The sequence below is a fragment of the Onychostruthus taczanowskii genome, unplaced genomic scaffold (assembly GCF_017590055.1).
Source record: "Onychostruthus taczanowskii isolate IOZ18803 unplaced genomic scaffold, ASM1759005v1 scaffold15, whole genome shotgun sequence".
NCBI classification, from domain to species: Eukaryota; Metazoa; Chordata; class Aves; order Passeriformes; family Passeridae; genus Onychostruthus; species Onychostruthus taczanowskii.
Window position 1 is genome coordinate 14,875,654 of NW_024498685.1, and position 71,292 is coordinate 14,946,945.

General features: G+C 42.9%; 1 protein-coding gene across 17 annotated transcripts; it reads left to right on the plus strand.

The window, feature by feature from the left end:
• The first annotated feature begins 4,022 nt into the window (after positions 1–4,022).
• Positions 4,023–58,416, plus strand: C2CD5 (C2 calcium dependent domain containing 5). 17 transcript variants are annotated; one of them, XM_041398522.1, is made up of 27 exons: positions 4,026–4,176; positions 7,627–7,713; positions 9,395–9,566; positions 10,225–10,320; positions 10,819–10,974; positions 12,689–12,887; positions 15,435–15,586; positions 18,430–18,624; positions 20,874–20,959; positions 25,272–25,380; positions 37,863–37,977; positions 39,696–39,884; positions 41,494–41,685; positions 42,190–42,376; positions 43,343–43,507; positions 43,830–43,970; positions 45,621–45,684; positions 46,895–46,956; positions 47,404–47,502; positions 47,935–48,024; positions 48,252–48,339; positions 49,363–49,449; positions 51,088–51,138; positions 52,159–52,260; positions 53,075–53,265; positions 56,215–56,361; positions 56,992–58,416. In XM_041398522.1, exons 1-27 carry the CDS (start codon positions 4,087–4,089, stop codon positions 57,109–57,111), a joined length of 3,432 nt encoding a protein of 1,143 aa, XP_041254456.1. In that variant the 5' UTR covers positions 4,026–4,086; the 3' UTR covers positions 57,112–58,416. The 17 variants fall into 17 exon arrangements, 16 of the variants coding, with proteins under 16 accessions (XP_041254456.1, XP_041254471.1, XP_041254457.1 ...); XM_041398523.1 differs by having other exon boundaries at positions 4,027–4,176; positions 52,189–52,260; XM_041398524.1 differs by having other exon boundaries at positions 4,027–4,176; positions 39,696–39,824.
• Positions 58,417–71,292: the final 12,876 nt, after the last annotated feature.

Consider the following 71,292-nt stretch of genomic DNA (forward strand, 5'->3'; position numbering starts at 1 on the left):
TCCTGGTTTAATTTGCCGCCACGGCCCAAATTCCCTAAAACACCTACACGGTGTATTTGGTGTACTGCTGCCTCACACTTCTCAGTCCATATGCTGTAGAACAGCTCGATTATGCGAGCCAAAACAACAGTTAAGCAGGCGAGCTCAGGAGATTCCGCTCTAAAAGTTCATTTCTGGTCTACACCAAACCCTTAACATTAGCAGCACGTCTCGTGCTCCCGATTTCCTTCCTGGGTCTTTGCTCTAACCACAGCTGCCCTGATGTCGGCGTTCAGGACTTTGCCTCTTGTTTCTTTCTCTCACGGAGCGTTGTTCCATCCGTGGCTAAGAAACCACAACCATCGACGGTTCAGAGGCGAAGGGACTAGCCGGGGGTTTGTGCTGGGGGGACGGACAGACAGCGGGACCCGGGATGGGGAGCGGGGATGGGACCCGGGACTGCTCCTGCCGGACAGACCGCGGGACCCGGGGCTGCTCCTGCCGGACAGACAGCGGGACCCGGGACTGCTCCGGCCGGACAGACCGCGGGACCCGGGACTGCTCCTGCCGGACAGACCGCGGGACCCGGGATGGGGAGCAGGGATGGGGGCGGCTCCTGGGCAGGGGATTAGGGCTGGGCGCAGCTCCCGGACTCGGTGCAGTTATCCCCACCGTGCCTCCCGTCCCTCCCGGCCGTGCCTCCCATCCATCCCATCCATCCCTCCCGTCCCTCCCCGCGGGCCGGGGCTCGGCGGAGCCGGCGCACAGCGCCGCCTGGCGGCGCGGGCGGGCCGGGCCGGGCCCGCCGGTGTGCCCTGGTTCTCTGCCCTGGTGCACTGCACACACGGCAACAAACTGCCCGTCCTCTCCCCAGAGCTCTGCCCCAAAGCCCCCCATTTAAAGCTGTAATAATCCGGAGGGAAGGGGGCCGCATGCTCCATTCCCGCCTTCCTTGGCGGACTCCCGTCTTTGGAACCGACAGCTGCGTCAGGAGCGCTCTCGGAAGCACAGACCCACTGCGGCTGGAAAAGGCCTCCAAGACTGAGCCGAACCTCTGAGCCATCACCACCTTGTGGGCTAGGCTAGAGTCCCGAGCGCCACACCCAGTCACCTCTTGGGCACCCGCAGGGACGGGGACTCTGTCACCTCCCTGGGCTGCCCATTCCATGCTGGACAACCTTTCCATGAAGAAATTCTTGATGCCAGCCTGACCCTCCCCTGGCACAGCCTGAGGCCATTCCCTGCAGCACAGCCTGACTCCCCCGGCTGTCCCTTGTTGAGGCGAACACCCTACGTGTGGAGACACAAGGTTTGATTCTATTTTCTCACAAGGCTGATTTATTATCTTATGATATATATTATATTAAAATGCTACATTAAAACTATACTAAAAGAACAGAGAGAGAGGGAAAAAAAAGATCAGAAGGCTACAAAGAGCAAGAATAGAATAGAATAACAAAATCTTGTGACTCTCAGAGTCTGATGCAGCTGCATCTGTGATTGGCTCTTAATTAGAAACAACTAATATGCACCAGCCACAGATGCACCTGTTGCATTCCACAGCAGCATGTCATTATTGTTTACATTTGTTTCCTGAGGCCTTCAGGTCCTCAGGAGAGGAAAACCCTAAGAAAGGATTTTTCATAAAATACCATAACTACAGTCCGTCCTGCCAGGAGCTGTGCAGAGCCACAAGCTGCCCCTGAGCCTCCTTTTCCCCAGGCTAAACACCCCCAGCTCCCTCAGCTGCTCCTCACAGCCCTTGTGCTGCAGACCTTCCCAGCTGTTTCCTTCTCTGGACACACTCCAGCATCCCAAAGACCTCCTCATCCCGAGGGAGCAGCGTGCCGGGTTTGTGGTGAGCCGTTGCCAGGCACGGGGACAGGGACAGTCCCTGCTCTGGCCCAGCCAGCCACACTAGGGCTGGCCCAGGTCCCAGCCCACATGGGCACAGCTGGCTCGTGCCCCGCTGCTGTCAGCCAGCACCCCGGTCCCTTCCTGCCCTCTCACTGCAGTACTCCATGTAAAAACGCAGGGATGAGTTAAAAACAAGCGTTTAGCCTGTTTGCAGTTTACTTGGATATGATGAATATTTGCAACAGGCTGGGTTGTTCCAAGGGCAGCTTCCAAACCAGCCCGAGAGACACAGCGCTGTGTTCTGTGTTGGTGGGACTCACTGCAGGCAGCCAAAAATCCTCTACCCTTAATTCCCAACACCACACCCTGCTGCATTTCAGTCATATGATCTGTGCGGCGCATCACGCTCCAGCCCACAGCATTATTTACTCTTTTTGTAAGATTAGAAAGAAGGGAAAATAATCCCAGCAGATCTACAATTTGGCTCAAGAGCCGAGTGCTTAACCAGAACACAAGGGCTCCTTTATGTTCCTGCTCCCGAGCAGCCCGGCCCACGCCCGCAGGGTCTCTCCCGGTTCCGTGACCTGCCTGCCGACCCATCCCGGCCCTGCTCCCTCCTTCTCCCCAGCTCAAACAAAGAGCTTTTTCAGGCATCACAAAGTTACAGCCTGGCTGCGGGAACCCTATCAAATCCTATTTCTGATAACTAAACTCCATTTAATCTAGCCGTAATCCTTCAAATACTGTAAATATTTGTCTTTCGATTAAGAAAACAAAGCAAACCCACGGGCAGGGGGGGTCGGGGTGCTGTTTTCAGCCTTTTCAGGACGCTCCCACCGAGTGTCTGGGGATGCGTGCGTGCTCCTGGCTCCCTCTGAGCCGGTATTCATGGGAGCAACTCCTCCCGGGGCGGGCAGAGCCCCCCGAGGGGCAGCGGCTGCTTGCTCGGGGGGCAGAGCACGTGGAGGCTGCTGCAGCGGGCACAAGGCGGGGGGCGGGATGGGGGGCGCGGGGTGCGGGATGCAGGATGGGGAGTGCGGGGTGGGGAGTGCAGGGTGCGGGATGCAGGGGGTGCGGGATGCAGGGTGCGCGGAATGCGGGATGAGGAGTGCAGGGTGCGGGATGGGCAGTGCAGGGTGCGGGATGGGCAGTGCAGGGTGCGGGTTGCAGGGAGCGCGGAATGCGGGATGGGCAGTTGCAGGGTGCGGGATGCAGGGGGTGTAGGATGCAGAGTGCAGGGTGGGGGATGCAGGGTGTGCGGGATGCGGGATGGGCAGTGCAGGGTGCGCGGGATGCAGGGGGTCTAGGATGCAGAGTGCGGGTTGCAGGGGGTGCGGCCCCGCCATCGATAGCTCGGCGCTCAGGCAGCCCCGAGGCCGCGGGCACCATCTTGGAGCCGGGCAGGGCCGTCCCGCGGCTTTAATGAGGTCGGCTGAGGGGCCGCACCTGGCGAGGGACAGCCCAAAAACCGGCACGGCGTGGGGCGGGCGGCGCTGGAGAGCGGCTCTACCGGCACGACGTGGGGCCGCGGCAGTCAGTGTGGCCTGAGCCGGGGCGCTCCGTGGTGTGCCCGGCAGGTCAGGGGCCGTGCTGCCCTCTGCTCGGCCCCACTGAGGGCACACCCGGGGGCTGTGTGCGTGCCGGGCTCCCCGCCGCGCCAGGGACACGGAGACGGTGAGGGCTCTGGAGCAGGGCTGGGAGCTGGGCCTGTTTATTCCGGACAAGGCCGAGAGGGGATCCATCCGTGCACGCAAACCTCTCGAATGGGTCCCGAGAGGACGGTGCTGGGCTTGGCAGACTTGGTGCTAGACTTGGTGCCCAGCGGCAGAACAAGGAGCGCTGGCCATGAAGCGAAGCACAAGGAGTTTAGCCATGGCCATGAAGCGAAGCACAAGGAGTTTAATCTCAACGTGAGGAAGCGCTTCCTTACACTGAATGGCAGAGCCCTGGAACAGCTGCCCGGGCGGAGTGTCCCTCTCTGCAGGAAGCCCAAGCCCCCGGAGCGCGTTTCCCTGTGCCCTGCCCTGGGTGGCCGTGCCCCGGCAGCGGGGATGCCCTGGCTGCCCTCCCCAGCTCGCTCCCGGCCCCGGCAGCTCCCGGGGCTCCGCTCCCGCCGGCCGGGGCGGCGCGGCCGCGCCTCGCCGCGCATGCGCAGGCGGCGCCCGCCGCTCATGGCACAGGCGCGGTCGCGCTGTCGCTGCGGCCGCGGGAGGAGGAGGAGGAGGAGAGGGGGAGCACGGGAGGAAGAAGATGCCGGGGAAGCTGAAGGTCAAGATCGTGGCGGGGCGCCATTTGCCGGTGATGGACCGCGCCAGCGACCTGACCGACGCCTTCGTCGAGGTGGGTGGCGGGGGAGCGGGCCGGGCCCGCGCGGGGAGGCACCTGCCGGGCCCGGCCGCGCTCGGGGAGCGGCACGGCGGCGGGGCTGCCCGGGAAGGGTGATCGGGCACAGGAACGGGCTGCCCGGGAAGGCTGGCCGATCATCGGAACGGGCTGCCCGGGGAAGGGTGATCGGGCACAGGAACGGGCTGCCGGGGAAGGCTGATCGATCATAGGAACGGGCTGCCCGGGGAAGGGTGATCGATAATCGGAACGGGCTGCCCGGGGAAGGCTGGCCGATCATAGGAACGGGCTGCCCGGGGAAGGGTGATCGGGCACAGGAACGGGCTGCCCGGGGAAGGGTGATCGGGCACAGGAACGGGCTGCCGGGGAAGGGTGATCGGGCACAGGAACGGGCTGCCGGGGTAGGGTGGCCGATCATCGGAACGGGCTGCCCGGGGAAGGGTGATCGATCATAGGAACGGGCTGTGGAGCCGCCGTCCCCGGCGGTGCTCGGGGCTCTGTGCCGTGCTGAGGCCGTGGTCGGTCACAGCCTGGGCTCGGGGACCGCAGGGAGCATTTCCAGCCTAACCGAGTCTCTGGTTAGACAGACGTGTTGCAAGGAGGATGGCGAAGTAATAAAATCGCCTTTAAATCAGTTATGTTATTGAGTATACGAGTGGTTGTACAGGCTTTACTTTTGAGGCCAACGTTCATCTTTCCTTTTAAAACATTTGAAATATTGAAGTATTTTCAAAGTGGGCTTTTAGTCAATAAGTACTTAATATTATTTGCGTGTTTAAATCACTTCACTGCACCCAGAGTGTCTAGCTTCAGCCTTCTTTGCAGTCACGTAGTTTGCAGGCAATATGTAGGGCCCTTCTCAGGAAGGGATTGTAAAATAAGCTGAAGTACAAAATAAGTGGAGTTATTTAAGGCCCAGGTTGGATAGGGCTCTGGGCAATGCCTGTGGCAGGGTGTTTGAATGAGATGGACTTTAGGGTCCCTTCCAAACCAAGCCTTTTTATGATTTCTGTTACATGATCCTTGTCTTTTTTTGGTTCATTTTTTCCAATATCAATGACTTAGAACATTTCAGAAGCATTCCATGTGTTCGGGACTTATGCTCTGAGAAAAATCAGAACAATTTAAAAATGGTGTGCTCTGGAAATGCGTGTCTTGTGCCACAAATACTGATTGAGGTGTGCCACAAAAGAGTGGCTGAAGCTGGCATGATGCTAGAATTAAGGTAGGAAGACAGAATGTCTTTCTAGACCTGTATACTCTGGAAAATATGATAATATTAATACAAAAGTAAATTTGGGGTGTATAAGTCGTGATTTAATTTGGTGCTTAAAAATTTGGGTGACATTAGACTCTAAGGGCATTGCTGAATGGGAGAGTAAGCTGGTGGTAAATGAGGGTGTATTTCAGCCTTTCAGTGGAGCAGAAATTGTACATAATTTTATTTTATTACATGAAACCTAGCGTTTCACTGTTTTGTCAGCTGTTTCACTGGTCAGGTTTTAATTTTTGAAAGCTTCTCTTGTAGGCTGCCTGTTAATCCAGTCTAAAATTACAACAACTCTGACGCTTGCTACCAGGGGACAGGGAGAGCAGGGCTAGGAAATGCAGTTCCCCGAGTTTCATTTGGCCTGGTTTTACCCTGTGTTAGGAGAAACAGCTCTCCTCTTCTGTGGGTCACTTGTTCCCAGCCCTGCTGTCGGTGTAGCAAAGCAGGTTGCTGAAATTATGTAGTAAAACACTAGCGTAGCAGAAAAGGAAACTAGACCTTTTCATCAAGATCAGTTTGCTTGGTGGGGTTGATGTGCAGTCCCACGGGTGCCTGGGCACAGATAAGGGTGTAGGAATACACAGATGGGGGCCTTGCTTTTAGGATTGTTAATTAGGAACTGTGTGGAGTAACTTCCCTTTCCGTGTGTGGAGAAGGCAACGCAGCAGGTGAGATTTATTGCAAAGTAAGTTGAGATGAAACTGTTGTTTAATTTTTCTGTGTGAGATTGCTGAGAAACTTTACAATGTGTTCTTCCTTAAATAGAATGAAAAGCACATGTTAAGGTTCTAGTTGTTTACTAACCTTAAATTTCCTTCTTAAATACTGCAATATAAACTTGGAACTGGAAAAGAGAATGAGGAGAGACTTAAGAGCTGTTACTTGGCTCAGGTTTTGCAAAACTTGGGCTTCGCTAGCGTGAGCACAGTGATCCTTGCCCCAGCTCAGAATGTTTATTGCCGTTTGTTCCATAAACGTGCTGCTAACTTTGCACGGTGGGCAGCGGGGTGGTGTTTCTTTGTCTGTGCCAGCTTCAGGGAGCTAGCTGGGCTCTGGGCAGTGCCGTTCTGGCTGCTGGGGCTCCGAGGGAGCTGGTTTACCCCGAGACGGGCTGGGTGCAGCTCAGGCAGCTCCTGCAGTCAGAGCTGCTGTTTACCTGGTGGCTCAGCAGTGCTTCACTGCACCTCAGCAAGTGTGAGTCTCGTCAGAGCTGGGATGTGCACCGCAGAACCGCTGTGCTGCTGAGATGTACTCACTTCACACTGCCTCGGGCACAACTACGCTCTGTTCAAATCCGGGCCCGAGTTCACTTTCCAAAATGCCTTCAGCCTTCTAAAAGGTAAAAGCTATCAAAAACTCTAGCTCCAGCATTTCTTTTCTATCTGCCTAGTCGTTATTTTCCTTAAGAATCTTGAATAAATTTGAAAATGTAACTTGGAGTGTTTGTAAGTAGCTGGGATGAGGTGCAGGCAGCCTTCAGAGAACTGCATGTGTTTGGAAATGGTTTGGAAATGAAAGCTGCAGTGAAATAAAGGCTTTTCCTTTATGCTGTGTGGCTTCCTGATAGATGGAGCATCACAGAAATTGTTTCACTTTAAAAAAGGAAACGAGAAGCCCCCACAAAACCCAAATGAGCTTAGCCTGAAATAGATGCCTGCAGAGACCATATGGGTACTGCTGAAGTGGGTTATATGGTCGATTGTGCAATAAGAGTATGGAAAACATTCAATTTCTAGTAGTCCTCTCTCTATATATCTCAAATCCAGTTTGTTTTTACATTTATTTCATCAATTGTCAGTGAAGATGATTGAGAAATCCTAGAGAGAGAAGTAATAGGTCACAAACTACCAACATTTAGAATATTTTTCCTTATAGAAGGCAAGGAGTGTATGTAAAGTGACTTTGAGTAGCCAGTATAAGTGATATTTTTGCCTGTCAAATGATTGAGGAGGAAAAGAAACAATTTTAGTAGTATGACAGGATGAGAGAGAGATTGATTGGAAATGTCATAGACACGTGGATACTGATATATGTAAATTGAGTTTAAAAGCCACTCAGTGAAAACGAAATTATTTGTTGAAATATGGATTTGAAATTATTTGCCTATGTCAATTAAACAAGTTTCAATTTTTTTTTATTAATATTTGTAATTGCTAATTGAATGTTTGTGTTTTCAGGTGAAATTTGGAAATACAACATTTAAGACAGACGTGTATCCCAAATCACTTAATCCTCAGTGGAATTCTGAGTGGTTCAAATTTGAAGTAAGTATTTTTAAGAGTTTGCCTGTATCTGTGTAGACACTCTGGTTTAGCTGCCTTAATTAAATAGTTGCATTTCCAGCAGAGAGCGCGTGAGCTCTGAGGTGTGTTTGTGTTCACGTGCACAAAGCCTTCTCAGCAGAGCCAGCTCCAGTGAGTCCTTGTTTGCTAAGGGCGTCTCTGGCTTCTCAGGAGTGTTTGTGCAGATAAAAGCTTGCCAGGGTGGATCCAGCTTCAGTGTCCTTGTGCTGGAAAAGGGAGTACTGCACTGAAGGTGGGGAAGTGCAGCCGGGGTTAGCCTGGGTCAGCACAGCCAGCAGGGCAACCATCTGTAAATAAATACATACATGTGAAAGTACAGCTGTTCTGGTGGGGTTTTCTAATTTTGAGCAAGGACAGTTAGTTGGTATTTGAAGTCTTACATTTGGTCACAAAGATAATGCAAAGGAGAAAACGGAAAATTCCTGTGTGAAGATTACAAAATAAAGAGCTTGGACAGCAATTGTTGGACACTCTCGTTTCCTTATGTAATAATGAGGGCACTCAGCGTTTTCCTGTAATTGCTTGTTGCTTTCCAGGATCTAATTTGTTGATGTCCTTTGACATTGTGCCCTGAACAATGTTTACATGTTTCTTTCATTTTTTGACTACTTCGAAAATGAGGATTATGTTTAGAATAAATTAATTATTAAAACACTTGAATGTGTAGTTCTGGTTCATTTACTGTGCCCTAAGGCAATATCACAATTCTGCAAACACTTAGATGAGTCATCCCATTGCAGTTAGCAAACTTAATTCTTGGTTTGTGACACTGAACACAAAAATTTGTTAAATAGCTGTCTCAGTCCTAAAAGAAAATAGTTATCTGTAGATGGGTTATTGCATTTAGGAAATTGCATGTGTAGAATTACTGAGCTTTTACCACAGGCTGTGTAAAATAGCTGCTTTTAAGCCACTGGCCAGTAATGGGAAGACCATTGTCGCCCTGATTTTGTAAGACTTTGTTAAGCTTTCTGATGTTTGCATTCTTTCAACAAACTTTCTCACACACAGTTCTGTAAATAACCTATGTTTTGCATTCTTTCATGGAGGTGGAGAGAATTGATGGACCCTTGGTCTGTCCAGTGGCATTGGAGAGGTGGCCCTGTCACCCTCCAATCCACTGTCACCTTTGGAAAACTATAAATGTTGGAGTCAGAAAATGAAGTTCTTCTTTTTTGTTCCCCTCGAGAGCAGCAGTGTCTGTGTCATCATTTCGTGCCTTATCACAACAGACCATAATCTTAACTTCAGAGCATAATATTCCTCTGAAGTATTTTATCTTAAATTTTCTTTCTTTCTTTCTGTTCCTTTCTTCCTTGTTTTATTTATTTATCTCTCAGTGTGTATTGTGGAGATAGGTGGACAATATTTTAAGTGTGACTTAAAATATTGTGGAATTTTAAGATGAATGATCTCTGTAATTGTGCTTTTCTGTTCTTCTCCCAGTGACAGCTCTGTTTCCAGGATCTCAGCAGTCTCTGAAGGATAAATCCAAGTGTTGTTTAGCTTCAGGAAGCTGACATTACAGATTTGTCTGTGTCAGGTCACTGTTCACAAGTGGCTCTCTTCTCCTCTGCGTTTGTTTCTCAGCGGGGTTCCCCTGCACATTTTTAAACACTGGTTTCTGTTAATCTCTTTGCAGGTGGATGATGAGGAGCTGCAGGATGAGCCCCTCCAGATCACAGTTCTCGACCACGACACGTACAGTGCCAACGATGCCATTGGCAAAGTGTACATAGACATCGACCCTCTGCTCTACAGCGAGGCTGCCACCGTCATTTCGGGCTGGTTTCCAATCTATGACACCATTCACGGTAAGCTTTGCTAACTTAAAACAGCCTTTTGGAATGTAATCTGCTGCTTGTAGTCTTGTCAGCTGTCTTCAGAAATTTGTAATCACTTTAGCTTTGGAGTTGGAAAACTACTTTCCTGGCTTTTTTTTTCCCTTATTTTCTGACATGAGAAAATTTCTGGCAGGGGAGTAAAGACTGGTGCTTGGCAGAACGCCTCCCGTGGGATTTGTGACAAGAGGAAAAAATACTCACTAGTTACTGCAAATTTCAGATTACAAAAAAGACTCAGACTTATTGTCCAATTACCACACTCTTGCTAAACAAGTGTACTTTTGCTGGGGTTGCTTGAAGTGTGCCTTCCTGGAATTTGGGATAAACTTCAATTGAGATGAAGGGACAAGGATGTGAGATCTTGAGCAGGATGAAATTCCTTTTCCCTGCAGTAAGTGCAGATAGGCATTTGAGGAGCGTTGCTTTCGTTGTTGCACCCTCCCAGGCTTGGCAGACCTAGAAGCTTCCTTGAGCCAGTGCCTCTGCAGCAGGCCTGGGAGGCAAGGCTGTGGCGTCCTGCTCCTCTGGCATTGATTACTAACAACAGGAAATCATTTCTAGGGCTAGTTTTGTACTGATGCAGTTAAAGTGTTGTAACTTCTGCTATTTCATGTTTTTTTGTTGATAGGTATACGTGGAGAGATCAACGTAGTGGTGAAAGTAGATCTCTTCAATGATTTAAACAGATTTAGGCAGTCATCCTGTGGAGTCAAATTTTTTTGCAGTAAGTAGAGGAAACAAGTTTATTTGGACAAAAATGCTTTCTCTCCTTTCCTTTCTATGCCTCTTCTGTCTCCCTTCTCTTACCAGCTCATTGCATAAACCTAGTGGAGGCAACATTGACACAAATTGCTTTTGTTTTTTAACACATTTCTACTGTTCATGTTTCAAAAGAATGTAAATAACTGATGGGATTTTTTAACACCCATAAGTTGCATTTCAGTGCCTGTGCATACAACGTGGTGTTATTTTGGGTCCCTAGCCTTTTAAGGAGGCCCAAGTGAGAAGTTTTCATATGGTACATGCTGTAACTGGTACACTGGACAGTTATCTTTACAGGGTTCCATGATTTCATGAGCAAAACTTCCCGGGGGTGATACATTTTCACAGAAAATCGCCTGGAAAACTTTCTGAAATCACTCTGGGGTGTAACTGTAGGCTTTTCTTGCTGTCCTTGGCTCAGAGCCGTGCCTCTGACCCGTGCTGTGTGTGTCTGTCCCAGCTACGTCCATCCCCAAGTGCTACCGGGCCGTGGTGATCCACGGCTTCGTGGAGGAGCTGGTGGTGAACGAGGACCCCGAGTACCAGTGGATCGACCGGATCCGCACGCCGCGCGCGTCCAACGAGGCGCGCCAGAGGCTCATCTCGCTCATGTCAGGTACGGCCTCGGCCAGCTCCGCGCGCTGCTGCTCTCCCTCTGCTCCCCTTCACAGCCCCGCCGTTTCTGACTCGTCTGTGTTTCTAGCCAATGGCTGGCTTTTGGGGTCACTTCTTGGTGAGGCCATGCTGCTGCCTAAATTTTTGGTTGCTTTTAGCAAGGTCAAAACTTTTTCCGAGATGTTCTTAACCCATATGAGGAGTCTCACTAGAAATTTGACTCAAAGTAATGAGCTTCACCCTCTGAACTGTTTGCAGCATGTGAACAAATATGCACTATTTCAGATACAGTGTGCATGTTACCCGTCCCATCCCTTTAAATCAGGCTTGGTTCATTGTTTCTCAGGCATCTCCTCTGAGGAAAGAATTGGATAATTGGCATTATTCAGCCTAAAGAAGAGAAACTTTGGGGTGACCTTGGTGGCTTTCCAGTGCCTGAAAGGAGCTACAAGAAAGATGGGAGGGACTGTTCCCAAGGGCCTGGACAGACAGGACACTGACAGAGAGTGGGTTTGGATGGGATATTGGGATTAAATCCTTCCCTGTGAGGATGGGGAGGCCCTGGCACAGGCTGCCCAGAGCAGCTGTGGCTGGCCAGGCTGGATGGGGCTCTCAGCAACCTGGGACAGTGGAAGGTGTCCTTGAGATCTTCAATAAGTGGGCAACATGAAAGATTGTAGAGATATACCTTCATTGGAAACACCAGCATGCTGTGAGGGGAAAAAGTGGAATAAACTGTTGGCATAATTAACACGAGGACATTTTTGTTAATATAGCCCCCATATTAGTTTATAGAATCCATATATGTATAATTCTTGCTATGCATAAATAGTGCAGGTGGATAAAATATTCTGCTAGATTTTATTCATGGCATAGATAAGAGGATAAAAACCCAAAAGTCCTCACAGGAATACTGTTTCACCTCATGTAATAAAATGCGTGCTGCTGCAATATTGTTATTGGTGGTCACACATAAAGAATCTTGAAATCTGTAACTTCTGAGGGTGAGCCAGGCTGTTTCACAGATCTTTGTCATTGTATGTTAAGTTAAAAAGAAACTTTCATACTCTATCTCAACCCTAGGGGTTTTTCAAGAGTGGTTCAGGCATGGTTTCAGTTAAGAAGTTTACAAGAGTAACTTGTGCTGGTAATTTTAGAATCAAACTTCAAGAAAGCAGCAGAAACCAGAGCCAGGAGTTGGACTTAAATGGTCCTTGTGGATCCCTTCCAGCTCAGGAAATTCTGTGGTTCTCTGACCATTTCATTCCACTTGATTTCTCAGCAGCAGTGACATTAGGACTGTTAGGCCATCCTTTGAGAAGGTGAGGATTTTTCAGTTTGGATTTTGGAGATCTTTTGTTTTTGTAAGAAGAGAGATGATATTTTCCACTTTAGTTACTACCAAGGCAATCCAGCTACACAGAACCATTCATTCTTTATTATGTCCTCCTAAGAAAGCATCAATGGCAGACCAGTTTCTTACAGTCACAATCTTTCAGTCCTTGTGTGCAGTTAGTAGGAGTGGTAGTGTTTGGTTTGCAGTAGAGGGGCAAAAGGTGGGAGTTAAGTTGAAATATTATACCAATTAACTAAATTGGTAAATGAAGACATTGCAGGTGCCTGTTCATACCGATTTCAAAGACGTCAGAATCAAAGACCACAAAAGAGAACAGAAGTTCACTGCAACCCTGGGCTCTTTACCTTTTGTTTTGTAGGTGAATTGCAAAGGAAGATTGGCTTGAAGGTGCTTGAAATGAGAGGAAACGCTGTTGTTGGATATTTGCAGTGTTTTGATTTGGAGGGAGAGTCTGGACTCGTAGTGAGAGCCATAGGAACAGCCTGCACGTTGGATAAATTAAGTAACACATCAGCATTTTTACCTGCATGTAACTCCCCATCCAAAGAAATGAAGGAGTAAGTATGAATTAGTAGCTTGTAGGGAAACAAGTTTCACCTCTCTTCCTTTCATACTCATTCAGTTTTTCATAACCGGTGTGATTTCTTTTTTTCCCCAGAATTTGTTTTCCTTTTGTAGTTTTATTTGTCTGCAATAAGTTTTTTTATTCTGGAATGTTTCAGGTTGGATGAGTTGTTATTTCAGTAGAAGCTGGAGTGGTAGTTCTTACTTAAGATGACTTTCTTTGTATTTATGTAGCAATAGTACTACATATCCTTGGCTTGTGATCCACCAGTTTAACTGTAATTAGTTCTGCTTTGATGCTCTCTTTGTGCAATGAACATTTTTGTGAGGACATCTCACAAATACAACTTTGGTTCAAGTTTAAATGTTTATAAGCATATAAAAGAAGATAAATTTTGAATTCTGATCGTTCTGTCTGTGATTGAGACAATGACCCTAAAGAGGTCTCATCTTTTATTGTGTGCTTTGCTTTTTGCTGTTGTAAAACAAGAAGGACTGTGGCAAAACAGGTAGACAGTGAACTTGCAGAGAAATCTTTTAATTATGAGAACTATAATTTTGTGATTTATGTCATATGTACTGCAGCACCAGACAGTTTGAATGCAGTGTTTTGATATGCATAGAAATTAATAGGAATATACTTGCAGTCTTCTTTCAACTGTTGTTACTTTTTTGCATGGATAAATCAGTTATTTTCTGTTTGGTAGAGCAATACAGGAAGGAAAAAACTGCACCCAGAAGTGTATTACTTATCCTGTATTTCTAGATGTGTTCATTGAAGTAGCCATTTTCATTAACTTGAACTGTTGTGTCACTGCAGTAGGGATGAGGCATTTTTGTTGTGCAGGCATCAATTGCTCTGCAAAATTTTGCAAAATATGAGCTGACTTCTAAAAATTACTGCGTTCTATTTCATGGCATAGCTTGTTTGACTTGTCTTGATTTAAAAAAATTAAAGTTTAAAAGAACTTCAGGATAGAGTGCAGCATAGAGCAACAGCATGGTGTTTAAAAACAAATAAGGTAGACCTGGTAATTACCAACTTAAAAAGCACCCATAAATAAACCAGTGGCTTTCACTCTGCAGCAAAATGTGGAAATTCCACCTCCCAAATTACCCACGTTCAAGTCAGTGATGGATATTGTCTCAGTTCAAAAAATGGGAATGTTTCTCTAAGGCAGCAAAATCAACTAATTTGATTCTTCTCACTCTTGGCTTTACTAACTCGATGGCCTGTTGCCAGAGATCAATGATGCAGTCACAAGCAAGTGCTTAAGCTGTTCCTTTCCCTGCTTTTATTTCATCTGGACTCTTGCATGCTAGGAATTGGAATTCTTAGAGTCTGCTTAGAGTAAGAGATCTCCTCTATCTAAACCTCCCTGAAGTCATTGATAACGTAACTTTGCAACCTGTTTGTATGTATTGTTTTCTTTTCTTCCGCCCTGGCTGCAAACTCTCTCAGGTCTCCGCTGGTTCACCCGCCGAGCCATGGATGCCGCTCGACCCACAACAGCCCAATTCACACTGCTACTGGCTCACGGCTCACTCAGAACTTCTCTGTGTCTGTTCCCACTCTCATCTACACTGGTACGAGACTGCTCACACTCCACAGCTGGGGAGAGGCAGCCCACAGGCGCAGCGCTCCCAAGGGCAGGCAGGCAGGCAGGGTAGGCAGGTGCCGCCCGTCTTTCCTCCCTCCTTTCCTCGTGGACGCACCTGCTGTTACCAGGGAAGAAGCACCCAGGGTGCTGCAGCTCGAGCTAATGCAGGATAGTTTCTTGGAGATGCCTCAGAGTCTCTTCCACAAAGCCACACTCTTCACTTTAGCGTGCTCTTGCTTCCTGTGGCGTTGACTAAAAAATAAGGTGGTGTAACTGAGAAACATTGATTTGAGCTCATAATTCTTTCAAACATAATTCAGATACAGTAGGTTTTAAAGTGGTTCTAGGAAGGGTCTGTGCCATTTGTGGAAGAGATGGTTTTAGAGAGCAGGTAAGTTGTGCTGTGCATAAATAAACTGTTTGTCAATAGAGTTGTTCCCATAAAGATTCTCCTCTTTGCTCTGTTTTTAGCTGTGGCATGCTGCTGATGCTATAGGATAAGGAAACATTCTTTTTTTTTTTTTACCTTAAAATGCATATGTGTATATACATAAGTGTTTAAATATGTATAAACACAGCTATAATTTGAAATCATTTTTTCTTTATTAAACTAACTCAAAGCATTGTGTATTTGACCAGATTTTTAAGCCATAAACTTTTCAATTTTTTTTTATTTTGCATATATATATATATAATTTTTTGTCACATCTCATGCCTTTCATTTGGCTTAATTGTTTCATTGTAGATGACGAGCATCTGTCTGTAGGATGCTGAGAGGGTAAAACAGCATTTCTTTGCCTCTGGCCTCATTCCCAGCCTCGCACCTAAGGAATAGCTGCTGGCCCTGCCCCAGTCCCATCCTGGTGTTTGGATCATGCTGCTGTCAGCCAGGTCCTTTGGCACAGGATTACTGAATATGTTTCCACCTTCTTCTGGCAGGATTCCTTTCAATGAAGATCCCAATCCCAATACATATTCATCAGGACCCTCCACCCCTCTGAAAAACCAAACCTATTCCTTTTCACCTTCCAAGTCCTACAGTCGACAGTCCTCTTCTTCTGACACAGATTTGAGTTTGACACCCAAAACTGGTAAGGCACTTCCACCCACTTTTTGTTTGTGTTTCTCTTTTTATATTTTCATTCAACCCCTTTTGCTTTTTGGCATTTAAGTTATCAAAATGACGTGAAAATTGGAGACCTCACACAGCACACCTCAAGCTCTAGAGGGTTTCTGCAGGGTTTCAATCCTGCCTCTATTTCCACTGTCCTGGATAACATGAAAATTACTTTTGTAACACAACTGTACTCAAGTCAAAATAAAACATCTCAGAGCATGAAGGGAGTCCTAAGTAATTGCCTTTTCCTTATTTCCTCCATTTCATATCACAGATCATAGGAGTGTATTTCTCACCACAGCATGTTAAGGATGGTGTTACTAAAACTATGTAAGCCTTCAAGCCTGCTGTGTTGTGCCCTAAGTTTACTGCATACATTTATCTAATTTTGAACTCCCTTTTGCAAATTCAAAACTAGAAATGTAGCAGCCACTGTCTTTTTGTTCTTTTGGTGTATGGAAATAGCTTTACATACACAGCATACGCTTTGGAGGTAGCTTAAATTAAATTAGAAGTAATCCAGCCATCTTCAAAAAGCATTTTTATTTTTCCATTGCTTTATCATAATTTCTTCAACTCGTTTTTTCCTCCCTCCTTATTTTTTAGTCTGTGCTTAGAGTCATGTCAGTAATAATGTCAGCAAAACTCAAAGAATTATTGTGTGTTTATTTTTCATTATATGACCAATGCTGTGTGAATTTTGCTAAGAACAAGGCAAGGTATTTTCTAGAATTGTTTATAGAAGTGTGGTTGGTTTTCAAGTGATGTTTTAAATTGTGGTATTTGAAGCTCAGAACATTCTTGGCTCCATTTAATTAGACAAATTTCAAGCATATTGAGGTAGTTGATTCAGCTTTACTTGATGGAACTTCTTTCAATAATTTTTCCTAGCAGATAAATTGACTGTTGCAGCCAAACGGAGTTGTAATAAATATTTTGTGCAGTTTATTCCCTAGATGTGTTAAAAATATTCCCAATTAGCAAGCTGTCTTTCTTAGTGCTGTTTTCTCTGTCCCGTTTTTAAAACAAACAAGCAAAAAGGCACACTCTAGTTTTTGTCCTTTGTAAAGGATGTCTGTCCTCTGGGTAACCTGTGGTGGTCACTCATTTAAAGGACCTGCAGATATAACTGGATGCTTATTACTTGGGAGCACCCCAAATTCAGGTGTGGGGCTTCCTGAATATTTGAAAACCTGTTTCTTTGGATCAGATTTTCCATGGTGAAGGTGACGTCATGTCAAGGATTTCAATGTAACATAAGTAGTCATCTTTCTAGATGTAAGTGTTGTGAATTTGGGCACGTGGCAACTCACTGTGAACGTGTGAAGGGTGGAAAGCAGCAGCCTGATGTATTTCCTGGCAATATCAGGGAGGTGGATAAATCCTGTCTTCAGTCAGTTCCTTCAGAACTGAAACAGATTGTCACTGGTGCCTCTTATTTGGAGAGATTTTTTTTCAAGTGTGTAAAGATATTTTTTAGCTGTCTTTCTACTGTTAAAGCACACTGTGGGCATAGTTTTGCTTCTTAGCACTGTCTTTTTGGCAGCTTTTAACTCTGCTACTGAAACTTCTCCAAAGAGGATTTTCCAGTTACATTTAAACATGCTGTATCTTGCTATGACAAACGCAATTTTGAATCTTAATAGATTAAAAGGGCAACATCTCATGAGTAATTTGTTTTATTTTTACTCAAAATTTGATATGCAGAAGACACTTTGATAACATACTGAATTCAGTATGTTGTTCTTAACAACTACTGTGTATGTTTAGACCTCTGTTTTCATTTCCCAAGGCTTTTAGCAAGCTCAGGTATCTCAGTGTGTAAGTTGGTGATCTTAGCAGCTAAACAAAGTTAGAGAAATGCAGACTCCTCATGTGACACATCAAATGTTACCAGGTTTGAGATGCCCATTATTCAGGTTGGCTGATGTGAAAAAAGTATTTTCTGCTGTTTCTGTAGTATGTTGTATTCTTCTTTATTTCTCAGCCAGGTAGTTAGTGTGCTGACGTGTCAGACGTGGAGATTAACCTGGAGAAACAGTGCAGATGCCACAATTTCCAGTATGAGTAACAAAACACTGGAGGCTGAAACCTGCATCTGCTTAAGCATCTGATTTTCAATAGCTCCAAATCTGGAGAATATTACCTTGATGTCTTCTGTGAAATGCAGTTGTGCTTGTGTTATCCATTCTGGTCTATAAATACATTTGCTGAATTTGGGTTTGGAGTTAGAATTCTGTGAGTAGGGATATGTTTTATACCACTACAAACAAACAGGATCAGGCTGACACAAAGCATGGTGTTTTTTAATCAGATAATGCATTCTGATTTGCTATGACATATGTTTGGAGGAAATGGGGAAGGTGGGAACTCCTTTACTTGATGGGAACTTAGAATTCTCAAGATTTATTACTCTAGAAAATCATAAAACATATGCATGACCTCTTTGGAAAATAACCTTCTCTACCGAGAAAATGCAAGTAATCAGATTAAGTGTGTGCAGAGACTCTGTTGTTTGGGTTTTACTCCATGCTATTTGCTATCAAATTTTGATTGACATTTAAAATGTTTAATTACCATGTCTCTAAAAAATTAATTTCAAAATAAAGTTAATCAAGTAATGATTTTTAAAAACACGCTTCTCATGTACATTGTGGAGCTGTATTGTCATTCCATTTCTTTGTATGTCAAGGAATAATTTGCAGTAAGTGTTGATTCATTTAGAGAAAACAAAAATGCTTCATTTTGATTTCTTTTGTCCGTTTCTTTAGTCATCTTCTGAATCTACATCTTTGTCTCTATTACTTTCCTCCACAGCACCTTCCCCACAGGGACCTAGGATTTTCCTGTTTCCCAGCTCCCCTACACTCTCTTGTGATTCCCCACATCTTAAAAAGTCCTGTCTCCTCCTCTCGGGGTCTAGCATTAAACCTCTCCACTCTAGCCATGTCAGCCCAGTTGTTCTGAGGAAAAGTGTTTCTTTCACTGAAGAGCTGCTTCTGGCTGCTTCTGGTAGGATCTATCTATTATGGCCTTTTAAACAAGCTTTTGAGGAAATGTTGTTATTTGATTAACACACAGATGCTTCTATAACCCTGGGTTTGCTCAGCTAGCCTCTGAAAACTGCTGGCTACATGACTATGCATTCCATCTCTCACCTCTGCCCTAGAAGCTTGAAACACCTTCAGAACTTCTTAGAGGATTGGAAACAATGTCATATATGCTGCAGAATTACTTCTTTACTCTTGAAAAATATCCTTTGCTAATTGGACTGAAATAATTCACTTTGTGATCCCATTCATTCATGTTGTTGCTCCTGTTTTGCATGGAGCAAATGCTCATTGCACTTGCTCGTGAATTCATTCATAATTTGCTGGAATAATGGTTGTCAGATGCTACCAACTCTGCTTTTTAATTTAACCTTTTAAACAAAGCCCATGCTTTTTATTTTTCCTGCCCACTTTTTCATTTCACTGACATGGATTATTTTTATAGATTTCAATTAAATAGTCGTTGATATTACTTCGCTTTTTTGTAGAAACTCTTTTGGTTAGTTTGTATTTTTTGAGTTTGTTTCATGTGTAATATTTATGCTATGTTTGTCTGTATTTAGTCTTGTATAGTCCCTGACAGTGATGTTTAGAATCCATGCTAAATAGTAAAAGCAATTTAATCTTGTTTAATGGGACTATACAGATACTAATAGTTTTGTTTCCTTATCCAAGTACAGCTAAAAATACTCATTGAAAATTGTAGTGGTTTTATATCTAATTACATGGTAATGGTAGCTTAGTAACTCTTGAAAACGAATGAATGAAGTTAGGAATGAATTTACATACATTATTAAGTCTGGTATTACTTCTAGATCTCCCAATCTTTGGTAAAAACAAATAACTGCACTTCGATGTATATTTACACTCTTGTTCATCCTTACTTGATCAGAAGAAAAAGGCTAGCAGGGAATTAGCATGTTGAATCAGTTACAAATTCTGGAAAGCAAATCTTGGCTTCATTTCTAACTGTCTGCACTGTGGTGTTTGTATTTCATCCTGCTCCTGACACCCTTTTGTTCTTGACGCTCCGCTTTCCTCTGCTGCTTAGGGGCTTCTTTTTGCTTTGCCATGCTAGCCCTGACAGGCTGAGACACAAGGAATGGCAATGATCGTGTGTTTTAGGCATGACAGTTACCAAGCACACCCGAGCCAGCAGCACTGTGTGTGCCTTAGGAGAAGCACAGCCTGGGCAGGTGTTTGCTGCAGTGCTGTGCACCGAGCCCAGCCCGCAGCTCTGCTGCAGGAGCGCATCCTCTGGCCAGGGTGTCCTGCACCTGACCTGCTTCCTCTGCACAGACCTCCTGTGGCAGGGGAGGCTGCAGCTGGAGCTCTGGAAGGAGGAAAGAGAGAGTTAGCACCTGAGCAACATTGCAGTTTATCTCCTGTGCCTTTGCGGACAACCTGCGGCTTGTGTGTGTGCCAGTGTAGTCACCAAATAAGTGTAGTTTTAAATGCTGAGCAGTAGCAGCCCCTAGCTTGTTTGAATCAATCAGATGAGTGAGTATTTCATAGTGTAAAACCATTGGTAAAATTTTCCAGAGTTTATATTCAAATCAAAGGATATGCATTGCCTTTGTACTTTCTTCTTGTTCCTAATCGTGCTTATGTACCTGCTGCTGTAATTATGTGCACAGCCTCTTCCTACTTGTAGTTAGGAAAGGTGGTTTAGTTACCTGAAACTCTCTGAAAACCAGATTTGTATTACTTCTATTCAATAAAAATATTAGTGTAATAATATTAGTGAGAGACACACAACTATAGAGTAGTCTGACAGAGAGACTCTTTGATAAGGGCAGATAATCTGGTTATATAAAAACTTAATGTGGAAATTAGATCTCTATTTAAATCATAAGCAAAAAGTCATAACCAGAAAATTAAAAAAAAAAGTACTAAGAAAGAATTTTAAATCCACATCGTTAAGTTTTTATATTTTAAAGTTGATTTTAATTCAGATTGACAGCAGGAAAAAATCTTACATGGGGGGTTTGTTCAAATACTATAAAATCACTGCTAGTTGTGTGAAAAGGAAAACCTAGAGCAACCCTCAAACTAAAATTAAATTTTGATGCTTTTTTTCCTTAAAAATTAAATTGAATGGGATAATTTGACTGTTTTCAATGACTCATTTTTATCTATTTTGAAATCACCCTTGGATTACAAATTATAATATGTGTTTCTTTGAATGTCATTTGTACTGATGTTCTTCAGGAATGGGCAGTGGGAGTGCTGGAAAAGAAGGGGGGCCGTTTAAAACTCTTTTAAGACAACAGACTCAGTCAGCTCTGGAACAAAGGGTAAGGCATTTTATACTTCCATTTCTGGTCTACTGAAGTGAAAATTGATACTGTAGTAAGTTAATGTTTGCTGTTACTTTCTGTTTGAAAACATGTCATTTTAGGTCTGAACTTACTGCAAGTGTTGACTACTTAATAGCCCTTTTATACAGAAGTTATTTAAATATTAATGTATTACTAGAGCACTGGGAAAAGTGGAGCAATTAACTGTGCACAGCACTCAAGTAATTCCAGTGGCACTAAGAAGTTACAGGAGAAATTACTGTTGTGTGGTCTCTGAAAGGTACTGGTGCATGTTGAGTTTAACACTTGAGTAAAGACATGATGATAAAGGTTTTACAGAAGCCAAATTCAGAAACATTGGCATAGCTTTAAACAAGTTGAAAATCCCATTTGGGTTTGGGAAAAGTTTCAAGTTTTGGGAATGGAGTTGGTACCTTGTGCCCCATTTCATGGAGTAGGAGGAAGCCTTTAATTGGGAACTTGAACCTGAACTGCCTGCCAAGCAGTAAAAAGCATTTATAGATTTAAACTTTTCCTCTATTGGACTAAAAATGCCATCTGTCATTATACTGAGCGGACTATATGATGAAAATAGAGGTTTTAATTAATTGTTCACGTTTGAAATGAGTAATTGCAACTTTTTTTATAAGCTATATAGTGGTTTGATCAAAGTGTTGATAATGAGGTGTGTTGAAAGAAGAAATGGGAGTGTATTTGTACTCAAATAAATCCATTGCAGCTTCTGCCTGCCGAGGCAGTGAGCTGGCAGCAGGTGTGTTAAAACAAGCCTTTTTTTCTGTTTACCTTTGATTTTGCTAGCATTTCAGATGTTCCGTGGCTGATCTTTTTATTTCCGTAGGAAACTTTTTAAAGACAATAAAAAAGTAAATTAAGAGCCCTTAATGTATTTTTAGAGCCTGAATTATTTGAACATTATTTTGATAAGATCTGTGTATTGTCTAGTAGAAAAAAGATGCTGTAAAATGGGATGGAGGCATGTTGAATCTGTTGTTGATGGTGATTGTGATGTAGCAGCAAAGCATGTGGACAGTTAATTGATTAAAAATGTTCATTCTGTCTTCTGAAAATGTCATGTGGGATGTGGTTTTGCTATGATGTTACCTCTTTTGGTATATATGAATAACATCTGTAAGTTATTTTGTCTGTTTTAGTATGACACACATAAACAGTGCACATAAACACTTACTTTTCTGGATTACTTAGGATAGAACGTATTTGGGGAAAAGGAAGAATAAATTCAGTATATATAATGCAGTTTCACACGTATTAGAGCTATCATAAAATCCCAGAATACTTTGAGTTTAAGGGACCTTAATGGTCATCTTATTGCAGCCACCCTGCCTTGGGCAGGGACACATTCCATGAGACCAGGTTGCTCAAATAGTTCTTTTGACTCTTAGATTATTCTGGTATGTGGTAATGCTAAGGTACCTTAAAATGAGTTCATTTAGTTGCATGTCTCAAGAGCTTTTTTTAACCAAATGTGGTTTTGGTATATTACTTAAATAACCATAGCTGCAAACTGAACAGAGTTGGTTAAAAGGGTAATATTCCTCAAATTCTTCCCTAAAATAAACCTGTAGAAAATACAGCTGTGGAAAACTCAGGCACATGTTACATTTTACATTAATAACTGTAAGCAGTTCCCTGGACCTCTGTAGACAGCAAGACCAACTGCAGCACAGCTGTCTTTCTGTCTATTTTTAATTAAAAAAAAATGCATTCTGTATGTCCATCACTAGGAAAATTTGATGTTATTCTACTCCTAAAAATTAGCCTATATTTTTGTAGAAATGGCCAAAAGCTGGTCTCAGTGGTATTTTGTGTCTCTCACTTCCACTTGGACAGATTCTGGTTTCTTCCTGTTTTTACATTCTGCAGGAGCTTGAGCAATCTCATTGTGCTGAGCAGGTGTTTGAGGATTTGATTGGAACCTTCTCAAACTTGCCCCAAACACAGCTATAGAATCTCTGTGTAGTTTTGAGGATTAAAAGTGAAGTTCTTTGATGGCCTGTGCAATCAGTGACTGTGGAGTACTGAATTGGTGTTGGTGAAATGATTGGCCATCTTCAGCTGTAGCTTGGAAATCATCCTGGTTTGTCATATACTGAAATACTCCATGGTTGCATCACCTTGAAGTAAAGGAGTCCTTTGCAAATTGCAGTAATAGAGGGGATTTATGATGTGGGAACTGCATCTGGTTTTCCCTGAAATCTCCATTTTCCCTGAAAAAAACTGTAGATTTAGAATTTTGAGCTACTACAATTTACAACATGTAACTGAGGCTGGAACTTGTATAAGCAATGTAATAACAAAATTTTTAAAAACTCTAAATTAAATAGAAAAAGAAAAGCCTTTATATGAATTAGTGGAGTTCCATCTGTGTCAGAAGGAATGAGAGGTTGTTAACAGAATTGTGTCAGAATATTCAGTGAGTCAGGTTCTGATAGAACACCTTATGTTATCATGTGTCATAATACAGGCTTGGGAGTATTGGTGTATTTACTGAGATAAAACCAAGTTGTTACTTGAAGTTTTACTCCTGGTTTCTAGTGTAGGCAATCAGGCAAAGTGGAAGTGTGAACACGTTAAGGTTACTTGCAGTACACAGCCTTATGGAAAGTGGAAAAACCTCTGAATTTCCATATAGATTAAAAACACTGGATTTGCTCAAGCTTTCGAGCATGGAGCATTGTTTACTTTGCCTCAGCCCGGTGTAAATGGGAGTGTGTGTATACATAGAATGTAAATGTAGTAAAGGCTTAGTGGAACACATCCAGAAGACTCATTTATTCCTTTCTGCCATCCTGGGAAGGCAGTATTTTGAGTATTTTGACTATTCTGATGACTTGCAAGGCACTTGGCAATCTGTTAGAACCTCCTGGGGGAATCTTCAGAGAATTCTCTAGAATCCATCTCTGCTCCTGGAGACCCATCAGTCAAGCAGCTTGGCAGAGTCCTGGGCTGAAATCTTCCTGCTTGCTAATTGCATCTCAAGGCAGAACTGCAGGCTTTGGCTTTCGGGCTCGTTTTTCTTCTGGTTATTGATGCTGTGGTTGCTGATTTCAAAGTCTGCCTCTTAATTTTGAAAGTTTAAGCGAAATGAAAATCCAGGAAACTTGAAGTTTGTAGGACGTGTTTAAAGTTCCAAGAGTTCCTGTAAGAAGGGTGGCAAGAATCCTGAAGTATTAATTTTTAAACCTACGTTGGGTTTAAACCATCTTTAGATTAAGATGGCTTTTTATGCCATGTATTGCTGGAAGACCCTGATCCTCACTGAATCTGCAGCATGTGTGCTGTTCAGGTAGAAGCTTGGTTGAATTGTTCTCTTTCCAAGTGTGTGAGAAAGGAATCTATCCTGTACTTTCTCTCATATAAAAATACGGAGTTTATTTGTTCCATTTAATTAGTTACAGTTATACAAAACATGATTGCATGATTTTTCATCTTTTTTTTTTTGCTTTCTTCATTTAGAATTGCTGAACATGAATTATTGCCTTTCCCCCATAAGTGTGCTATTATGTATATATTAGACATATCACAGAATGTCTCTGGAGCAATGAAAATCTAGGTTTGGGCTCAGCTTCTTTGAATAAGACTTTTACTGCATCCTATGTGTCTTGAAAAATTGCCATTATTAGTTACTTTGCCCCTTTTATGAATGAAAAGCTGGAGTAGTTAGTAAAAGTTAACTCTTCATTTTACTTATGAACTGGAAGTGAATTATCTTTAAGAACTTGTGCTTAAACTTGTGTTTAAGTACACTTGTTATGTTTTATTTTAAAAGATGTATACTTGTTATTTTTAGAGCTTACAAGCAGAGCAGTCCTTTGATATTTTTTAGGTATGTTTTCCTGTGATAAGACTGTCCTCATTTTTGCAAGACTACAGCTTGTTTCACCCTGTGCTTCAGAATCAAACTGCAGTCAGTTATAACAAGAACACCTAAAAATGGAGAAATTTTTTTTTATCAGCTAATGAAAGAAGAATTCCGGTGTTTAGCCGCCACAGTAAAAGTGGTTCAATGCAGATTTTGTTAATCTCCAAATGTCTAAAGTTCTGATTATTGATCACTGTCGTGCTGAGAAACAGCTCTGTGGGGGAAAAGTATTGTTCCAGCGAGTGGAGCGTGCGCTTTTCTGGCGCAGTGGGCCCGTGGGGCCGCGGGCTCTGCAGCGCTGGGGGCTGCCCTGGCTCCGCGGGCCGCGCGAGGGAGAGCGCGGTGCCTGCCCCGCGCCGGGCACGGCGTGGCCAGCGCTCCTGTAACGCTTCCTCTTCGTGCCTGCAGGAATTCCCGTTTTTCACCCTGACCACCTTCCCGCCGGGCTTCCTGGTCCACGTCGGGGGCGTCGTCAGCGCGCGCTCCGTGAAGCTCCTGGATCGCATCCACAATCCCGGTAGGTCGGCACGGGAACGTGGGAGCACCTGCCTGGCATGGGAATAACCTGCCTGACACGGGAACACGGGAATAACCTGCCTGGCACGGGAATAACCTGCCTGGCACAGGAACACGGGATTGCCTGCTTGGCAGGGGAATGGGGGCCTGGCAAGGGAACACTTGCCTGGCACGGGCTGCCCTCCAGCCTTGGTGACACCCTGGGGACAGGCAGATCCATTGTGGCAGTGCACAGCAGAGCTGGCACGGGCTGCCCTCCAGCGCACGGGAACACGGGAATAACCTGCCTGGCATGGGCACACAGGCCTGCCTGGCACGGGAACACGGGAATGCCTGCTTGGCAGGGGAATGGGGGCCTGGCAAGGGAACACCTGCCTGGCACGGGCTGCCCTCCAGCCTTGGTGACACCTTGGGGACAGGCAGATCCATTGTGGCAGTGCACAGCAGAGCTGGCACGGGCTGCCCTCCAGCCTTGGTGACACCTTGGGGACAGACAGATCCATTGTGGCAGTGCACAGCCAAAGCAGTGCATTGCAGACAGCCATTTTGGGGCTTGGAAAGTGACTTACTCAATGGTCGTGGTTTTAGTGAGAAATGTTCCAGCAAGTTAAAGTGGTAATAAAATGCTTTGAATGAGTAACTTTGCACTGAAAACTAGCTTTGAATTATTGTGGGGTTCATTAATTTTTTGCTGCTTTTTGTGGTTAAAACTTGATGCAAGTTTGTCCATTCAAACAAAAATGAGATTAAATGCTTGATCTTAACTATGAATGTTTTCCCATTTTCAGCTCCTTGAAATCTTAAAGGACTAATGGCCACAGCTCACAACATGGTTTTTAACCTTTACAGCTTTGTTTCTGTTCTTAGAAACCTTTACTGAACAGTACTTGAAGATTTTTATTTATTATTTTCCTGGGAACCCCAGCACGAGAACACGTGTGCTTTGCATGTCCTAGTTCCAATGTTAGAGCTGAGTGACTTTTGACTCTGAAGACTTGGTTGGTTTAGTTGCTGAAACCAGATGAGGAATGCTTTGCAAAAGGTTGGACTTGACAGTGCACTTAAAAATGCAGAGCAGTCTAAAAATAGCACGTGTAGTGATTTTGCATGCACTAGTCAGGAGTAATAAAAGGAAGTTTATGCAAATACATCCTCAAAAACAAGTACAAAAAACTGAATATTTTCCTTTATTTTCTTTTTCTTCCTATGGCCCCAGGCAAGCAACTCTCCAGGCAGGTAGATCAGATTGTTGCTGATCTAAAGGTTCAGTAAACTGGCAACATGAAATTAAATCCAAGACTTAATTTGCATTAGATCCTCCTACTTTTTGAGTATATTGGTACACAATGTTGCTCTGTTGTTTTCCTATTCTAAGGTCTGTTTATACAGAGAAGAGAAGATTAAAAGAAATGTCAAAGTATAATTAATATGTGAGTCTTTCTTTGCCACAAAGTTATTTTAGGATTCTCTGTTTTCAACAGATTTCTGATACAGACCTCTTATGTGCAAAATTTACTGTGTGATAGATGTAAGACAGTATTAAAAAAAATGAGTTCTGCTCAGAAGTTTAAAAACTAATTTCTTGCATTATGCCCTCCTTCCTTTTTACCAGCTGACTGGAAGCACTCTAAGCCATAAGGCAAGAAGAGATGTGTGGTTGCAGAGCTGCAGTGTTTGTGAGACTTGCAGATTGCTCCTGACAAGTGAATGTAAAATGCACGATCCTTGGAACTCACATTGCAAAATAGTGGGAACAAAAGGGGCAATGAAAGCACGTGGCTGTGGGAGGGAAGGTGGAGGAGTAAAAAAAAATCTGATAGAGTTATGATCGTGAAGCATTTGAGTCAAACAAGTCTGTAAAATATTAAAGGAAGGAAATAAACTGGGAGATCAATGAATCAGGAAAACATGGAAGAGGAGAGAACATTTGCAGGTGGATTAAGAATGTGCCAGTAGGACAAAACTGCCAATTACTGTGCACTTAGTCACCTAGTGCCAGACTGCTGTAGCATGCTCCTCTGTCCCTTTCTATTTCAGCCTCTATTAACTCTGCTGTCTGTGTCTTTCCAGTTCCTGTGGAGTGGTGTTGTCAATTGTGTTCTTGTTGGTAGTTTTTTCACTATTCTGCTGCTATAACTGATCTACTAATTTGCTGTTTTGAACTCAGCCTTTGTCGGAATTATGGGTAACACAAGATCATACAAACTGCTAGACTGGAATAGTTTCAATTCAGGTATTTTATTAGTCATTCAGTACTACATATGCTGACAGAAATTATGGCAGCTCAGTGAAGTTATTAGAAATGCTCTAGGATATTTAGGTTAATGCTTCAAATTTAAATATGTTTAATCATCAAATGCCTAAATGTCACGTTTTCATGTTGTTAAAGACTTTCTTTAAAATTACAAAACATTGTTTTAGTATAAAATAGTATTGCTAAGAATAATATCAATCTGGAAAGCTGAATGTTCAGATGTTTATTTAATAGCCACTTTCATCTCAGCATCCATGAAGGAAGTAATTTAGGCTAAGAGAATGGGTTCTTCCTTACACAGTTAGGATCATGTCAGGTGTTATTTTATTTTGTTTGTTTGGTTTGGGGTTTTATGTAATGGGTTTTCAGTGTTTATTTTGGCCTATTGGTTTGATTTGGGTCAAAACTAACTGTTGGTTAGTTTGTTGTTTTGCATGGGCTTGCACTTTGTTCAACAAAGGCTTTCCTCCTGTTAATTTCAGGAAATCAATGAATGTGTTTGTTCTTAATACTAGCTCTAAAGTAGAAATTGTATTATAGATAATAATAGATATAAAAATTATCCAAGAAAAAAAAGATTATCAGTTTCAAGAGAAGAGTAGTATGTAGCCTAGGATTTGTTGGTTCATAAATCTTGAATTGTAAAATGCAGCCAGTTACAGGACTTAAAACTTTTTAATCACTTCATTACCCAGCTTGAAAAAAGCCCCAATATTCTTATTTTTATGCAGTTTTAGTAATCAAGGTGTGTAACTTCCTCATGCAGCTGTAGAAGGCATGAATGAGATGGTGCAGTCTAGGTGCAGCAAAGACTTCTGTGTCATGTTTTCCCTGTGGAAGGATAACATGCTGTGCAAGAGAGGCAGGCATCACTTCCCTACATAGAACACCCAAGCCAGTGGCCCTGTCAGACTTTGATGTTTGTGAAGCTGGCACCATAAAAAGGTGCAAAGCTGACCTCTGAGGGCTTGCTTCCCCCAGAAACCTTCCTTCTTGATAATTCACTCTTGCCATGCAGCTCTGTGTCGTGCTCTAAAACTCACTTTAAATGTGCAGTTGCTAAAAATCAGACACTTTTCATTCTGCAAATTGTTCAAAAATAGGGAGAGCTCAAAACTATTGGCTCATTTTTGCTGTTTCTTTTGCAGTAAGCATCCTTTAATATTATGATTATGAGCTTTTCTGACTGTTGGTTTTCTGTGCTTGTTCTAAAGTGATAATCTTTTAAAATTAACTTTCAGTATGAAAAGACTATTATAAAATTCTCGGGTCTGTGACTGGTATGGCATAGTCTGATCCAAGGTGTTAAAAATGTGTCAAAATTTTTGTGTACTGTGTACGACCTTGAAAAGTTGGAATTCATTGTTGCTTTTCCAGTTTCTTTAGTAGGATGTTTTTATTGAAAGAATTGTATTAGAATAATGGAGTAAATGAGTTTATGTACAGACACTAAACATGCCTTGAACTAGACTAGACAGTGATCCACAATGTCAAATTAGGAAGCAAAGTGCAAGTCAGGAATTCAGTTCTTGGTGGAATATCCATAACTGTTGTCTAAATTTTTTAGAGATCACAGGGAAATGAATGTGCATTTATGTGTATGTGAAACATTTTCCCCAGATGTGCTTTTTACCTAGAGGTGTTGGTTGGAGTAGAGAGGTGCAAACTGTAACTGTGGAGTTAATTCCTCCTGAGAGCTGGCTGTGTTCTGCAGCCTGGCTGGGTCAGTAGGTGTGCAGAGAGCTGGTTATCCCTGCTGCCTTGGCACTGAGCAGGAGGCACTCCTGTTCCTGGAAGTGTGCGTGGCCTTTGCAGTGCTAGGTGTGCTGCTGGACACAGAACATAATCACAACCATAAGTGGGCTAAAGTTATTGTCCTTTTGGAAAACGTTCAGCCTTCATTTCAGCTTGCTTAGTCACTGTGTAGTGCAGTGCTTTTTTCTTTTTTCTTTTTGTCTTGCCAATGATTTAATTGTATGTGAGATATGACAGGAGCATCCAGTGATAGGGAAACATCAGAGATTTGAAGGTGCTTGAAAATCAGACGTGGAAGTAAAGACTGACTATTTCATGAATGGAAAAGAAGCTGCTTATATATCTGGGAACTGCATATAGTTCAATGAAGAATTGTTTAAATGTTTGTACAATACAAAAAGGTGGATATGAAGACGAATTTGCAAAATGAAAGTAGGGAGTCGAGCAAAAAATTCATAGAAAAGAGGGCACAAAATGCAGTGGAAGATAGCTTCTGGTGCTGTCTCTGGGAAAGAACAAACTCCAAGTATAAAAATGTGCAAGGAGTCCTCAGTCCAGGAGGCTGACCTTTGTTAAAGGTTAAACACAGAGCACAAAGTTAGGCAGTGCAAGAACTTGCTGAGTAGAGGCTGCTTTTCCATATGGCTGTTTCACAGCACCAATACATCGTTTCTCACATAAATGAATTTTAAACTCCTCATTCAGGAAGCTGCTCCAGCAGTCAGAAATATGGAAAGATAAAAGATTGATAAAAACTTCCTAAGCATCTCCTGAGCTCCCTGTGTGATATCCAGTCTCGCTGTTGGAGTGTGAAGTTCTCCAGAGTTAGTTTTGCATAGACGAAATGCAAGAGCAAAGCTTGGCAATGTTTTGTTTCTGTAACTGAATGTTTTTCTTCCACAGAAATACAGAGAATGTGCAAATGACATTTCAGGCTGCTTTCTGGGTGTGAGTGTGGCCAGTTGTAGGAGCACAGTAGGAAATGTCAGAATGTGCCTGCTGGTGTCTGATGTGGTTATCCTTCAGATCAAGTAGTAAAAGCCCCAGCATTCTGAGGTTGACCTCTTGCCTTTTCTTGGGAAATTTCCAGGTTGGCTTCTTGCCCATCAGTGTGTGTTGAATGAAAATGGGAGGTTAAAGCAGTTGTCAGAGGTTTTTTCTGAAAAGAATGAGGGGTGTGATAATAATTTACTCCAGTAATAATTGACTCCAGTTTTCTGCAGCCTTTCTAGAGGAGTGAATGTTCCCAAGTCATTTCTGTGGTTAATGTGAATGGTGTTTGAATATGATTTCTGGAAGAAAATACACCCTTATGGTAATGAAATCATTTTCATTGGGACTGCTTTTTTTTTTTTTTGAGAGTTCTAAGTAGATATTTATGTAACTGAAGAAAGGGTGGTCACTGTCACTGAGCACAGAACAGTATTCACAGGTTCTGTTAGAGATTCCTAAATAAACTTGGCATTTCAAATCCTTGTTTAGAATTCTTTGCCTACCTAAGTAATGCTATTTCATCTGTTCAATACTGCTTTAAAACTCTCCCTAAATTCTGGCTAATGGTGTGAAAGCCAATAGAAACTTTTCTTTGCACAAGTGCTCCAAAAAAGCTATTGCTTATTGCACAACTACACTTTGGTTTTGAATTGATAGTACACAAGAGAGAACCTTGGTCTGGCAAAAATTGTATTTTTGCACATAACTTGTCCTAATTTCAGAATACAGGGCTTGGCTAAAACTGTTGTCTTCATAAAATTTCCTTCTTGGATTGCATTGAGTTTTTTCAGCCTTCTGGTATTTGCTTCTGTGGTTGCAAACATACAGTTGTAGAACTATCAGCCTGGCTCAAGGTGTATTAGTGTAGAAAAAAACCAGAATAATTCTGGTTGAACCAGCACCTTCCTGACTGCTGCATAATTGCAGCTCAACATGGCCTTGTAAAATGTCTGCTGAGGTTTTGTAGGAAGAGACACAGGTTCTAGCTGACTGTAGCAGGATTACAGGAATAACTGATGGATGCTGATGGATAATGAATATGAGGCACAGGAGATTTGCTTTTTAAGTCTCCTTGGATCCAGAAGTTCAAAGAAGCATCTTAAGACAGAATAAACAGCTGTGAGTGCACAGAAATAAGGAATGCAGAGGTTCTGCATTCCTGAGGAGCGCAGACACGGAATAGGAAATTCAGAGACAGTGTCATGTCATACCAGCTAATGCCATAGATAAAATGGGGTTTAGAAAGGCCTGCCTTGTTCCAGCATAGTGCCCCCAGCTCTGGGTAACAGCCCCTTCCTGTAGGCATTTCGGGCTTTTCTTTGAAGATTGCTCACGTTTTAAAATAGGTTGTACTTATTGTGCCAAGTGACAAAGCAACAGAGACAAAATAGAATAAGTAGTTTCTTTATTACCTGCTGAGTCACCTTCTAGGATGAGTGACTGAAATAATCACTAAAAGCTGAAGTAACAAAGGCACATGTTTATGCATTGAAATGATTTTCCAGAGGCAAATTTATGTCCTATATTTAATGTTTTCTAATTTCTGGGCAGTATTTTTGAGCTTTTGTAATCCTTAGTATGATGCAATTTAAACCTTCATTTTTAAGCATTTTAATTTTTAATATATGTTTAATTTTTCATATATTCTGAATATTTTTTCTTCAAATGCCCTATATTTTGACATTATATTTTTCATTTTATTTAGGTTGTATCTCGTGGTATGGTGGTTTCTTTTAGCTCTGCACTAAATTATTACTGCTGCTTTTACATCATTACAAGATTTTTTAAATTTTTTTTAGATGATGCTTTTTTCAGCTTGTGCTCTTCATATCAGACTTTTATCTACAATTAAAAGAAAAAGTTACAGCCACTCTTGTGGCTGTATTAAGCCATAAGGGGAACAACCCTTCTGCTTCTCCATCTTGGAGTATGTTTTGGGATTAAAGCTGTAGCTCCTCAACAGTGAGCTGCCACTGAAGGAATGATACATGGATTTTCTGTGGTTGCTCTCGGAGACTCGCTGCTCATGCAGTGATGTGGCCTGACACAGAGGAACACTGCCTGCACATGCAAGGGTTTGGTTTCATCAGCCATTTTCTCTCGGAGACTCGCTGCTCATGCAGGGATGTGGCCTGACACAGGGGGAACACTGCCTGCACATGCAAGGGTTTGGTTTCATCAGCCAGCCAGCATCCCATCCTGCAGATGCAGTTCAGTCTGGGTGTTCTTAGCATTGTCCCCCGGGTCACTGAAGAGTTCCTTCAGCTGGCTGCTCTGGTTTTGCCCCTTCAGCAGCGTGGCTTAGGAGCGAGCTGTGTGCTGCTCGCTGCCCGGCCCTAACACTGGGCAGGCTGGGAGTTTTACCTGGGGTTTAACTTTGTGCACAGCAATGTGCCTGCTCCCTGTGGCTGTGTTACACTGTTCCCTAGTTTAGGGTGTCCTAGTTTTCCTGTGATATATCCCTGCCATCTACTTCCTTCACTCGCTGTAACAAAGTTCTCATTTGTGCATCTTTTAGTCTTACAGATGAATATAGGGAGTGGTGTTTCTGAACAAGGATGGAGGGGCTTGGAAACTTTTTGGAAAGTTTTAGGTTAATCTGGTGTAGCTTTAATTATTTGCTACCTGACTTTTGTGTTAATCGTTACGGACCAGAGAATTTGTTTCTGTACAGTTATTTAGTTGTTAAATATTTTAGAAAATTGATAATGTCAATGTTATTGGGATAACCAGAAGGGAGTAAATAAAGCTTCAAGGTCCAGGGAAGGTTGCTTATAAACCTAACAAAGGTGTCTGTTAAAAAACCCAACCAGCCAAACTTACACAAAAATACCACACATCTTTCTGTATAAGCTGTTAGAGGGTTTTAATTAAGAAGATATAAAAATAAGGGAATATTGAACATGTGGATAATGGCTTTGCCTAGTGAAAGATTGAATTTGAAAGAATATTGACTTCCATTGCCATTTTTGAAACAACAGAACAATGAGTCATTTATAGATCATGAAAATTTTCCTTGGATGATTGTCCTTCTGTCAAAGTATTGCCTTATACATGTAAATAGTTACTAAATTATGCAATGTAAAACTGGTTAAAATGAATCAGTCTGTACTTTGGAGTAATTTCCTCAGGTTGTCCAAGGATTCAGCTTTAAGGATACAGCAACTCTTGGGTATGAACTGTGTCACCAAGAGGCCATTCTCATTAATCTGCCTGCAGTGTCAAAAAATCTATATGGACTATCAAAATGCAGCTTCTGGCCAAATCTTGAAAGAACCTGTACAAGTGACCCTTTAGCAAATAACTTGGGAAAGGTGTTGCTTCTTATGAATGAGGAAGTGACAGTGCCTAGGTGAAAGATTTATACAGGATATTGCCCCCTGGATAGTACAGCTCAGCCTTGTGTTCTAAAGGAGATGGGTCACTTGGTGGGGGATAGAGCTAACTCAAAGAACATTCCAGGTACAGAAGTGCTGTTTGTGTCTTGTAAAACTGCTGAATTAAATCAGTTTGAAAAGTTTCAGTTGGAGGAGGTTTGAGTTGGCATGATTTTTATAGAACACTGTACTTTTGACAGTATTGTTTCTCAAGTCCTCAACCATAGAAACAGTGTGCTTTGCTTCCACTTGGTTATAAATATCCTGCCAATTTGGAAACATTAATAAAGTAAGTTTAGTGTTAAGCCTTTGGTTTCCCACAAAGGGGACATAATTAGCAGTGGAATTTCCTGCAAACCTTTGTGCTTAAAGTTGTAGAGAACCCTTGGTCCAAACTACTCGGTACATTTGCTAGAAAAGCTTGTGACTGAGTGCTCTGTATGCTTGCCTTCTTGCTTCCACCTAGAATCCAGGGCCATTACTTTCTGTAACCATTTCAGTGAGCTGCCATAGTTTTCAGTCTGTACTGTCACCTGATCCAAGCATGCGCCAAAATACCCACCGTTTCTGGCTCCTGTCTGCTGAATCTGCTTTGCAAACCCTTAGTTCTTAAGCTTTTGCCTTAGCAAAACAACCAACAGGCACTCCCGTGGAGTGTGCTGGACACATGCCATCCTGCTTCCCCAACTCCTCTAATTGTTTATGTAAATCCTTAGCTTTACTAAACTTGTAAATGCTACGACAGCATCCCCATGTGAAATTGTGTGGCTCATGTGTCAAAAAAGGCTGCTTGTGACAATGTCAGAAGAATATGAATGCTACACATTGCACTGCATTCAGTGTTTTGTATCAACCTATTATTGCAATGTCATGGTGTTTGATTTTAATTGTAGACGATTATTTTGTGTTTTAATATACAAAGGTAAGTTCATATATACTGTGAATTTACAGTATTTATATATAAAGGTAATTGTTATTTTTTGGCCTCTTTTTGGAACAAAAAAATAGTCAAATATCTTAAGCAGAGGTCACAGTCTTCTTTACAAACAATTTTTTCTGCATGACTCTTATAGAAATACTTGTTCTTGTGCAATAAGAAATTGTTGGATTCTTTGAAAGACATTGGGCCTGATCCTGTTAACGCTGAAGACAACGGCTGGAAAATACTTCTTACCTCTCAAAAGAATGAAAATGATCCATTACATTTCTGTAGTTAATAGTTTTGTTAGTGAGGATATTGAACAGATTCTTAGAATAAAGGTTAAATATTGTTTTAGCAAGACAGTGTTGAGCAACTTCACAACAGTATGTGTTTGCTGTAATGGTAATGTGTCCTTGTAGATGTTAGGTAAGAAAATTAAGTCTCAATTTCAATAATTGAAACTACACATTTTTGTGGAGGAAAGGTAAATGTTTGCATAGAATTTGGGACCCGTCACTATTTCTACCTTTTATGTTCACTTTAAGGATCCCTGTTTCCTTTCAACATCTCATTCCATTTCAGTTTTCCCTGTGGCTACATTCCTTTTCAATGTCATTCTTGTCTTTATCAATCTTACCTTTATTTCACAGCACTTTTTATGTTCATCCTCAGTTACTTCGCTTCTTGCTAACTCTCAAATCCTCATCATGACTTCACATTTTCTTGCACTTTGACATTGAAATGTCACTGGTGATAAGTAGAAGCAGTTTTTGCCAGATGGAACCAAAAGGTGTAAAAAGCTGTAGTTTTGGAAATTGGCGATTTTTGTCTAGAAAAACGGGTATTTTCTTTGCAGGTGTTATTCTGTGGAGTACAAGAATTTGTGTGGCTCTTCAGTCAGTGTTTATAACTAGCTGCCTGTGATCCAGTCTCATTGAGCAGGTGTTTTTCTGCATGGTCAGAGAACCACTTCTGCTGCTTCTTAGACTTTTCATGAATAAGGAGAAACACATTGCTAATCAGAACAGTCTCTGGCCCGTGACTGGAGGGGAAAGGAGGATTTGCTGCCAAGATCCATGTCCATTTCACCAAAAAGTGTTAAAAAGAACTTTCACAGAATGTGCTTGTGGTCCCTCATCTCCATGCACTCTGCATTTGTCAGATGCTGCAGCCTGGCCTTACCATCCATTTCCCGAGATTGTCCCTCAGTTCAGCCCTGCTGCTGTCACCTGCTGGCAGCAGAGGGGTGCCTGCAAAGAGAAGGCATTTCCCACCTTTTGTACCACAGGTGGTTCTGAGGGCTGAGCTGGGAGCTCCAGCCCTGTGTGTGATGGAGTATTTCTGTAGGAATCTCAGCAATTCCAAAGCTGAGAAGAGCAAGTGCTCCGGGAATCTGAGTCAGGATTGCTGAGTATCACCTTAAGCATTTCTTTCCCCAGTCACTGAGAGGATTTAAGCAGTGTTTTCACACTGAGAGTGAAGTGCAGCACCCCAAGAGCCTGCCAGTAGTGCACTGAAACCTGCTAAAGTGAACTTGGGTTACAGAACGATTGATACAGTTCTTAGAAATCCCTTGGTTTGTGTCCTGACCTGGATATTTTTGTTGGTTGCAGAGAACATGGCTAAGAACTCTCACTGCAAGGTTTTTTCTGTTCAGTGCTCATTTCTTAAAACAAAGGTTGAATAAACTTTAGTCTGAGCATCCAGGCTGCTGCTGGTCAGCGCAGTGCTGTGAGTTACACAAGCACTGCCATCTAAAGTTAGGTATAATTGAATATACAGAGCTCTGTGCTCTTCCTTTGAATTAGAAAATAATCATTGGTTTAGTTTAGAAAAATTAGAGCCTAGTTCTAAATGCAAAGTTGAGGTAAAGTCATGAATGAATGCATCTTACTTTACAATATTTCTTTTTCAGTAACTTTTAAATTATGTCTATATCTGCATCTTGCATTTTTGTTTGTCATGTTGTCAGAGAACCAAGTGTATGATCACGTGGTTATCATACACTGTGTTGGTAAATATTCCTGGTAGTACAAAATTGATTCCAAATGAATTCCAGTTTTTGACTTTGATATTTAAATTATGATTCAGCAAGGAGAACTCAGTAGCCAGAAGTTTGTATCTGTGCTAAGAAGTTCATTTCAGGGAAATTCCATAAGAGTTTCTCTACTCAGAACCCTTGGTAATATCTGAGTGCTGATTGTTTGTTACTGGTTTTCCCTTTTTGTATCGACAATTAACACAGTTGCTAACTACATTCATTGAAACAGGTAAGTTTTCAGGCAAGAAGCAGCTGAACAATTCTAGTTGTATATTCAGTATTTGTTGGCTCCATATGTAAAAAGCTTTTAAGACAAGAGCTTTAGTTGTGGGAACCAATTGCTGAGCAGTTAAAAAATAAACGGACTGCATGAACTTATTCTAGCAGCACGCTCTTTTTGTATTTTTGTATCTTGTCTTTCAAGAAAGCAGGCAGGATACATTTAACATATAACCTTGAGGACAGTAAAGGTAACTGGAATTCATTCATGAGATGGAGGGAAGGTGCAGTTTCCAGGATACTGACTCTCAAAAGCACTGACAACACACATCCTGTATTTCTTCACGTTGGATTTGTAGTAGTTTCAAATCCATATGGCTTCTCACAGCCAGAGCCACAGAGCTGTCTGTTTGATTAGTGATGCAGTTTTGAGCAAACATTTTCACAATCTGGTTAGCAGAGAGAACTGCTTCAGTAGGAAAACTTTCTGAGGTTATTTCAAAGACACCAAGTAAAATACTGGTTTACTACTAGAAATACAGTTTCATTACTGTTAGTTTTCCAGCATTGCAGAGTATCTGTGATGCTTTGCAGGTAACACACTGCTCTTGTGTTGGAAGCTGAGAGTGTGGTTTGGACTAAAACCAGGTAGAGATTAGAACAGTATCTACAGTATTTTAGTGTTATATGGACAAGGAGAAGAATGCAGTAATTTGTGAGAACCTGCTCTCTGAGGGAGAAACAAGATAATTAGTGAACAAGTCCCATTAGTGTTTCCTTGAAGTGTGATAAATAGGAAGGGAAGAAGGTGTCCACATTGAAAGCACGTGCACATGCAAACCTCAGCTTTTCAGGTAAACTGCATGAAGCTTTGTGTCGGCACAGCCCAGAAGAGTGAACTGATTTATACTTTGTCTTTCAGATGAACCAGAGACGCGGGATGCCTGGTGGGCAGAAATCAGACAAGAAATAAAATCCCATGCCAAGGCATTGGGTTGTCATGCTGTAGTGGGCTACAGTGAATCAACCAGCATTTGGTAAATCATGATGATGATTTGATTTTCAAAATGCCACGGAGAATGTATTTCATCATCAGTGTGTTAAAAGTTAACTGTTCCAGTACGAGTGTTGGTACTGTCTGTTCTGGAACTGCTTTACAGAGTTTAAGTGAGGTTATGAAATTTCATTGTTAGCTATTTTTATATATATATTAGGTATTTTTTATATATTAGATCTGGGTTTTAGGTTTTTTCTAGTGAATGTTACAATTTTTTCTTTTAAACTAAAACCTACAATTTGTCTTGTTGTAACAATATTAATTTATCCATGAAGTTTTCTAAACCTAATCTACCTAAATAATTACAACTGTTCCTAAAAGTATATGTATTGAAGTTCCATTATTGGATAACAACTGGCAGACCAGAACTTAAATGGAAAATTTCACATTTCAGGCCCAAAAAAAGCTTGCCCTGGAGCGAGGTGTGTCTGCTGATATTAAACAGAAAATTACTCTGGTTCACTGTTATGAATTGTGTTTGGGAAGTAGCAAGCAAATTCAAACATCTGAATTTATTTTCTTTTGAGTTGATTTTGCCTAAATATTTTAAGGTAAAAGGACTAAAAATTTGCTTTAAGGAGAGAAGTTGGAAAAGTTTTGCTTTACCAATTTTCCTCAATTACTCCATCACTGAGGGATGAACACACCAAAATGAAGCATTTATTCCTTTGCTTGTCAATCTTCTTGTAAAAATCATGAATAGTTTGTGTTGGTTTTTCTCCTCTAAGTATGGGGAAAGAATGTTTAGAGCACAGACAGGCAGTCAGGTATTGGGTTATTTGATGCTGGCATTTCTCCAAAGGAATTTAATGTGGTAGTGTTTGATTATTGATAAAATATTTATTGGAGTTCCGGTACTTACTGCCAGTTCAGCTTTATTCCATGCTTAAAGCACAAGCCTGTGTGTGTAAGTACTGGTCTGCCAGACATGTTATGTATGAAAAATTATTTTGGAAAGAGAAACAACAAATTAAAATAAGACACATGTATCATTCTAGAAAATGAATGGGAAAGATTTTCTCTATTTTTTTTTCAATATAGTATTTTATGCTGAATACTAGAGGTTTGTTTCTTATTTAACAACTTGAGAATTATTAAAGCTCTGTGGTCGTCCTGAGAGCTTGAACTCAGCTAAATCCTAAATATGGCTGGTTACTTTACATGCAAAATGTACCATTTTTGTAATTCTTCCTAGTAAAATTTTACTGTTTTGCCACTTTTTATCCTTCAAGAAGCACCCTTGTCAGTGTTGAGTTGTAACTTCATTTTGAAAATTGAATGTTAATAAGATCCTGGGGCTCCCACTTCCCTTTTACTTTGGTAAAAAATTATGCCTTGGTTTTTTTTGATGTTTAGTTGGTTTGCTGTATTTCTTTGCATTGTTAGCCATGGAACTGAAAACCATACTTAAACCTGGTTAGCCTCTCTGTTGCTGTCTTATTTGCAACATGAAGCAAAGCTCTGAAAAGTCTTTCTGTTCAATCCTTCTTCACCTTGTACTTACGCAGTGGTTATGGTTTAAATACCAGAAGAGGATTGTTTGTGAGTTTTAATGGATAAAATTGCACAAGTGCACAGAATTAGTGGTGATGTTGAACTTCACTGAGACTTGTAGTAGCCTTTTGCTCTGATAATTTGATATAAAAGCAGCCACTAAGTAGTAGGAATTCACTCTGTTGTTGTTCTTTTCTCTTATAGTGAAGAGGTCTGTATTTTGTCCGCATCTGGCACAGCAGCTGTACTGAACCCTAGGTTCCTTCAGGATGGCACCATGGAAGGCTGTTTGGAACAAAGGTTGTCATGGCAGCCTGGCTTCTTTTCCATAGGGTCAGAGAAGGGAGAGGTTGATTTTTTTCCTCAGAGCCAAGATAGTTCTTCTCTATTAGGGTAGGTTACAGTGTTACAGTGCAGGATGCGGGACCAACCACTTTACTGCTTTTCACTAACAACAACCACCACAGGAGTAATGGAGCTCTGCACCAATTAGATACTCTGTTTTTATTTCTAACAGTCTCAATAAGGTAACACGTTTGACTACTAACACAGATCATAACTCAGTTTTTTCCTTCGCTGCTCTTCAGGTCTCTTTTCTCAATTTTGTGTCACACCGTAAGAAATGACAGATGTTTGATAACTTACATAAGCCAGAAGTGGCTGTGTCTGTAATGTGTGTATATCTGCTCCATTAAATACTATTTCTGTGTGGGAGATAAAGTAGCTTGATTATGAAACAAATACAATGCCTGATTTTTCCAAAATGGGTATGTGTTGAAATTGATGAGCAAAATCATGAAACTGAAGGGCAAACATGAAGTTTCCCTTTGTTTCTGCTCTTGCAAATAAAATTTGAAGAATGAGTATTGCCACAAAGTTATTTTTGGGGAAAAAAGATTAATTAATGCTTATTGGTAACTTATTATGTATTCTTCAGGATAGTAATCAAATATTTCAAGGAATAATTATAAGTGTAAGCAAGGCTATTCATTACACTTTAGCACTTGCATTGCTTTTTCCGTAATAAACCAGTCAGCATGGTTTATTTAGAATTTATTATTCTTTTACTTTGTCAGCAGAAGACCATTGTCTTCTGGTGTAGATAGATTTTTAAAATTTGTAGCCAGAACTAAAATACTTGGTTTTGTAGTCACTATATGATGGAGAGAAAGAAATACCATATTCATAATATAAAGAGAATAATACCTTTTTCAAAATATGTGTTTTGGTGCTACTGAGAGTCTTTGCATGGATTGGAAATGCCAGAGGGAGGTAAAACAGGTAAACAGACAAAGCTCATGCTTAACTCAAAATCTGTTTGTCATAGTCTTATGATAACTAGTGGTCCAAATCTGACAGACTTGCTTAAGCACCTCTTCAAAGTCACTGAAGAATTGTTGATGTGAAAGAGAATCCGTTTGCAGTGATGCAGTTGGCCTGTGCTTTCCCTGTTCATATTTTTATAGCAGTCATTCCTGGTATTCCTTATGGGGGGGAGAGACTGTTATAAGGAAATAATTAATTTTACCTGATACCTTATTGTGCTGCTCCTCAGAAAGATGATTGGTTTGTTGTTTGTATTCTGCTCTTATGGGGTTTTGGACACAATGAGAAAAAGGGAATTTTTGGTGTGTTTGTTACAGCAAATTCCTTGTACAACTGTTGTATCATGGATTATATTTGGAAGTTACACTGCTTAAAGCCAGTTCAGTGATGTTACAGGTTTTTATGAATTACTGGTCACTGAATGTCCTTTTTCTCAATCCCTGCATAAGAAGTTTCAATGTTTAGCAAGTAATGTGCATTTTAGCAAGTAGTGTGCCACCTTTCCTTCGCGTGGTTGGTGTGTTGTGATACTGTCACGCTGGTGCAGTGGAGCAGGGTGCAGCTGTGGAGTGTGATGTTAGCAGGTCTCTGTAGGTGTTCACACACGCGTGCGCTTACTGAGCGTGGCTACCAGGATGCAGCTGCTTTAAGTATTCTCTCCATAATGTATTTTTAGGATTGAAGAAGCTTCACCACCAGGTTGTGGATTTTGCCATATCCCATATGATGAATTGAACATGCCATTTCCTGCTCACCTCACTTACTGTTACAACTGCAGGAAGCAAAAAGTTCCCGATGTCCTTTTCACCACAATTGACCTTCCTGTAGAGGCGATAGTTGTTGGGAAGGGATGTCTTATTCAAGCCAGGTATCTGTCAAAATGCTTCCTTAGTCTAGTAAGGTTTGGGAGGCCTTTGAAAGAATTCCTGTTGCTAAAATTTGATGTAAAATTTGATGGGTAATGCTTGAGCTGTGAGGGCACTTGGGTTTGGTTTGGTTTTGGGATTTTTTTCTCCCTTCCGATGTGTGTCTTGAAAAACAGTGTTCATAGGAATTTTGAAAGTTCTACCACTAGAAATTACAGTAGTAATTTTCTTACTTATGCCTGAAATGTTTGAGGCTTGCAGCAAGAGAAACAGATGTTTGCATTGGGGGTCTTACTAGAAGAAAAGCTGAAAGCAGAAGTTTCCAGATGGCACTGCCTCAAGGAGTTCTTGTAAAGAACTGGCATTTTATTGTACTATTGCAATCTAGAAGAATGAAAAGAAGCTGTGTTGGGTTATACAGTGAGGAAAAAGGACTGCAGATGCCCTGTGGTCCCTTTGAGCCTCCCCAGGTCCACTGGAGCTCTCTGTGCCGCTTGTGTTGCCAGGTTGTGCCGTCTGAAGAAGAAAGCTCAGGCTGAAGCAAACGCAACCTCCATCAGTAACCTGCTGCCCTTCATGGAGTACGAAGTGCACACACAGCTGATGAACAAGCTCAAGCTGAGGGGAATGAATGCCCTCTTTGGGCTGAGAATTCAGATCACTGTGGGGGAAAACATGCTGATGGGCTTGGCAGTAAGTGCTGTTGGAACCCTGGGGTGGTTCTGCTTTCTTACAGTGTGTTTTCAGGAAGACGTGCAAGTCTTGTGGGGTTCAGAGTCATCAGACATCAAAACATCATTGTAAAACCAAGCATCTTAATTACTGTAAAATCAGGACAGACTGATCGGGACAGCAGAAGATTCAGATCTCTTGAAAATGGTAAAAGACAAGATGATTAAAAAGGGGATGAGAGGAAGAGAAACTTCAAACAGTTAATTGGCACATAGTGTAGAAAAATGATGGTACTCTTTAAAAGTCCTGTCAAAGAGATCCCTGTCCTTCAAATTGAGCTGCAGTTCTGTGATGAATAAGGTCAATTAAGTCTGTCAGTAAATATTTTGGTTATTTGACAATAAGGGGAAGTTCAGTTGCCTTTTTTTGATGGAACTGAAGAAATAAATTATAGATTTGACAAAGTCAGGAGATGTTCATTAACAATATGTTCTAACCCCATTCTTTCATGCTAGATTAGAATAGTGAAATATGCTGCTTCTTCCTGCATCAGGGGATGCTTGGGTAATTCTGGCTGGCATCTTTTGTCTTTCATGACCTGTTTCTTGTAAATAGAAATAGGATTGTCACAACCTCACTGGTGCTGTAAATGGTTTGGCCAAATTTTAGATCTTCAAAAACTCAAACTATTTGCTTACGCAAAACATACTGGGGCAGGGGCTTTAGTTTTTAGTTTGCTTGGAATTTCTAGGCAAGTTTTAGAGTTCCACCATGAAAAATGGAAAAGAGGGAGTTTTCTAAAAGAACAGTGAAGTTTTTACATGGGTGAATGGAAGAGAGAGATCCATTTGCTTATTTGCAAGAGATGCTGCTGTAATTTGCATGTTACAATGCTGTTTTAGCATAAGCATTATGGAAAGCTTTATATCAAAATATTAGGAATTCATACTTATAATACTTGTCTTTTTCTTTGTGACTTCTAAAAAGTCTGCTACAGGTGTGTATTTAGCAGCTTTGCCAACACCTGGAGGCATTCAGATTGCTGGGAAGACTCCAAATGATGGCACCTATGAGCAGCACATATCCCATATGCAAAAGAAAATAAATGATACGATAGCAAAGAACAAGGAGCTGTATGAGATTAATCCTCCAGTAAGTAAACCTTTTATTCTTAAAAAATAAAGCATTCTGATTCAAATATATCATGCACTGTATATCCATTTTTTTACTGAGTCATTCAGAATGTAAGTTTATTTACTAAGAGAGATACAGACTTCTTTCACTGGATTTTGGAAGCTGCTGGAATTTTCAGATCCCTTTGCCACATAGCCAAATCACTGTGGTATTATTTAGATACATTTCTCAGTAGAATGATTTTCAGAATGAGCTGATTCTTAGAATTGTTAACAACTTGTGTAGAGTTGAATGTTTTTAACCTGGGCAGAACATCTCTTAATTCTTATATTCTGTTTAGGAGTTACCTGAAGAAATTATTGGGTCTCCCATTCCAGAGCCAAGACAGCGTTCCAGGCTGTTGAGATCTCAGTCAGAAAGCTCTGATGAAGTTACAGAGCTTGACCTTTCACATGGGAAGAAGGATGCTTTTGTCTTGGAGGTGATAAACATTTTCACTACTCATGTTCATACTTTCCTTGTCCTGAAATATGTATTAAAAAAAGTTTTCTTGGCTATCTCCAAGAACAGTTCTTAAATTGTGTATGATTTTGGCCTTTTGTATCAATAGAAAAAGTGAAGCATTAGATTTTGCTTTGTCTCTTTTCCTTACTCTGTTTGCTTAGAGCACAGCTCTGTCTACAGAATATCTGAAAAAAGATTGCCCTGCTTTTCATGAATATGTAGCAGTCTCTAGATTAACAATTAAGAGCTGTTAAAAAACGTCCTTCTGCTTGCTTCAAGCAGCAGATCAGACTAACCAAAAACTCAAGATCTATTTTTATAAACACTGAGGTTCTGTGTTGCCACACTTTATATTTAGCAAATAAAAAGATTGTATTCTCTTCCTGTTCCAAAGCTCTTACCATTGTAGATGAACATTCACAATTATTGGTTTCCAGAATGGATTGTATTCAAAGCATTTGAAAAACTGCATGTGCCAAGAGAGCACATAAAAGATTTCTGAATTTCAGCTATTGCTTTTCACAATTTAAGAATTCACAACTTGTGACAATACCTTCCAGTTCTTTCTACAGCTGCAGCCTGAAAGAGCAACACCTGCAGATAAATAAAGGGCATAGATTTGTGTTACCTTTCTGTTCACTAAAATTCAAAGACATGATTGAACATTGTCTGTGTTGAAGGCTGGGGTTTTGATCACCCTGTAGATACAGACAGTACAAACACCTATCACTGCCTAAAAACCACTTCAAAATGCAGCCTGTAATTGCAGCCTAAGGTACATCTGAGGCTTTGTTCATCTTCAAATCACCATCTTCGTAGAAAATAATCTGGAAGAAAGGTTGTACATGGGAAGAATGAGGGAGCACTATAACAGGGGTTTGTTTGAAAACAGAAGTATGGAAGGAGAGTGAAAAAATAACAGGTTGGGACAGCTTGGGATAATAAACTTAGATTGGTTGGTGCTTTTGCAATAAGGATTGAATATATTTTAAAAAAATGAGGATTTTTGTAAGGCATTTATAGAAAAAATTACTTTTTATCTGTGGAGTCATTTACTACTGTCTTATTTGAGAAGTTTGGTTTATGATTAACTAGATATCAGAAACAATATTCCAGAAAATTCAGTTAAACTCCTGACAAAACTTTCAAGAGTAAAATCATTGTTCCCTGGAGCTATATAGGAAAAAGTAGTAAAAATTGCATTGTGATGAGGATGTGCTGAAAGAGGCTGAGAAGGCAGTTATGAGAGGTAAAGATATCTGCGTTGGTTTTGTTTAGTTTTTGGGTTGTTTTTTGAAGGAAAAGAAAGACAACCCCTTTTACATGGAGAGGGAGAAGAAGACACATGACTTGACAGAAAACCCTTCAATACTGGAGTTAAATTGTAAACCATTCCTAAAACACGTGATAAGAATGTTGGGAGATAGAGGTGAATGTGGGTCTCCTGCAGGTCAGTAGGGCAGGATGAATGTCAAGACACCAGAAGTATTTCCAGCAGGAAGCAGGGCTCTCAGTCTGATCTCAAAGGAGAGTGTTAAAGGTTCAGTGGAATGCAGGTTATTTGATTTCTTTTGGAAATTTCTACTGGCACAGCAACATGATTTTCTCAATTGTTGCCCTTTTGCAGATTGATGACACAGATGCAATGGAAGATGTACACTCCTTACTGACAGATGTTCCACCACCTTCTGGTATAGTTACAACCATACCTCCCTAATTTATGCTGGAGGCTGCAAAATGACAAAATATGACAATTTTTATTAAAATTTATTTTAAAAGTTCTAAGACAGTATTACTGTTTCTGAAGAATTTTAAACTGAATTACAGATTTGTAGGTTTCAGGGTAATGAAAGTAGAATAGAGAACTAATTATTGCCTGGTATCACTTGTCTTTATGCTATTTATTGTTGTAAAGCTGTGTCATACCTTCCCTAACAGAACTGCTGGATCTGGATAAGAGGCAAATATAGGTGCCCATTATATAGAAGTTGCTCTGGACATTTGATTTTTCTTTGTCCTTCCTCTTGTCATTGTGAATTTCCATGTCTTGGTTTCCTTCCTAATAACTGATACCAGTGTTAATCTTGTTGTGTCAAGCTCAGAACTGTCCTTGTAGTTATCTATTACTATCACCAAGTCTTTTATTCCTCACTGATTATCCAGTTCTGCTGCAGTTGATTTTATTGCCCTAAATTAAGGCCATCAGCCATCATCTTGTTTTATCCTCTTCTGCATGTAAGTTATGAATGAGGAGAGCAGTGACACACACACACACACTGCTCTCATGTTATTGTTTCTTATCTCCTTTCTAAATCTTTGATTCTTCAACAGAATTTTTGCTTTTGATGTTCTGAAAGACAGCCTATTAATATTTATACCCTCTGCAAGCTGCTACATGATTTCTTTTCTGGCTCATTTTGTGCTTTTATATAGGTCCTACCATATTGGCCTCTTTTCTGCTTATTTAACCCTATCTTCAGGATTTCAGAATCACTGACTTCCTGTTAGTAACTTATTTTACTCTGCTGTTTAGTCACTATAATTCTGTTTTTCATTTGCAGTCAGTCACTATGGTAGTTCCTTTAGAGCCTTTTCTGTGCTCTATATTAAAGGTTGGCTTCGTAGCATTTTATATCACACCTTTTTAAAAAGTTTCCTCATTTGTGGATAGTTTATCTAAGAGAAATAGGTGGAGCAGTTGTGGATTTGGGGTGTTGGCCCCTCCTACGAGATTCTGTATTTGTTTTTTGAATGTTGATCTCATTTCTGGTGTATTATTCAATATTCAAAACCACATGAGGGAAATTACTTGCAAAGCCTTGTCACATATATTTCCTTTACAAGTATTTTTATACTGTAATGTATAAAATAGATTTTTTTTCACAAATATTTTTTTCACAGGTTTCTACAGTTGCAACACAGAAATTATGCCTGGTATAAATAACTGGACACCAGAAATTCAAGTAAGGTTATTCAAAATTGAAACTTTTTGCTAAATGGTGTTGAAATATGCTGTAGTAATTTAAATATATATTTTGAAAGCTAAATTCAAAGGAAACCCTTGTGGCAGAAATAAAAGTAGTCTTTTGGTAAGAACAATAAGGCAGGAGAACCTGGGCTTTTGTTGTTTTTTTTTAATGCTGTCAACAGCCTAATACAGAAATATGAAAGTAATTACAGTAAATCTGAACTTCAAGGTTTTGGCTTTTTGAAAGGTTTGGACAGGTTTGAAGCCTCTTAAAGGGAACAGATTGTTGACTGTGTTGCTTAGCTAACTTTTGTTACTTATTGAGCATATATGTTAACATATTTTGCATTATTTTCCTTCTTTATGAATTTGGGTTTAAGACAGTGGATGAAATATATTTGCATATGTTGGCAAAAAAACCCCATGTTTGTTTCTAATTCAGATGTTCACAGCAGTTAGAGTGTCCAGATTAAGCAACATTAACCCAACCAATCAAACACTCAATAAGAACTTTAATGATCTCTGTGAGAATCTGTTGAAGGTAAGAATCTTATTTCAAATACTTTTTTACGTGTTCAGATGGGAGCCAAGAAAAATTCAGCTATACTGAAAATAACATAAAATATGAAAATGAAAATAACATGTGCCTCATAATTTGGAAATAGACTGCAAAGTGTCTGTAATTAGCTCGTGGGTTTGTTTCAGATAGGTTCAGCCTGTTTTAGTGTATCAGGGAATTCCAGAGCCTGTGGAGCCTGAAGGAGTCCTTTGACTAGCAGGATTCTCTAGAAATAGAAAGACAGCTCCACAGTAAATTGCATTCTGTCCTGACTTTGCACACACGTAATTCTTCCTCAAGAAAAAATTAATATCTTCAGATGACTTCTATGAAAAGAGTTTTGATCCCCAATTTCTCTGCAATAAAGCACCCTTTTTTTCCTGAGTAACACAGAATGAAATCCTGTCTTTGCAGAGTTTGTATTTTAAGCTGCGGTCCATGGTTCCCTGCTGCCTCTGCCACGTGAACTTCACAGTGGCTCTGCCAGAGGATGAGCTGGTTCAGGTGAGGGAATTGCTGCCTTCAGCTTCAGCCACAGGCACAGCCCTAGTAATGCCTGCTGCTCAGGGTGAGCTGGGCTGGCATTTCATTTACTGCTGTGCCTGGTGAACTCCTGCAAGGCTTTTTTCCCTGTTATGTTTCTATGCAAAGAACTGCTTGTTTGCAAAATGATTTTTCAGATTGCACAAGAGATGAACTTGCCTAATATGCCAAATATCTCTGATTTGCAGATTGCAGTCACAGCTGTTGCCATTACATATGACAAAAACCAAGCACTACAAGCCAGCAAAGCACCTACAGAAAAATCACAGCAAAGAGGTAAATATTGTGAGGCATCTTTCCTTTTTTATCCCCAGGGCCTAATGAGTCTGGATTTTAATTTGTTACATGTACACATCACAGACCACTGTTGAAAGGGACCTGCAAGGATCCACAAAGATCATCAAGTTCAAATATACATATTTTTCAGGGAGGGTCTTTCAACACATAGAGGTACTTGACCTCCAGCAGGATGACTTACTTACAATACTTAGCAAGTATTATGCATTTATTTTACATAATCAACAAATTTATAGTACTTTCTTATTCTGTCTATGATACTACTGTGATTGAAAGGTTGGTGTAACAGATGATATTTCTGTTGTCTTTTGGAACATGTGTAAATCATCAGGGAATACTTGTTCTTGCAAGTAGAAATTTTGTCTATACTTAAAGAAGGTGGAAAACAAAGTATTTGTATTACTTTTAAAAAACTCCAACCTTCTGAAAATCCTTAAGCAGGTCAGTAATAGCTTTGGAGCTCAGTGAAGCAGGTGGAGGGGCTGGAAGACACTGCTGTGACCTGCATATGTCACCTTGCTAATGAAGTGCCATCTTATGCTAGAAATGCAAGTGTGCAGTCTGAAGGGGGAATTCAGACAGAGCTCTGAGGATACCCAGTTCTCCAGACTGGAATTAGTAAAACAGAGCCATGTGTTTCTAAAACATGAGTTATAGCTGACTTCTTCAGTACAGTGAAGTGTTTCCTTTCATGTGAAAAAAGTGCTAATTTTTATTATAATAGCTGATGTAGATCCAACTGCAGAATCAAAATAAAAATGCATGAATGGACTTCATTTTTCTCCTAAAAAGTTCAAATCCTCTTCAGTGGAGCACAAGCTCTGTTCAGTGTTGCAGCTGGATTTGTTCTCACACACCTGTTCCTGCAGAACTGCATCACTTTCTGCACATGCTGAAAATACCTCTTCAAGTCAGACCTGACTAAATTGACTCTGCTTGTAATTACTGGCAGATCTTGTTTTGGGGGTTAATTATCACTTGGCCATGTTTTCTTTGTTGAAGCATCTACAGACAATGAAGAACAGCTACAATTTCCCTTGGAACTTTGCTCTGACCCCCTTTCTTCTCAACCATTCTCTCCAGCTAAAGGTCAGTTAAGAGGAAGAATATTAAACTTGTTTTTTATGGACTTTGAGTTCTGCTCTTTCATAGTTGTAGAGGCTTTAAAATGTCTGTACTTTCACAGGCTTTAAATGTGCTTTGCTGCCTAAGCATAATGGGTATATTTACTCCTGTTGTGAAGTTTTCTGAGAGTCACAGAAGGTGGCTTGGCTGATCATTCTGTCTCTATTCCCCATCTTTGCATTTAGAATATTGAAGATGCTGCAGACCACTGGGTGTTGTGTGTCATCTGATGAAACTATCAATTACCTAATAATTAGGCTTGTCCCATACTGTAAATGCCCCATATAAAGTACCTCCCTGTTTTCTCAGCCTCACAGAATTAATCTCACTGTTTTCATGATGGGAAATACTTTATCTACCAGATACTGGTTGCATGCAAATTTCCTTTAAGTGAAGGATCCTAAACTTGTATAGTAAATAATCTGTACAGTGCAGCACACTGTAGTGTTAAACAGCTGCTTTATTGTACCTGAGGTACAGCTGCATTTCAAGAATGGTTGTCACAGTTCCTCTATGACTGCATTAAAAATTCAATTCATTGAAATCAGCTGTCTTCAATTCCTTCTCTCTTGTTGGATTATCTACCAAAATGGTTACTGAGATGAAATGAAATATCTGGGAGTTACTGTAAATGTTTGAGCTCCCTTTTTTGCCTGTTATTTCTTTTGTGTAACGAAGGGTGCCTACCACACTTACTTGTATTTTCAGAGGCCAGAATAATTTCGGCAAAAATATTCTTCTTGATTTTTTTTTTTCTTAATGCTTAACTTTTAATTTGCTACATTTTTGATTATCAGAAAGAGAAGCTCTGCACAAATTTCTGCTGGTGTGTAGCCGCTGCTGGGCTGTGCTCGGTGTGTGCTGGGGCTGAGCAGTGGAGGGCAGCCTGTGCCCACATAGCCCTTTTCCTGCTGCTCTCCACATCCCACATCGAGCTGCAGGCAGAGCACTTCAGCCTGAGGGTTGTTCCATCTGTCATTTCTTCACAGCCTCATTGTAGTTACATTTACTTAACGGATTATTTAATATATTTCTGCTTCTCTGTAGCATTGCTGTTTTAAAAGTTGTGGTTTACAGTCTTATACAGTAGTGACTTTTGATGAATAAACATATTAAAATTGCAAGGTAGATTCAGTAAAGTGAATTATTTATACTAACCCTGTTAGCTCAGAGTACACAGTATACTCTATAGAGGGTGGTTTTTTCATTGACTCTAAAATCTAAGGGTCACAGAATCGTGGAGTAGTTTGGGTTGGAAGGGACCAGTTGTTAAAGACAATCTCATTGCTACCCCTGCCATGGCAGGGACACCTCCCACTGTCCCAGGTGCTCCAGCCCCAGTGTCCAGCCTGGCCTTGGGCACTGCCAGGGACCCAGGGGCAGCCACAGCTGCTCTGGCACCCGTGCCAGGGCCTGCCCATTCCACAGGGAGGAATTCCTTCCCAATATCCCATCCAAACCCACTCCCTGTCAGTGTGAAGCCATTCCCTTGTCCTGTCACCCCAGACCCTTGGAAATAGTCCCTCCCATCTTTCTTGGAAGCTGTTGTCCTGTAACTCTGTTTAACAGATGATCTGAACGCAATTAATTTTGTTTTGTTAGAAGTCCTGGAGGGTGCAAGCTCCCACACAGGTATTCCTGCTGCTCAGAGAGGTGAGTTTCCTGAATTTAGCCATCTGCCAGAACAGAATGAGCGTTCTTGGGATATTGGTATACTCCTTTTGGATGTGTCTTACTGCAGGAAGTGTTTACTACTTAACTGAGGGTGCATGCTCTGGTGTGGCTTAATGAGATCCTAATATTTTGATGTGGTTTTTCATTATTAAAGTTAAATTTGTTAATAATAACAGCCTCTCTGTCAGGTACATTGTATAACTTTATCTGGCAGAAAATGAGTCCCTGGGAAGAGAGCTGTTTTGCCTGTGTTAATTTGAAGTTAGCATGTGTTCCTCCCGTTTCTTCAGGACAATGAAGAAACGGTGTTTGCAACCCCCCCTTTTTTTAAAGATATGCAAACACCCCTGCAACTAATACCAAAAAGTCATAGCAGAAACAACTCTTACTTCTTATGGTAATGATAGTGGGAGGGGTGTTGGAGGGAGGGGGTCGGGGCAAGGAAGCCTATTCTGTAAGGAAGATTGATTTGTGTTTAAAACAGAGGTGTTGTTTCAGTTTGTGACTCTTATCCTCATCACTAAAGGGTTGGGTTTTTTCTCACTCTGTAGGTTAGTTGTTATTGATAAAGACATTTGGGAAATTTAAATCCTGATCAGCAGCTCTTTGTAAGGAAAATAAAGCAATGAAAATCAAAGTTAAAAAAGGCTTAAATAAAGTTTAAAAAGCCATAACTTACAGCCTAAATTGAGATTATAAAAAAAACCTAATCTAGCATAAGTCCTTAACGACTGTATTTGCATGTTTTTTCAGTGCTGAAGTCCCACTCAGGCAGTTGGTTCAGAGCTGGGACATCACCAGAAATCGGTACTTTGGTTTGGACAAGTCCAAACCTGCCCTGTAACTTCTCCTTTTAGACAGACTGCAGGCGGATGGTTGTTCTCTCTCAGACAGGAACCACTGCTTCCTCAAAAAGGAGCACTGAGATGAGCAAGAGACATCATCCATATATTTTTTTTTGTGTTTTTTTTTCTTTTGTTTTTCTGTCTGTGTTTCCAGCAACGTCAGTTGATTACAGTTCCTTTGCAGACAGATGCAACAGCTGGATAGAGCTCATTAAACTGAAAGCTCAGACCATAAGGCGCGGATCAATTAAGACAAGTAGGCGGCTGTTTCTACCACGTTCTGATAATCTGAGACATATCTCTGATTTCCCAGTGGTCACTTAGTGGAGTGCCCTGCCCAGCAGTAGCACTGCAGATCACGTGTGGAATGAGTTCCCCAGGGTGAAAACTGCTGGCATTGTTCTGTAACCTCACGTAGGGTTGATGAACCGTAGCATAAAAAGCAAAATAAAGTCTTGCTGTAATTAGTTCTCCGTACATGTGTACGCCTACTAATTGTATAACATCCACTGCATGGATGTAGGTGTATGTATGATCTTGGAAAATTGGGGGTGAGAAACAGGAAGCAATCACCAAGGGGACAGTCAAGGCAATGGTCACTAAATTAGCAAGTGGTGAGTTGGTTTTCAGTAGTTCTTTGGCCACAGGTCTGACTATCTTGCTTAAATTAGCAGAGATTAATACCTGTTTTAATGGAAAATGCTGCACTGGGGAAACACAACAACTTTCACACTTCTGTAATTTGTTCTTCCAGCAGAATACATGTTTGAAAATGTTGGCACTTTTTCCTTTACCTTCACATTATAACTGATGGTTGTATGTGCAGCTGCTCGCCTCAATGTTTTCCTTTCGCAGGAATGCCACTCTTTCAATAAATGCCATTTCAGCTTCTTGTCTCCTCTTGCATGCTTTGCATGATGATTTCCTTTCTCACGTATATGGCTGAGCATCACAGGCAGCTGAATGTTGTCACCAAGCTATTTGGAAAACCATACAGAAGAGTTTTTGTGTTCTGAGGAGCAAAGATGGATGTTGATAGTTATTTTCTCCTGGTTTTTCCCATTTTTCAGCTACTTCCCTTGAAAAAGCGAGTCCACTGGCTGAGGGGTACTTGCGGCACCGTTCTGTCCCGTCGTGCACCAATTCCACTGTCTCAGTTGTTAAGATGACACCTCTTTCCTTTCTCCCTGGGGCCAAGATAACCAAATACCTCGGGATAATCAACATGTTTTTTATACGTGAAACCACTTCTTTGCGCGAGGTGAGCTGCGTGGCAGGGGTTCCTTTTGTGTCAGGGAACAATTTGTTGTTAATTGTAAGAATCAGGGGTTTGAGTTGAGGTGTGGCACAGCCAGGGAATAGACTTTGTCACCTGGGGGAAGGTGCTGAGTGCAGAGCAAGCTCCTTTGTGCTGCTCTTGTCAGGAGCACGTGAAGCTGTTTTGTGTTTGGCACTGTTAGCACGGGGTTAGTTAACAATTGCCATGGCTGGTGAATTGGGTAGAACACTAAACCAGTGAGTTCTTAAACAGATACAATTGGAAAAAATGTGTCTTTGACCAACAGTGGTAGAAGTTGGGATCATTTGAACCCAAATTAAATGCTAAAGAAAAAAATAAGTCATCTATTCATCTCTCATTTAGCAAGCTCAGTGAGGAACTTCCACAGTGTATTTGGTTAATTCTTTGGTTAAAATAACATTGCCCATATCACAGGTAATGTTATGCTGATTAATTCTTTGGTTAAAATAACATTGCCTATATCATAGAAAATGTTATGCTGATTTTTAATTTTAACATTACATTCTGTGCATTCTCTGTAACTAAACTTTGCGTGCTGAGCATCAAAAATTACACCACGAGTCCGTGACCACACAGCCAGCTTAGAGGTGATGTTCAAACCCTGGTCTCCATCTGCACTGGGAGAACACATAATCCTCTGAGCATGTCCAAAGCAAGCAGTGTTCCTTATAATTTTCCTGTCCTCCTGGGAGGTAGCTGTGTCTTTGCTTTTGGCCACAGAAAGAGAGTGTACCTCTTGCCTGCTTTGTCAGTGCTGAAGCATTTGCTGGTTTTTCCTAATTACACATTGCTGAAATTACAGAGCAGATGTTAATAAAAATGATTAGTCTTCCTGAAAATGGGCTGTGAACTCTCTAGAGAAACTTGGATCAGACAAACATTTTGTTTAGATCTTGCAAGTTGCTTCTAACTTCCCCTTTTACCTTGAGAAATCCCTGTGTGAAAAGGGCAGTGTTTTCAGAGGATGTCAGAGCAGGGAAATGGTCACAGGACATTGCTGCACTAATCTTCTAACTTCCCCTTTTAACTTGAGAAATCCCTGTGTGAAGAGGGCAGTGTTTTTAGAAGGATGTCAGAGCAGGGAAATGGTCACAGGACATTGCTGCACTAAGTGCAGATGCTGTAGGTACAAATTCAGTGGCTGGTGAGCTTTGTGGTAGCAGATCCCAGCAAGAATAGGTCACTCAGGTGTGTGATTCAGCTCCTTCCTGGAGCTGGAATGTTGCACAGTCCTGGGATGCTGTGCTCTTTCCAGCACCTAGGGCAGCTAATTTAAATTATTTCAGCTGCACAGGCTAAGGCACAAACTACTCTTACTACAGGATTGCCTTGAGTTACAGTGGAGTCAGAACAGAGCAGTCATTATATCCAACTCCAGCAGTGTGGTTCAGGTCCTGCAAGGAAGTAATGACCAGCATTTTTCTCTGTATTGCTTTATGTTTTGCTTGTGGTGGTGCTGAAGTGTATACCAGAATAAAACATTAATGATAGAATGAAACATTAATGGCAATTTCAAGTCAGATTCATCCATTGCTCTTAGGCTCTGCTGTTTACAGGTGGCTGTGTACAATCATTTTGTTACCTCTTGCCATCCAGTGTTGCATTAGGTTTATAATTCATATTTTTTTCCCCATCAGTTGCTCTACCTTTAAAAAACTTGGACAATATCAAAATTCCTTGAGAATCATGAACTTGTATTGCATTTTGATTTCTTGCTGCAGCTGACTTGATTCCAGCTTTATGCTGGGTTTGACAAAATTATACCTGTCCTTCTTGTTTGTAAATTTTCATCCAGGATGTGGTTTTTTATGCCTTTGAGTCTGTTCAGGGCACATTCCTCCAGGAATGAGCACAGCCCTTAGGAATTCAGCTTAGTTCAATCTCTTCTTCTGCCTGCCTCTTCCATTTTCTGCAGTGGCACATGTACACGTACACAGTGGGAAGTCTGGTGGTCTTGAAGTTTGGAATTTTGTATGTATTTTGAACCAACTGTGAGCTCTGTTTGGATCAGTTTCTGTTCTCAGCATTTTCATGGATTTTTATTTCTTTGGTTAGTTGCCTGGTTTGTGTGCAATAGATTTTTTTTCCCCACAATGTAATTGCTCGCATTCTTTCATAAGGATTTTCTAGGAAAATCCATATTTGTTGTTTTCCTTCTCCTTTGACATCAATTTAAATTCTTCAGTTTTGCACCAAAGAAGTAAAAATGCCCGACAAGCATCATCAAGTCAAAAAAATCAATGAAATGAGATGTCTAGAAGTTCCTTTGCACTTCAAGTAGGAAAATAAAAAAAAAATTAACAACTTGGATAGCTCAGGTCTCTGCTCTGTCCTTGCTTACCTCTTATTTTGAGGGATCCTTTCTTTAGTGAGTGTTGAGAACCAATGACAGTCATTAACCTACATGAAGTTGCAGTGATCAAAGGTAATGGTCACTCCTTACTGGGAATTTCCAAGAATTTCATAAAGCATAGAATGGTTTGGATTGGAAGGGACCTTAAAACCTCTTGTTCCACCCCCCTGCCATGGCAGGGACACCTCCCACTGTCCCAGGCTGCTCCAGCCCAGTGTCCAGCCTGGCCTGGGGCACTGCCAGGGATCCAGGGGCAGCCCCAGCTGCTCTGGGCACCTGTGCCAGGGCCTCACCATCCCAGGGAACAATTCCTCATTCCCAATATCCCATCTTTACCTGTCAGCTTAGGCTATTCCATCCTGTCCTGTCACTCCAGGCCCCTGTGAATGGTCTCTCTGCATCTGATTTGTAGCTGTGACCCTTCAGTGAATGGCTTTGAAGTTCTCCACACCGTTTAGGGTTCACTGACTTTTTCAGGTGATAAATATGTCAGAGAAGTACTCAGCATCTTGTAGCTAGACCCAATATCATCTGTAATGTGTGTTTTTCCATTCTAGGAGGGTGGTGTCAGTGGCTTCCTGCACGCTTTTATTGCTGAAGTGTTTGCCATGGTGAGAGCCCATGTTGCAGCTCTGGGAGGGAATGCAGTTGTGTCATACATCATGAAGCAGTGTGTTTTCATGGAGAACCCAAACAAAAATCAGGTACATTGGGATGGGAAATGACAAGGGCTGTTGTGGTTAGTATGATACACATTTTTATGTCTTAAAAAACCAGCAGTGCTGTAAAGCTGTAGCTGCACAACATTTCTTGATATCTTGGATAATGTTTGAAGAATCCAAGAGTGTTCTTGTACTAACACAAAATTATGAGGATGCTTCATAAATACCCAGATGGATAAAAGAGCCAAGCTTGCTAGAATAAGTAAATTGCAGGACTTGCTTGGTATTTCTGATGTTGCAGTGTAGGATCTCCATCCTAACTCCATGTGAAAGTACCTGGAGTTGCTGATGTAAACTGCTCCATTTTGTACATAAAGGAACAAACCGTGATTTGTGAAGACAATAACAGAATATTCAGTAAATCAGATATGTTCAAAACAGTAAGGAAAGCAGGATATGCAGATGTCACTGTGGTGGTCTCACAGGAGTCCCTCTGCATGTTTGGTAGCACACAAGTGAGCTCACGGAAAAGGAAACGCAGCGCAGGTTGCCTCCCCAGTAAATTCTCATCATTTGCCCTTCTGCCTGTCGCTGCTGATTTTGGTGTGCATTGCCTGTAGCAGCTGCGAGCAGGCGCAGTCTGAGGCTGGCTGTGACCGGGCTCTCTTGCAGGCGCAGTGTCTGATCAACGTCAGTGGCGATGCCGTGGTCTTTGTGCGCGAGTCCGAGCTGGAGGCGCTGCCGGCTGCGGCCGCGCAGCCCGCGGGCTCCGCCGGGGACGTCACCACGTGAAGGCACAGCAGGGCAGAGGCTGCTCAGTGAAAGGTCATTTCAAACGTGGCAGTGTTGAGGTTTGCATCTTCAAAGTCAGCGTCTCTCCATGACATTCACAGCCGAAATCCAGGACAATCACTCTTCTTTTGTTGTCATGTCACTGAGGTAAGTCGGAGCAGTGAGCGGGCAGGTGGCTCTGGTTCTTCTGTTGCTCTGTGGAACCAGGCAGCAGGTGAAGCACTCACAGGAGAACGTGGATTAGAATAGCAGGCATCTCATGAACTGTGAGGAGGAAAACTTCTGTTCCATTTCTGAGCTGTTCAGGGGGACCCTGATCAGTTGTCACTCAGAGCCATTTCTGAGTTTGAGCGTTGTCTGGCTCAGCTCAGGGTGGGAGGGAGGTGCCTGGGAAGTCTGTCTTGGGAACCTTTGATGAAGAAGGGAGAGATTTGTGTGCAGACCAAGGAAACATGGGCTGGACTCTGAAATTCCTTTACATCGTAGAGTGTGAAGAGGAGAAAGCAGTACCAAAAAGTCACAGTTTGAATTTCTGCTCATTGAAAGTATTTTTTCTCATTTTTGTTGTTGTTTTTCTATTTGGGAGCTGGGGGGTGTTGTTTGTTTTTTTAATTGTTTTTAAAAAGCTGCCAGACCACAATGCTGTGATCCAGGGCATCCCTGTGGTGTGACAGAAAAACCCCAGAACACAACAGAAGTTCCAGGGTGTCTGGTGTTAGTACAAGATGTTCACTTCAGTGCTGACAAAGCAGCTCTTTTGTTATTTAAGACTTCGGGAAAGAATTGTCCTGAGGTCAGGATCTGTTTCAAGGATGACATAAACAGTCCCCCAAAAATCAGTTGTGCAGAGCTTATTCTGCAGCCTCCTTCCTGTTTGAATGTCTGGCTAATTGGAGATTGATTTATGTGTGTGACACTGGTTCCTGCAGGTTCCTTTTGTGTTTGGGTTTTTTTTTTTTTGTTCTTTTCCAGTGCTGTAGCTGGGAAATAAGGGCACTGCAAAGACAGGAAATTTGTCATTTCCAGTAGAAGTTTGAAAGGTGATGATACTCTATTGAAAAAAAAAAAAAAAAAACCAACAAAAAACAACCCACAAAAACACACCTCAAAACCTTTGATTTGAAGATGCATTCTTGCTTAATTCTGACAACATTGTACATGGAACTTGAACAAATATGTAAACTTGAATGTAAATATTCTGTTTAGTGTTCAAATTAAGCAATGGCATGATTATTTGTTAAAACTAATTATTTCATTGTAAATGAGCATGAAAATCATTCTTGCACAATAAATATCTTTATAAAATTCACTGTCTCAACATGTGTGCATAGGTAAATGTGTAAGCTGGATGTACCACAGATGTCCCACCCCCATTCTCCTCAGAGGAATCTTTTTTGTGTGGCATGTTACACATGTGTGTGCTGGGCTCATCCAAAGCCAGAGCAGCAGGGCAGGGGCTTCTGCCCCTCTCTGAGCCCCTGCAGGGCTGGGCCAGCCCAGGAGGAGCTGGAGCTGCTGCAGAGCCCAGGGCAGCTCCAGGTGAGCAGAGGGATGGAGCAGCTCTGCTGGCACCAGGGGCTGGCACAGCTGGGCTGCTCCCCTGGAGAAGGGAAGGCTTTGGGGTGACCCTGGTGGCCTTGCAGGGCCCAAAGAGAGCCACAAGGAAGGGGGAGAGGGATTGTTCACAGGGGCCTGTGGTGATGGCACAGGGGAATGGCTTACACTGACAGGGACTGGGTTTGGATGGGATAGTGGGAAGGAATTCCTCCCTGTGAGTGGGGCAGGCCCTGGCACAGGTGCCAGAGCAGCTGGGGCTGCCCCTGGGTCCCTGGAAGGCTTTCAGGTGAGGCTGGATGGGGCTCAGCAGCCTGGGACAGAGGGAGGTGTCCCCTCCCACCGTGCACCCAACAACCTCAACACCTCCCTCTCCTCCCAGCAGACCAACTTTTAAAGCTGTTCCACCCCAAACCATTCTATGATCCTGTAATTCTGATATTTTGGGGGTTAATTATCCTTTAGATTTGAAGTGTGTGAATTTGGCCCTTAGCAGAACACATCACTAACACAATTAAATCATCTTGCCAAATTCTGTAGCTGTTGCAACCAAAGCTGCCATGAATTAATTTGTCTGTAAATAGCTGCAGCTCTTGATTGTTTTGCAAGGCAAATCTTGTTTTCCTTTGTAGCTAATGGCAGAATGTGAATAGCTTCAAAAGGTCTTGGACTGGCACAAAAAGTTGTGTACAGCATGAGCATTCAGCTGAAGTAGCACACTGAAGTAAACTGGTTTGATTATTTTCCCTTTGGAGGGGTGCTGCTTGCTTCTATGGAAGCATTAATGCCATCTTTTCATTTCTGGCTGTTTAAATGTCACAGCTTCCTCTAGAGGGTTTCTTTAGATACAGAGCAGCTTTCTTATCTAGAAATTTTAATGCTTCTCCAATAATTATTCCAGAAGTGACAGACTCATTTTTAAACTGCAAACAGTCACCAAATTGTCACTTCTATTTTGTTTGCCAGTTGTGCAACTGACAAGGGAAAAATCCTAACCTCCAACACATGGACGTTGGTTTTGCAGTCACCTGTCCTACAAATAAATTGACATTATTTTAGTACTTAATTAGAGTGGCATCAGAGTCAATGAAGTTGTCGTTTACTTCCTAGGAAGAAAGATTTGTTATGATTTGTCTGAACTCAGAGTTTAGACTTCAAAAAATCCAAGGAGGCCCCTCTGAAATAAAAGGGGACTGTACTGCAGCAATTAAATCAGAGTCCAAACTCAATGGGAATGTGGAAATAGCCTGGACAGAAATTTGCTCAGATCCCAGGGCAAGCAATAATTCAAATTTAACCTGATTGATTTTACCCGATGCTCTGCAATAAAACGACTGCATTGTCTCATTGAATTGAATGAAGCACAAGTCCTGAGTTTCTGCAGTTAAAAAGGTGTGTGGGACCAGCAGCTGATCTCTCAAGCACCCTGGCTGTGCTTTAGAGATAACTCTGACAGGAGATGATGGGAGCCTTCTCAAAGGAGTTGCCCAAGCCGTTAGGGAGTGACCTTAGAGGCTGGGAGTGATTAATGCCTTGGGTGGGTCCAGCATGGTTTGTTTGATAGCAAACGGCTGCTCTGGGGAGAGTCCAGCAGTGCTCCTGTCAGCTCACTCCACTGGGCAGTTGCAGGGCTCAAATGCCCCACTCCATTAGTTTATTGTCAGCTCACTCCACTGGGCAGTTGCAGGGCTCAAATGCCCCTGCAGGGTGGGTGCTGTGGTGCCCTGGGCATTGGGCAGTTGCAGGGCCATGGCTGAAATGCCCCTGCAGAGCGGGTGCTGTGTGCCCTGGGCACTGGGGAGTTGCAGGGCCATGGCTCAAATGCCTCTGCAGGGTGGGTGCTGTGTGCCCTGGGCACTGGGGAGTTGCAGGGCCATGGCTGAAATGCCCCTGCAGAGCGGGTGCTGTGTGCCCTGGGCACTGGGGAGTTGCAGGGCCATGGCTCAAATGCCTCTGCAGAGACGGTGAGTGTGTGATCTCACCAGTGCTGTCTCGGGCTGCCTCTGCACTGAGCCCCGGGCAGGGTTCAGAGCAGCCTCTGGAACATCCCTGCGGGAGCTGCAGCGCAGTGCACACCTCCAGGGGAGCAGGAGATGCCCTCCGGTGCTGCTGGGACACGGGAACGTTCAGGGAAAAGGAGATTGCAGCTGGGCAGACACAAAAGGAGGTGTGTGGGTTTAGTGCCTTTGTTCAAGGTGAGCAGGGCCACAGTTCTGCAAGAGCTCTGAGGAAATCCAGTGAGACAGTTAGTGAGACAGTTAAAAGATGGTGCTTCCAAAGGAGAAGGTTTTTTATGGAGTCCTTGCCCGTGGAGTGCCACAGGGAGCAGTTTGTCCCTCTGTCTGCCCAGGTTTCATCTGGGATAGAGTTCCCAGAGGGATGGGACACTCTGGCACTCAGCTGCTGGCTGGCCTCAAACCACAACGTTGTCTCATGATGCTGCTGGAGAAGGAAAAAAATGCACACTCCAATGACAACCACAGATATTTTTGGCTGGCTAGACACAGATTTAATTCATATGATTTGCTTGAATGGTATAATTATGATATTAATTTTCATCATGTTTCCTAAATACAAATGTAAGTGCAGAAACAGAAAACTGAATTGGCAGCCAATGAAATGCAGCTAACACACGGGAAATATCTCAGACTAAAGTAATTTGCAGATTATGACAATAGGTGGGAGTGAAGCAGCAAGAGAAAAGGAAAATATGATATATGGAGACGACAAGAAATCAAATTAAATACAAATTTTACTTCTATGCATTTTATCAGCTATGTTTACTTTTCCCATAAGAAAATCTCATATTATGTTAGCCCTGACAGCCTTTATGACAGGGAATTCAAACACTTTTTGACTGTTCTCTGGCATCATGTCCAAAAAAATTCTTCAGTTGCTAAAATGAGTGGACTGAAGGCACCTGAAGCCTCAGAACAGTCAGAATTAGTGAAAAAATGCAGTCATGCAAAGAATGTGTGGCTGGAACGAAGAGGGGAAACACCAACGTGCTGAGACAATTTCTGAGTGGTGGCATCTGAGCTGTAAACCTTCAAACAACGAGAACAGACTGGAAAAGTTTGATTTCTGGGATTAAGGAGACTTCTGAAAATTAGCTCTCGGTCTCAGATGGACGAGGCAGTAAAATATTCAGAGGCTGTTTTGTTCCTTAGCGTTCCAGTTTACCAGGGAGGGGCTGTGCCCCGCTGCCCCCTCGGTGAGCCCTGCAGGGCTGGGCCAGCCCGGACCCAGCACGGGAGGAGCCCAGGGAGGCTCGGGGTGCAGGGGATGGAGCAGCTCTGCCGGCACAAGGGCTGCTCGGGGTGACCTTGGTGGCCTTGCAGTGCTGAGGGCACTTACAGGATGGGAGGGACAATTCCCAAGGGCCTGGAGTGACAGGACAGGGGGAATGGCTTCACACCGACAGGGAGTGGGCTTGGGTGGGATGCTGGGATTAAATTCCTCCCTGGCAGGGTGGGCAGCCCTGGCACAGGTGCCCAGAGCAGCTGGGGCTGCTCCTGCATCCCTGGCAGTGCCCAGGCCAGGCTGGATGGGCTCTGAGCACCTGGGACAGAGGGAGGTGTCCCTGCCATGGCAGGGGTGGCTCTGGGTGATGGCCGAGGTCTCTTCCAGCCCAAGCCGTTCTGTGATTCTGTCAGACTCATTTCTGCTGTTTCTGGATGTACACAATCACACACACGAGCACTGCAAGCTTGTTTGTGCTGTGGGGATTCCTCCCTAAAGATGCAAACGTGTGCATCTGGTTCCATGGGGTTTTAACTGCTGGAAAATTCTGGTTAATGCTTGGAGGTGACCCAGCAAAAAGTCCAGAGGCACAGCTGGACAGCCTGCAGAGAAACGAGCACAAAACCTGCTGCAAACCAGGGTACAGAACTGGAGACATTGGAAATCGAACTCTGGCCTGACACAGAGGTGACACAGAAGCCAGTAAAACAGTGAGTGCCTGATATCATGGTAATGATGTATTTTTTGGAATATTTAACTTATGTGTGGGTTAATTTCTATCCTATGAGAAAATGGAGTTAAGTGAATGAGGACACTGCTGTACAGTGCTCAAGTGCTCTTAAGTTAACAATCAGGGGAAAGAAAATCTTAACAGAAACACTGAAAGTCAACAAACTCTAAATGCTCCCCATTTTTTTTCATATTGTGACAAATGTTTCAGTTCCCTGTGAAACTGAGTAATACACTTGGCTGAAGTTGGTCTAAAAGATCCTTTTTAGAAGGGATGATGGATAGTTAGTTCAGAAATGTCTTGCTGAATTTCTCTAGGTTTAATATGATCTTCCCATGGTTTTATAACAGTATTTTAGAGCTACTGAATCATTTGAGTTGTGAGTATTTAACCCCTCTGGAAATCTGACACTGGAGGGCATTTCATATTGAATAATCACAAAATGAATCACTGGAATTAGGCACGAGAATGTTTTGCACTCATCACCCAAAAATCTGGAGACACTGGACATACAGTGACTGAAAACCCAAGGGAATCTGCTCCTGCAATGTGTCATGCAGGAAAAACCAGTTTTTGAATTAATCTAGATGGCACCCAAGGCAGAGCAGCAAAGGCTATAGCTAAATTCTCGGGCTGAGATTTTGCCCGACTGCAGCCTTCATCCATGCTCCAAAGCCAGCAAAATAAAGCCTCTGACCCCGTGACAGAACATCTTTGTTCCACCAGTTCTGTGCTGATAAAAGCATCACCTGCAGATTTACCTGGCTGTCCTTCCACATCCACCTCCTCTTCAGCCTCCCTAAACAAACTTATCCTTGTAAAGCCACAAACAGATGCCAACAGAGATCCCAGATTTCCATCTGGGCAGTTATCTTCTTATTCAACATTTCCAGCGTGGAAAATCTGTGGAAGGAAAGGAAATGCACGATGTTTGCAGGATGTTTGTAGTTATTTAAGTGCAGAGCACAGCCCATTGTTGGTTCCAGCAATGGCTCTCAGCAGCAGCAGAGTGTTTGCCTGTCCTCCAGGTCTCAGCTGTGGGAAGTATTTTGACAGCTCCATCCGCAGTGTGGAACTGCACGTGGGCAGAGTTGTGTTTTCTCTTCGCTGCCGAGGAGAGACTTTCCGGTTTGCCGCAATCCCGGGCGTGTGAGCGCACGTTCCCACAGGAATCCCTCCTCAGCTCCCCTCGCCGTGACATCCACGGTGCTCGGTGGTGTCAGCCTCTGGAGATGTGCCTCGGCTCCTGCGGGACACGCCAGTGGCAGCTGCAGCTCCTGCCGCAGGGCTGTGGCAGCTGCCGCCGTGGGACCCAGCCGGGCCGAGCCTGGAGCCGCCCTCACCCTGCCCGGCCCCGGCACGGGGACACCGAGCTGCCCCAGCCCTGTCCCGGCACGGGAACACCGAGCTTCCCCCGGCCTGTCCGGGCACGGGGACCCCGAGCTTCCCCCGGCCTGTCCGGGCACGGGGACCCCGAGCTTCCCCCGGCCTGTCCGGGCACGGGGACCCCGAGCTTCCCCCGGCCTGTCCGGGCACGGGGACCCCGAGCTTCCCCCGGCCTGTCCGGGCACGGGGACCCCGAGCTTCCCCCGGCCTGTCCGGGCACGGGGACCCCGAGCTTCCCCCGGCCTGTCCGGGCACGGGGACCCCGAGCTTCCCCCGGCCTGTCCGGGCACGGGGACCCCGAGCTTCCCCCGGCCTGTCCGGGCACGGGGACCCCGAGCTTCCCCCGGCCTGTCCGGGCACGGGGACCCCGAGCTTCCCCCGGCCTGTCCGGGCACGGGGACCCCGAGCTTCCCCCGGCCTGTCCGGGCACGGGGACCCCGAGCTTCCCCCGGCCTGTCCGGGCACGGGGACCCCGAGCTTCCCCCGGCCTGTCCGGGCACGGGGACCCCGAGCTTCCCCCGGCCTGTCCGGGCACGGGGACCCCGAGCTTCCCCCGGCCTGTCCGGGCACGGGGACCCCGAGCTTCCCCCGGCCTGTCCGGGCACGGGGACCCCGAGCTTCCCCCGGCCTGTCCGGGCACGGGGACCCCGAGCTTCCCCCGGCCTGTCCGGGCACGGGGACCCCGAGCTTCCCCCGGCCTGTCCGGGCACGGGGACCCCGAGCTTCCCCCGGCCTGTCCGGGCCCTGCCGCCCCGGCCGGCAGCCGCTGCTGTGAGTGACCCCCCTGGCCGGGGGAGCAGCCGCAGCCCCTCCGGTGGCTCCCGGCAGAGCTGTCCCCTCCTCTCTGGGGGACAAACCTTGGGGAAGGGCAAGGCAAGCACCTGGAGAATGCGGGGTGAGCTCAGAGAAATCCCCTCCATCCTGCACATCGTGGCTCTGCTCCTGCAGGGACAGGCTCCTTCTCTGTGGGACTGCAGAGCCCGGGCAGCTCCGCCTTGGGGATCCAGAAATAATGTTTTCATTTCCATTTTCATTTCCATTTCCTCTCTGAAGGCAAGTCCAGAAAGAGATATCCACGTCTTTCTTTTTCTCTCAATTTGTGATTACGGTGACTAAAATAATAGCTTTTACCACAGTTTACAGCTCCCTCCCGTCCTGACATGAAGGAGCTTGGTGGTTTCGTGTAGTTTGGTTAAGTGGCCTACATTCCAAAGCTGTTTCAAAGCACTGCATGGCACTTCACTATGCTTTTTTCCCCAGCATTTTTTTCATGTCTGTTTGAATCTTCAAGTCTACAAAAGTCGTCATGCTATGCAAGTAATGACTTTATTTTAAAAATTGATTTTTGAATGGCACTCAAGAATGTGTTATCTCAATTCAGACTGGTTATTTTACACAGCAATGTATATTTTGATCCTTCCAGTTCAGCAGAAATCATGTTGATGATGGTAGAATCACACCTGCTACCAGGTGACTGATTATTTGCACATCAAAGATTTTGTTCTTTGCTCAATTTCTGATACGCTGGCAATTTTCTGTTACCCTCTCAAAAGGTTATTCTTTGTGCAACAATGCTAAAACACTGTCAATTTATGATGTCATATTTCCCACAAAGTGAGCAGGCGGCTGGAAAAGTATGTTGAGTCTCCAAATAAAAGGGCTTTGTTGATATTTATCTTCCCAAGCAGTTTATGTTATCTCTCAGATTCTCTCCCAGCAGCTGGCTGAATGAATGGCTTGTGAAACTCCCTGCCTGACACGCATGGCAGTGTGACATTTTGTGAGACAAAGCCATCCATCTCCTGGGTCTCTTCTCAACAGAGAAAACTGTTATTTCCCTGCTTTCAAATGGTTTATAGGACTAACCTCACAACAGAGGGAAAGCACAGCCCCTCAATCTTTTCAAAGGGATTCACATCTGAGTAAGGACCTGGAGAAAAACAAGAATGAGGGAGCCCCACAGCTGCAGATGTCTGTGCCTGCAGTCCACGGCCGGATCTGATTTGATGACTGTGGAAGAGCTGCTGTGGTCTGGGGTGCAAAGCACGGCTGAAGCTGAGCAGGGGAATGTGCAGGTTGCTCCCTGCTCCTGCGTTTCTGGAGTTTTCAGCCATGGTGTCGATGCTGTCTCTGTGCAATAACTGCAAATCCCTGGGGGAGCTGCTTTCCCTTGGAAACCACACCCAGTCCCAGTTATTTCCCTCTTCCTTCACTTGCAGTTTGGATTGTCACCCAGCATGAAAAGTAATACTCCAGCTGTTTTCAGTTTCACCTCTGTCCTTTGGTGGACAATTTCTGTGTCGAGCCTTGCTTGCATCTTAATTATATTTGTGAAGAGACAAAATAAATTTTCATTATTCTTCGCCCATTAACCAAACTTTACATTTTCTGTCTGGGAACCAATTAAGTGATGCTGCTTAAATTTGGAGGCCATAGAAGAAAAAGTCATGATGATCTTGAAGCACATCACTAATATTAGCTGTTGGTGCACCCAACATTTTGAGTCACAGCTGAATTTCTCTGCAATGTGTGTCCCACAGCACTGCACTAGGCTTCAAGAAGTCTCTGTTACAAATCTACCTCGGTCATCAATCAAATATTTTCAAGTCTCTGTCTCTGTTTTCTCTGTTAAAAGCAGATAAGGATAATAAAAACTTCTTTCCAGAAAAGTTTAACATCACTTCTGAGGCCTCCTTAAAATTGCAAGGAGGTCCTGGTTCTGGTTCCAGTAGAGCAAAGCTGCTGTACACATTTGCTGCTGCACACAGCTGTATTTCAATGTATTTGGAAAGACTTTTATGAGGCCAGGAACTCTGGCCTTTGATGTATGGGTTAATGGAAGATCTGGCCAGTGCAAAACCTGCCAATGAACCCGAGCTCTGCCTGGTTCTGTGCCTGAAGCCTCCACCTGGCCAGGCTGTTTCACTTCCATCACTGAAGCCCTGGCTTTTTGCTCAGTTTGCAGTCAGACTTCCATTGTCCCTGTGGATGCTGGATGTGGCTTGGCCCATGATCCTGCAGCCTTCAGAGCAGCAGCCTGTGCTCGGGCTCTGAGTGTTTGCCAGAGGCCACCCACAGCCAGAGCGTTTGTGGGGCTCCTTGCTAGACATTCTCTGTGTGAGGGTTTCAGCCACCCTTGGTGAAAGTTGTCTTTAAACACGTTTCTGCATCCTCTTTTCTTGCTTCATCCTTTTCTCTGTCACCTTTTCCAGGGCTGACAGCTGAACAAACCCCAGCACCTAGATCTGCTGTTAATTCTCAGCAGAGGAGGGGTGTCCTGATGCCTCACACAAATTCAGGTTCCTCCCTAGCCAGAGCTAAGGATCATTTGTGATAAGAGCAACAACATTAATAAGCTTTTTCCTCTCTTCTGCTTTTCTTCTATGCACTTAATCCTGATCTAGAGGGATTACTTATTGTGAGACCAAATGTATTATGCCCCCCTCTGTATCAGACACAACCTTCTCACAAACAGGATTCTTAACCAACACTAAGTAATGAATGATGGCTTCCTGACAGCAACTGCTCAAATTGAAATTTCAGCAAATGTCAGACATGAGGTAAGAATGTGTTCCCAAGGAAAAGGAACTGCACTTACAAGGGAAGAGCCTGTTTGCTTCAGAGATGTGGTTGTACTCTCTCTTGCAGTCTCTGTGCATGTTCTATTGTGCCTTTTATATGCATTTTATTGTCTTCACAAATTGTGCATTATAGAGTAATTCCAGCCACAAGATCTTTGGCATGTCAGTTCTAATACACAAAGTCATAGAGCAGTTTGGGCTGGAGGAGCCTGAGGGATCATCCAGTTCCAGCCCCCTGCCATGGCAGGGACACCTTCCACTGTCCCAGGCTGCTCAGAGCCCATCCAGCCTGGCCTTGAACCCTTCCAGGGATGGGGCAGCCACAGCTGCTCTGGGCAGCCTGTGCCAGGGCCTCCTCACCCTCACAGGGAAGAGTTCCTTCTGTGAATCTAACCTAATTCTCCCCCTGTTTGAGTCTGAACCTATTCCCCCTTTTCCCACCACTACAGTTCCTGATGAAAGTCCCTCTTCAGCTTCCTTTTCAGCCTTTTCAGATACAGCAAGGGTGCCGTGAGGTCTTCATGAAACCTTCTCTTCTCTAGGCTGAACAGAACTTAATTGGTCCTACCCCAGCAAGTCCCTTACCCTTCTGAGTAGCTGTTTTTGTGAGCAAGCCATTACCTGCAGCACAGCTCACTCCTGTTAACAGTGAGACAAACTCATAGAGCTGCACAGGCAGGAGTTTCAGCCAGAATCTCCAGGTACTTACTTATTATCTTCACCTTACAGCTGCTCCTGCCCACCCACGTCTTACATGGGCATTAAACACGCTAAAGAGGCATCCTGAAGCCAGTGCTGTAGAACAGAAGTCTGGTTTTTATGCCTTACTTCAATAATGTACAGCAGCAATGGTAAGGTTGTACAAATTGCCTGTGTAGGAACACATAAAATTCCATTTTATGAGAAAACCTTCTTTCCATGCAGAACCAAAAAGCAAAGTACCTGTGGCTAATGCCTTGACACATTCCTTGTCAATTACTCCTGCATGTTTTCACTCATTCTTGTTCCACCTTTTTACCAGCCAACATCACTGTTGGCAGAAAAAGATGTTTTGAAAGTCCTTTCAACCCTGCTCATGTAAGAGCTTCTCAGCTTTAGAGAATGAGCTCTGTCTCTCATCAGTAAGTCATTCTCCCCCATTTTATGCTTCACTCTGACTCCTCTGTGCAGCTGGAAGGATGAGTGCAGATGTTGTCACAGTAATGGTACTATTGCAGCATGACAGCTGAGGGGAAAACGTGGCAAAACTGTTTTTGTATAAAAAATAATGTTTTTTCAGAGGACTGGTACAACTGGTACAAGCCAGGTAAAAACTGATTAGCTTTTGGACACCAGGACTTTGCAGGAATTAATTTGATATTGTAGTTACAATTCTCCCCTTTAATAGGATTATATAAAACTCTCTGTCAAATTAGGGGCTTAAAATGCTTTATCAGTGAGAATATACATTTGTGGGTGGTTTCAACAGAGCTGCAGAGTAAATTCTGATAGGGAGAGGCATAGTGGGAATTTGCCAACAGGGCAACTGTGCATCCATTCATACATTTCAGTGTTTGTGCTGTTCTGAGATTCAGATGCCAGTTTTAGATCTGTGTGAACAGAAGGAATTCAGAGAAATCAACCTGTTCACTGGTGACACCACACAAAATCTGGCCTACAATGATAGTAGAGACAGGTGATGATTGCTGAATATTTTTGTGCTGTACATTGGGTCCAAAACAACCCCGTACCAAAGGAGCACTGGTTATTTATGGCAGTGGGGAATAAGGGCTGGGGTTCCACACAGAGTGCTTACTTTTCTTTCAGCTTTGTTTTCCCTTGAAAAATACCATCCCATTTTCATATAGACTCTACTAACATAGCATGAAATACTTGCAGAACAGAGGGCACAGCAGAGCAAGGAGTTTTAGTCAGGTGGTAACGGGGTGCACTGGGAAGGTGATGGAGTTGCCAGGTATACGGCATGGTGACATTTCCATCCACTAAAGGGATGCCATACCCTGAAAACTGATTGCAGTGCAACTCCTCTGCTAAATTCTGCAGAACAGAGAGTGTGTGGGATGCTGAAGTGGAGGGAAATTCCCTGTTATTTTGGAAGCGAGAGAGCTGAGAGAGTGCAAAGACGAGGTACAGGGGGATGCCTGTAGGAGTGCACGATGCTTCAGACGAAAGCAGGCAAAAGCTGGATCTCTGGGAGGATGTAGTTCCGATCTTCGCCAGTGTTTTGGGCTGGGAGCAGGGGGAAGAAGAAAGCCTGGAATCTGTGGCTGGGCAAGGTGTTGGCTGAGCAGTGCCAGGGGCAGCGCAGGAACGCAGCAGGGAACGCAGGGGATCCTGCTCCGCATTTTGGGGGGAAACCGGGAAAACAAGCACGGCGTTTCCTTCCCATCCGTGAGCAGCACGCTGTGTCCCCTGAGGGTTTAAAAGGCGTTTGATTCCATGCTGTCCCTCGTTGCTTTTCCCTGTGCTGATTTTTAAAGGCACCTCTCAGAACAACTTTTTTTTCTGGTTTATTCCATGCTGTCCCTCGTTGCTTTTCCCTGTGCTGATTTTTAAAGGCACCTCTCAGAACAACTTTTTTTTCTTTTTTTTTCTATAGTGGACAGATTCTGCCCAGGATTACCTGGCCGTTCTGACTGGGATCTTGGAACCAAGTAGTGGAGGTGAGGTTAAACTCACCATCAATTCTCCCTAAAATGGAGTTCAAAAGAGTGGAATCATGCCTGAATATCAATTTTCTGCTTCAATTTAAAAATACAGATTGTTGATCACACCATCTCTGTATCTTCTCAACAACTGCAAAGCGTCGCTGAAGCGTTTCAGGCTACTCGCTCGTAAGCAAGGTTCATTTTTGGCAGTTTTCTCTTACCTCCTGTTTATTGTCCACCCTCAGCCGTCAGTGCCAGCAGAAAGGAGCGGTGTGCCAGAGGAAAGGACAGCGAGGGATGACGCTGCACAGGGAACCAGAGCAGGCTCTGAGCTCCCCGGCCGTGCAGGCACCAGGGACAGGCAGAGCTCCCAGGGCAGCTCTGTCCCTGCGCTGCTCCCGGGGACAGCGGGCAGGGGTGCACCAGCCCTGTGAGAGCCTGCCTGGGGGCTTCACGCTGAAAGGGACTCACAAAACAGCGCAGGAAACGCTTAGGAACCTCCCACAGGATCACAAATAAAAGATATCCCAAAATCTTGTGTGTATTGGGTATGCTTTAACTCATTGCAAGCAGCTTGCACATTGAAAGAATAAGTCGTTCCTGCTTTCTCTTGTTCTTTTCCACTCTCTCATTTCCAAAGCAACACAGAGTGTCCAGTCTGTCTCTTCTCAACCAAAGGTGAGCAAACAGCCAGGACCTAATTTGGGATACAGTTCTGTTCATCTTTTTTTCAATCACTTTCTTTGTTTTACTTTTAATGGCTCTAACTATGTTTTGAATTAGTCTCCAGAGACTGAATGGTCCTTTTTGTTTTTAACAGATGTGACTGAACATCTATTCTGGTTTATTCTGCTGTTGGTAAATAATTTCCCCACCAAAATGAAAATATTTACCTGGTTCTAAATTTTTTTTTTCTAGAGGCTAATCAAAATGCCTTGCTCAGTTTCATTTTCCATTTTTGTCCAGAGAGAACACCTATAACACTCCAGACAACTGTAGCATACCAAATAGGAATGAAAATGACATTTCTTCTGCAATT

What these genes read in the sequence shown, in the direction of transcription:
- C2CD5 (XM_041398522.1), top strand. Translation starts at nt 4,087, where the DNA reads ATGCCGGGGAAGCTGAAGGTCAAGATCGTGGCGGGGCGCCATTTGCCG. An exon ending in CTGAGTGGTTCAAATTTGAA is followed by an intron (nt 7,714 to 9,394) that starts GTAAGTATTTTT and finishes ATCTCTTTGCAG; the next exon opens with GTGGATGATGAGGAGCTGCA. An exon ending in ACCATTCTCTCCAGCTAAAG is followed by an intron (nt 49,450 to 51,087) that starts GTCAGTTAAGAG and finishes TTGTTTTGTTAG; the next exon opens with AAGTCCTGGAGGGTGCAAGC.